Source organism: Lotus japonicus, chromosome 1, assembly GCF_012489685.1.
Source record: "Lotus japonicus ecotype B-129 chromosome 1, LjGifu_v1.2".
NCBI lineage: Eukaryota > Viridiplantae > Streptophyta > Magnoliopsida > Fabales > Fabaceae > Lotus > Lotus japonicus.
The window spans coordinates 21,167,183-21,222,212 of record NC_080041.1 but is presented as its reverse complement, the minus strand read 5'-3'; the positions used below and the strand labels follow the sequence as shown (position 1 = coordinate 21,222,212).

General features: G+C 39.0%; 2 protein-coding genes across 2 annotated transcripts; both read right to left on the bottom strand.

Annotated features, from left to right (window-relative positions):
- Positions 1–21,625: 21,625 nt before the first annotated feature.
- On the bottom strand, positions 21,626–24,455 carry LOC130734104 (protein DETOXIFICATION 48-like). The gene is made up of 2 exons (XM_057586411.1): positions 23,981–24,455; positions 21,626–23,664 (listed from the first exon to the last, which is right to left on the bottom strand). The coding sequence occupies exons 1-2, from the start codon at positions 24,113–24,115 to the stop codon at positions 22,120–22,122; spliced, it is 1,680 nt and encodes a 559-aa protein (XP_057442394.1). The 5' UTR covers positions 24,116–24,455; the 3' UTR covers positions 21,626–22,119.
- Positions 24,456–40,022: 15,567 nt separating this feature from the next.
- LOC130734103 (sucrose transport protein SUC4-like) lies at positions 40,023–51,214 on the bottom strand. The gene is made up of 5 exons (XM_057586410.1): positions 50,491–51,214; positions 41,241–41,980; positions 40,917–40,980; positions 40,786–40,829; positions 40,023–40,673 (listed from the first exon to the last, which is right to left on the bottom strand). The coding sequence occupies exons 1-5, from the start codon at positions 51,017–51,019 to the stop codon at positions 40,515–40,517; spliced, it is 1,536 nt and encodes a 511-aa protein (XP_057442393.1). The 5' UTR covers positions 51,020–51,214; the 3' UTR covers positions 40,023–40,514.
- Between the last annotated feature and the right edge of the window lie 3,816 nt (positions 51,215–55,030).

Genomic DNA, 55,030 nt, shown 5'->3' with positions numbered 1-55,030 from the left:
AGAAGGGGCCCGTGCCACATTGTGTTGGAGAAAATGTACACATTGAGAGAAGGAGAAATTAATTTTTAAAAAAATATACATTACATTTTAGTTTCTGGTTTTATAATAGTAACTTTTTTGCGACAAGTATGCTTTAAAGCATATTATTTTGTTTGAGTCAGAAACATTAAAGAACGATTTTCCAACTGTAGTTGTTTTATTTATAAGACTTGACACTGAGATTTTACTTAAAGGTGAATCGTAGGGGTGAACATGGGCCGGGTAGATCCAATGAACCCGTCCAACCCAATCCGATCCAATAGAAAAAATACGGGTTGGATCGAGTGATCGGGTGGATTTTACTACAGCCCAACCAAGTTCGGATCGGATTTCGGATTCAGTTCAAATCCATCCAACCCAACCCAGAATTCATACATATAATAATAGTTTTTTTTATAATTTTACTCATACTTGGAGTGCTAGTGTCGGAGTGATGACATTTTGAATATTTGAGACTTAAGTATTTGTAGTTATTTGTCATATTTGAACTTAGAGTATTTGTTCGTAGTTATTTATTACATGTCTATATATATTATTTGGCATGTTGGAGACATCTAAGTTCTAGGTGTCATGGCACGACATTTAGTGTTGTTTTTCACTTTTTAGGTACTATTTATGTTAGATTATTTCATGTCATTTGGTAATGAAGTTTTATGTTTTTATGATATTTGACTATATGTCATTTATGTGGTATTATTTCATGCTATTTGGTATAACTTTTTGTGTCATTTTCATGCTATTTAGTATTATAACATATTTAGTATTTTTTATAACTTTTTCTGAATTTATAATAATATTTGCAAGAGTTTTTAATATTTCAGATATATTATTATTTTAATATAGTGACCCAATCAATCCATCCAACTAAATTCGAATTTCGTCGGGTTGATTTGGATCGAGTCCGAAGAAGAAATTCGTGAAATTCAACCCAACCCAACCCAGACAATTTTAATCAGTTCGGATTTTATTTTGACCAAAATCCATTCAACTCAATCCATGTACACCCATAGTGAATCGGATATATATCACCTGAACTAACTATCCACTCGAATGGTTGGCATTTGGTGATAATGTTAGAGAGAAGAAGAAATGGAAGGTATGAGTGGTGGTAATGCAGAGGCACCGCTCCAATTTTGTTGTCATCTGAAAAGTAGACAGAGTCAATAAGAAATGGATTTGTAGCTGCATAAAGAAACAGGGCCCCCCAATACAATACCCTCTCCTTCTTCTATTTCTATATACTGCCAATTATTGTTATCATTCTTTACTGCTTTCTCTGAGAGATGCCTCTCTATCTATTGATGGTGTGTGCATTTAGCTGTGTCTGTCACTTTATATTCAACCTCATTCTTACAGACATTATTATATTCCAGGGAAAAGCAGAGAAACAAACATGTCTTTCTACCCTTTTTTCTTTCATTGCCATTGTTGGAAACTCGTCCTCCACTAGTCATTCAGTTGCACGTGCATTGTGCCATCAGAATCAATAATTAGAAAGAGAATGCCAATGAATTATTTCATGAAAAAAATGATGTTTATTGTATTTCAACTAAATTATTTACTAAATAAGACTCAAACATATTGTAAAGGAAATGGAGGTAAGGACCAAATTGAAGGGAGGGGAAGAGTTTTAGTTTTATGATAAGTGAAAGTCTACATATCACTTAACTTATCACATCATTTTTTGTGTTGGCTTTAACTAGTTAAGAAATAGAGAACTGAAGTGATTGACTTTTACATTTTTAAGGAGTTATGAAACCATTTTCTTATTTCAGATCAAATCGTGAGCAATAAGAATTTTCAGTGATTAATTTGATTATTTACTCTTTAATATTTATCATACTAAAATCTTAAAGGGAAAATTAAAATGAAATCGGTCAAATTCAAATCGATTTAAAACGGGTTATGTATTTTTTTAATTATTGTTGGACTTGTTCTTTTTTTTTATAAGCCGATGTTAGTTGTTAGTAAATTAATACAAATTATCCTTCTCGAAGTTCGAACCCTGACCTTTCACCTACAATTGCCCTTAGCTCAACCATGTGTTTTTGGATAAGCCAATTATTTTTTTTTTTGAATAAGCAATAAGCCAATTAATTGATGCAGGAGCAGATTAATTAGGAATTTATTATTTTTAGTATTTTTAAATACATTTAGGATTTATTCTGTTTTTTTAAATAAGATAAAATCTTTTAGGATCTTATTTATTTTTTGCTAGGAACTTATTTATTTTCAATTAGGATCTTTTAGAATCTTACTTATTTTTATTAGGATTGGACTGGGCGAGACCCTAGGGTCCCTCGCCCAGGCGCGCCAGCCCAGGGCGACGTGCAAGCCAGGAAATTGGCCCTTCTCCCGGGAGGCCCAACTGGCCCATTAAGAGAAGTTAGGGGCGCCAAGCCCAACCCCCAAATCTATAAATAGGGGACGGTTACCAATTGTAAATGACTCTTAGCTCAGTTGAGAAATAACAAGATTGAAATTCAGTTACTTTCTCTCTCTAAGCGGTTACGCTCTTACTCTCTCTAGATTCCCACATCACTATCCTTTCACTCTAGGTACCGTACCTCATCACTATGTTCTTGGATGGAACAAGGATCTTCTTTTTTTTTCCTATTTAAACACTTGTAAGGCATAGCCTATTAAGTTTATTATCAATAATCAAATTTGAAAATTTTATCGCTAACTGGTGGATTCCAGACTTTCTAGTGGATTCCAGAGTTATCTTTTTAGGGTTTAGCGCTTGCTAACCCTTATTTTCTGGTGGATTCTAGAGGTATCCTTTTAGGGTTCAGCGCTGGCTAACCCTTGTGTGCTTCCGACTGCATCAAGTGGTATCAGAGCAGGTTCACATGTCTCTTTTCGTAGCTTGATCAATCATGGGAGATCAAACAACAACCAAAGCAAACCTTGAGGGTTTTACTGTGGGTGTTGCCCCGACGCTAACTACTTTGATGCAACAAATGGCGATGTTCACAGCGACTATAACGGCGCAGATCAACAATACCAACATTGGTAACCGGCGACAAGACAGGAGAGGAAAACCACATAGGTTTTCGCGCGACAACAACAACAATCGTTCCGCTATATACTTACCTTCCTAATCCTTACCTTCACCATCTGTATCTCATCCTTATTACCAAGTTTAGTACCCAACCTCTAAAACCACTGAAACTCCACACTACCAACCTGCTACACCCAACCTTATCAATCCTCACCCCAACATATCACCGACTGCAGATCTAATTTCCTTGCCACAACCCCTACCAAAATCCACATCAAATTCATGTCCATCTGCCGGACCTGTGCACACAGCTTCTTCAGAATCGGATTCTCAAATTTCATTTGCGCCATCCTTTGTTGTTGGCCTGGAAGATGAGGCAAAAACGTTGATGGGTGATTTGTACAGCAAGAGCACACCAACACACTGTTCTCTTCTATCTAGATATAACGACATCTTAGAGGTTTCACCCGTGTTATACACCCTGTGTTATATCTGAGGCAGACACCTCTGTCAATTTGGGCATCGAGGCAGTAGTCATACCTTACAATCCAACACTTATGGTTGTGCCTCAGGTTCGATCTGTCATTGTTCCCAAGTTTGCACCCTATCTGTTTGGTAATATGCCTGAGCAAAAGGAAGTGCAATCCAACTTGTCTAACTCGCAATTCAGACAATTGATTCCATGCCACTGGAAGTTGTTTCAATCACTGCTAGTTCATCCAGAAAACACATTCTTTCAATTTCACAGTATTCAGCGAAAACAATTTGATCCTTCCATCAAGAAGATGGATGCTAGTGTTTCCAAACGGGAGTCTGCGCACTCTTATGCATGTGTTTTTATTAAATATTCAACATTCACTCTCCTTGGTTAAATTTGGAAGCCTTTTGATCCTGGTATTTTGAGGCAGCTGAGGTCCTTTATCGTGATGAGAACTCGGGGTCATGTTCTTCATAAGAAGAGGAGATTGATGCAGGAGCAGATTAATTAGGAATTTATTATTTTTATTATTTTTAAATACATTTAAGATTTATTCTATTTTTTAATTAAGATAAAAAAATTTAGGATCTTATTTATTTTTTGCTACGAACTTATTTATTTTCAATTAGGATCTTACTTATTTTTATTAGGATTTTCTTTCTTCTCCTATTTAAACACTTGCAAGGCATAGCCTATTCAGTTTATTATCAATAATCAAATTTGAGAATTTTATCTCTTTACTGGTGGATTCCAGACTTTCTGGTGGATTCCAGAGTTATCTTTTTAGGGTTCAGCGCTTGCTAACCCTTATTTTCTGGTGGATTCCAGAGGTATCCATCCTTTTAGGGTTCAGCGCTGGCTAACCCTTGTGTGCTTCCGACTGCATTATTAATAGTATAAATAAGAGCACTAGAGGTGCTAAAAAGGTACAAGTACATCTCAAAAAGAGCATGAGACCAGATAAGTAAAGAAAAAGAAACAGAGCAAAAACAGGGGAGCTCAAGACATAACAGCGAAGCCTGAAAGCAGGGAGGAGAAAAGGCCCAAGACTTCCATGAACAACTTATAGGGCTCGTTTGGTACGTCATATTAGGCTTGATAGTATAAGCTTATACAATACATTATGGACTTATCCATTGTTTGGTGGTCACATTGTATTGTATAAGCTTATACATTAATCTCATCTTATACATCAAAATGATGGATTATTTAACACACCCTATAGATGATGAATAAGGCATGATAAGAGTGCAATGTATAAGTTACTTGAATTAAATCAACCGCCACCACAATCACCCTCCACCACCACCACCACTGTCACTACCGCCACCACCATCGCTGCTGTAACACCCCGATTTCCGGGTGTCACTTTAGTAACTCAAAAATAAAACAAAGCGGAAAAGCAGGTATTTTTTTCGTTTTCTTTTTTTTAAATAAAAAGACTTGTCGAAATAAAGACTCAACCCATTCGCGATTAACAGCGACTAATATACAATAAAAGCACAGCCCTCGCTGCAACCAAAATCATCGTCACGAGTGTCCTCAAGTGATGGAAAGTAACATCAAGTAACTAAAAGTATTGCCCAACGAAAAACAAGTGCGACCCATAGCCAGAGTCATAAGTTTTATAAATACAGTCCTCCAAGAAAGTAAGTCAGCCCATAACGGCTTCCAAAAGACCTCCTACGTCCGACAAACTCCCTGTGATCCTCATGGAAGAGAACCACATAAAAAGCTAATAGTCGGGGACCTACCCTGCCCCAAGATAAGAAATGAAAATCAGAGCTACGATAACGAAACCCGATATACTACACCCCTAACATCGGCCCTCATCCGATCCTGCATGAAGTTTGGGTCCACGTCGAAGGCTCAGTAGTAGTCATTTCGCTCCGGGTCCTCCCCGAACGGCGAACCATCACGAATCAGCTGTTGACGTCTGGCAGCAGGCCGACCGCCCAAACACAAACATGAACACAAAGCCAAGGCGCGAGGTTCAACTCACAGAATATGATAGATAATACAAGCAACATGTGAAGAATAAGGGGTATATATATATGTTGTATATATACGTATAAGTTCTGCATTGCCTACCCTAAGGTATATACATGGCATGTTATCGAATCTCTAGTAACAACACAATATTCAATATCTCAACAATTCAACAAATAACATAACAATGTTCACCAATATCAAATCATCAAAATCTCAACATATGAAGTTAGGTGATAAGGTTAGTCAAACAATGTATCGTCCTCCCAACGCACAAGTGTCTAACTAAACAAATGTTCCATGTCGTTTGCCCTAGGGTAAACGACGATGAAATCTCACGCTTCCATGAAGTCTCGCGCTTCAATGGAGTCTTACGCTTTCACGAAGTCTCACGCTTCAGTGAAATCTCACACCTTCACGAAGTCTCACGCTTCAGTGAATTTTCACGCATTCACGAAGTCTCACGCTTTAGTGAAGTTTTGTGCCTTCATGAAGTCTCCCACTTCAATGAAGTTTCACACCTTCACGAAGTCTCACGCTTCAGTGAAGTTTCACGCCTCCGCAAAGTCTCTCGCTTCAGCGAAGGTTCCCGTCTCCACAAGGTCTCCCGCCTCAGTGAAGTTTCTGCTTTCACGAAGTCTCACGCTTCAGTGAATTTGCACACTTTCACGAAGTCTCACGCTTCAGTGAAGTTCCATGCTTTCACGAAGTTTCACGCCTCAGTGAAGCTTCTCGGCTCATCCTTTGGGTGGCTAAATAAACTGCTCAAAGAGCGAAGGAGTACCAATGTACTTGGAAACTTATAGTTCCCCTGCTTATCCTTTAGATAGCCAAACAACAAACTGCTCATCGAGCGAAGAGTACCAACATACTCAGAAACTCATTAGTTTCCCCAAAACTTGGATTCGGCGACACTTCTCATTTTCCAAAACTAACATCCAAGCTCTAAGCTTTCATCTGACATTGTTATCATTATTTAAAGGGTTCAGAGGTTGTTTAGTGTATTATGAATTTTCCTTGTAAAATAGTTTCCATTTAGGTTGATCTCTAATCTTATAAGTTTAAAAGATCTCATCATCCCAAGTAATTCCCAGAGAAGGTCTCGATCCACTAAAACAATAACAAGGCCCGAACCTCCGTTCGTCCCGTCAAACTTTCCCAAAATCTCATGATAAATTTGGCATAACTGCCCGTTATCCTCTCTGACGTACCATAGATATATGTGTAATTTCATAATCAAAGTAACACGATCCAACAGTCATGGCACATATATCAACACATCCTAGATTAACCATTTAGCACATAACATGTGAATCAGTATCAAAAACAATTCTAGCGATAAATGATTATCATTGTCAGCCGAAGCCTCAGAAAACATTTCCCAGTCAATCACAATCAAGTGCATAAACAATAAATCAAGTCGAATTCGTCGACACCTAAAGCATTAGCTAGTAAGGTAAGTTGCCCTCACCTCTAGTTCCTTCAGAATCACGGTGTAAGTCACACTCACAAGCTTGCTCAGTCAAGCCCAAGGTTTCCACAAACGAACCTTAGAGCAAACAAAGCAAAAATCAATCAAAATAAGTCGGTACAATCGAAACAATACTAACTAACGTTAGACAAAGCTCAAGAAGCTTCAGAGAACAACATTTAGGCACAAATGGAAGGGCTTTCCCCGAATGGATGAGTTTTGACTCGATTCAAGTTTTGTACAAAAACACTTTATTCGCTAAAACATCCATAACTCGGGCAACAGAACTCAGAATGACACGAAACCAAAGCCAAAATTTCGACAACGGAGAGAGCTACACTATAACTCAGGTCATACAGACCCAAAAATTATTTTTGGACACGGTACCATGGCATATAAGTTTCGGCCACTATCAAAATAGGGCTTCCCGGACTTTTTCTTCGATCTAATTTAATTCCTAGGTATTCTTAGGCGATATCTAGGCCAGGGAAACTCTCAGAAAAATTATCGGGTCGAAAACTAACACAGGGGTATTTTGGTCAGTGTTTTTAGCCCAAAAACTCAAAGTCGGAATTTTGAGAAATAAATTTGATGAGCGTGTTCCTAACGACATTTATAACAACTAATCCTACTGACACTAAGCTCAGTCGAGAGTTTTTAATCCAAAGAACGAAGCTTTGGCCAAAAATGGGTTTTTCGAGCAGAATTGAAACTCGGCGGCAATTCGGCGAGATTCAGCAGAAAACAACCGGATATTCATGCTCTTGGGCATGTAGGCAATAAGTTTAGACACTGAAATCAAGTTATTTGGACAGTTTTACAAAAAGCTCAAAATTTTGAGCACAGAAAGACATAGAAAAAAGCGACAGAATTGACGATCAGAAGTAAGGAATGACATCTATACCTCGAGGTCTACGCGTAGCAACGAACGGTGCAACGATCAGGCAAGAAACGGCGAAAATCTCTTCCTCCCCTTCCTTCCTCAAGCTCGCGGGTTTGGCTATGGTGGTGTGGGATTTTTTGATTTTTTTTTTTCTTTTCAAGCTATTATAGGTTTTGGAAAATGCGGAAAAATGAAAATTTCGCGATTCCGATTTTTCCTACGTATTCCTCTGTGAATTCTAAGATAGGTTCTGGCGACAGAATTCCAGAACTCAAAACAGGTTTCTTGGAATTAAATCAAACGATCCAAAGTCGGTGTAAATCGATTTTACCTGAAAAACTACTTTTTGCAGTTGATGTCGGATGAGAAAACTTCGTTCTGAAGAAATATTTGAAATATCAAGAGAAATGGGCGTGCGCGCGTGGAATCTTCGTTTGAAGCTCCGAATAGAAAAAGTCTTCATCGTCCGTTGATTTTAGGGTTCTTGAACTATCAGTGATTTAGTTTCGGCAAACTTCCGAGTATTGGAATTTGACCTTCGTACATTCCAGGGTTTCGTATCGAAACGCTTGTCATGGAAAGGAATAAGAGAAATTCTTATATTCCTCTTGAAGATTTTTGGAATTTATTCCTATAGTGTTCCAAGGGTTAAATTAATCTTTTCCTAAGGTTTTTGTCCTAGGCGTAAACGAATAATACTTGCGTCATAAGTTCCGTCGATTCGAATCTTGTCCTTAACCTTCTCGTGAAATATCTTCTCCATACATTTATTCCATTTGGTAAACACTTGTTCAGGTTTCCGTCACGATACATCGAAACCTAATCGTGAATATGAATTTAATTAATTTATTCTAAGCTTAAAAACTTGGGTCTCACAGCTGCCACGACAACCACCCTCCACCACCACCGAAACCACCGTTGCTGCCATCACCACCGCCTGCACCACTACCGCCACAACCATCTCCGTCACCACAACCACCCTCCACCACTTCCACCACCATTGCCGCCATCGCCACCGTTGTCCCCACCGCCACCATCACGCTCTACCTCCACCACCACCGCCTCCATCACTGCCGCCACCACCGTCGCCACCACCAATTTCGCCGCCACCACAACCACCCTTCACCACCACTGTCGCCACCACCACCACCATGTTGTAGTCATCGTTGTCGCCACTATTACCACTAGCACCGCCGCCACCACCCTCCACCATCACCGTCGCCACTACCACCACCACCACCACTGTCGCCGCTGCCGCCACCCCCATGTTCCACCATTGTCACCATCATTGATACCTTCATATCACCACTGCATCCGCCACTAACACCACCCTCCACCACCACTGTCGCTATTGCCACAACCGCCACTACTATCACCGTCGCTGCCGCCACCATCATCCACCACTATCATCACCTTCCAATACCACCACTACCACACCACCGGTGTCGCCACAAAATTATACAGTGCATGACCAAATGTTGTATAGTATTAAAATTTAATCAGGCTTTATCCTATCAGGCTTAATACAATCAGGTCTTATACTATCAGGCCTTATTCTATAAAACGTACCAAACGGGCCATATACTTGACGCTACCCACGGCCTTAGCAGCATGCCCTTGCCATTAGTTCAACCATGTGAGCTACCTATCCCCTCAATTATTGTTAGGCAATTATTGTTGGACTTGTACTGAGATGGGTTAATGTGTGACTTTTACCAAATTGCGTTAAGAGGTTAGGTGCATGTTTGGTTTCAATTCTAATATCCTTAGATGTGGATTCTTCTTTTCAAAAACAGAAATTATTTATTGCTTCTACTAGATGTGAACCCACTTAGATTTTTCGAACAAGCACTAAGAGCAAATTTGGACATCATCTTCTGTACATCTTTTCTAATACTTTCCTTCAAAACTAATTTTTCTTAATTTTTCTTGTCTTGAATGGAAAAAGACATGCCAGGTTTTGATAGAATATTATTGAATTTTTTGAATTATTATTGGGCTCATAAGGAGATGAGCGAAAGTGTAACTGTCTCTATATTGGACTAAGAGGTTAAGAGCATAAGTGACTCCACATACTTTCACCACAAAACTATTGGGTATAGTGGCGAGGCAACTTTAAACCTTAGGGTGGCCATGAAAATAAAAAGAATCGTTGTCACATGAAAATCTTTCAAACATAAATTGGTATAATTAAAACATTTGACACCTAGTATCCTAATGCATATACATATATTAGATTTTCAATATGGTATATTATTTAGAATTACATAATTTTTTTTATTGAGTGGGGAGGTCCATTGATCAATTTGTGGAGGGGAGCAATTTATATTTTCGATGTATCCAAAAAGTTATATATATGTTACAGTTATTTTATATGATTGAATTTACATTCAAAATTTTGTAATTTTATGGTGGTATTGACTAAATCTTTCTTTAAAAGATTAAGGGTTGTCTTTTTGTTTCTTTTGAACGTAGGGCTATCTAAATCACCAAAGATAAGTTGGGCTAACCTAAAATTACTTTATTCTTTGGTAACTTAATAATATTTTTTAGATATGTTATGAACTAAAAAAATTTAAAGTACATGATAAAATATTATTGAGTCACAATTATGGTATCTAAATTACCAAAGATAAGTTGTGGTAAAATTACTTCATTCTTTTTTTTAAACAAAATTACTTTTTTTTTTGTTACAAACAAAATTACTTTATTCTTAAGTGACTTAATAATATTTTTTTTTGACGGCCACTAATAATATTTTTGAAATGTGTTGTGTGCTAAAATTTTCTAAAATACATGATAAATTATTATTGAGTCATGATTATGGTAATTTTAATTTATGCCCAACGTAAATATTGGGTGATCCCTATTATTGTATTATTTTATACACCCATAAATTTACAACATGAAAAATATAACATATTTGTTCGATCTAAGAACATAGAGATGAGATACGGTACCCATAGTGAAAGAATCGCGATATGAGAATCTAGAGAGAGTTTAGAGCGTAACCGCTTAGAGAGAGAAAGTAACTGAATTTCAAGCTTCTATTTCTCAAATGAGCTAAAAAAGTCCCTTACAATTGGTAACCGTCCCCTATTTATAGATTTGGGGGTTGGGCTTGGCGCCCCTAATTTCTCTTAATGGGTCAGTTGGGCCTCCCGAGAGAAGGCCCAATTTCCTGGCTTGCATGTCGCCCCGGGTTGGCGCTCCTGGGTGAGGGACCCTAGGGTCTCACTCAGTCCACAAGTCCACAAGACACTGAGCTCGAAGCATGAGAGTTGAGTGTGTCTTTTAACAAGAAACCTGAGGCGACGATTATGAGAAAACTAACTAGTGCTAAAGCCTAATGACTCAAAACAATCGCCAACATGGCTTGATAACTAAAGCTTAAGACTAATTTTTTATTTTCCTAACAAGTTCCTTGGATCCCACGAGTCCACAAGTGGGCTCGTGGTGACAGCGTTCGGCTCCCTCGCCCCGCTTCAGTAGTGATCACCATGGACCATGATGGATTGACGCGTGTAAGCCACATGCAATGTACTGAAATAATACAAAAGCCAACGGGTCTGTAAAATCTCAACCGCTATCTCTGATATGTCCCTTCAAATCATAATAAAGCCTGTCAATTTGAATTCAAACCAATGAACTTCAGCCGTTGCAACTTTCCATTTAATGTGTCGTTCCTGTTCCCAAAAACCGCATCATGTTCCCCACTGTAATCATTTCATCTTTCCACGATGGGACACGATTTCCCAACCGCTACTCACCTTAACTTTTAAATTTCCCCTTACGCTATCATTCACCACTTATTGCCAACTGCCCTCATACTTGCTCCTGGCTCTCGTACCGGCTTCCTTCAACGACTCTGCAAACCCCGACCCTTCTTGCTCCCCTTCACACAGCCTTATTCCGGTTAGTTCTTCGTCCTCTCTCTCTTCATTTTTTATGATGCCCTCGACAGGGACCCTTTCCTCTATGGAGGAAATCAAAGCTCATCGCTTGGAAACCTTCGCCACTCTTCCTTCCCCTGTCCAGGATGCTCCTAATCAAGGAATCCTTGACCAGCCCTCAGATCTTTCCACCAGCGACTCTATTTTCGTCCTTGCTTGTAGGGCTGGCGGTCTCTGTAGCACCCCGCTGTTAGAGAACCTCCTTCGCACCACCGGATGTCGGGACCAAGACTGCCCCTGCAACACCGCGCGTCCAATAACCCCAAGTACTCCCATTTCTTCTTCGTATACGTGTATTTGTTTCTTGATCTTGGCATTAAACTCCCTTTCTCCCCATTTCCCGCCCAAGTGTTGCGTGATATCAATGTTTCTCCTTGCCAACTTCACCCCCACACCTGGACCTATCTGAAGTGTTTCGAAATTCTCTGCAGTAGTTTCGATGTAGCGCCTTCCCTTGCCCTCTTTTCCCTTTTCTTTGAAGTGGATTCCCGATCCCTGGGGTCCCACGGCTGGGTTGTTTTGGCGCCCCGACCGGGTCGAGAACGGTTTGTTCCATTCCTAGTTGGCTCCGAATGCTTAGCTCGCCGGTACTTCCGGGTCGTTGTTCACCCCTCTTACCCCTCGGCATTCACACAAAAAGAAGGGAAAACCCTCTTCCCTCTTTACTGGACCCAATGTCCTAAGTCTATGGCCGATCCCCCTAAGGCATTTCCCTTTTCCGGAGAAAATTTTTCCTTTGGGGTCCTATCCCGGCTTCCCCGCCTTAGTTGCGCTGAATTGTTCGGCGCTTTCCCAGGCTCCAAACTATTCATTCGATTAGGTTTCCCTTCTAAACGTCACCTTCAAGCCTTCATCTTATTTTTTTTTTTTGTTGCTGACGACTTTTTCCTTTTGCTTTTCAGGAAATATGAAGTTTTCTACCGCCGATCTACTGAAGGCCTTCACCTCTGGGAACGTCAAGGTGCCCTCCTCGGCCCAGGTTGGAGGAAATAGACAAAGATCGCCAGTGAGGGCCTGCTCACCCAAGAGGAGCAAGCTAGGCGAGCCAAACCCTCAAGCTACTCCTTTGACCGGCGCAGGCGGAGGGCCTGTCATGCCTGATCCTGTTGTTGCGTGTAGCGCTCGCGATCCCTTGTTGTTCGACCATCATGGCGAGGCTAGTGCTTCCCAGACTCCAGATGCCCCTCGCCTCGTGACCTTAGTGGAAGGTCAGCGATCACCTTCTTCCATCGGCCCGTCGTTTCCTTCGCCTGTCCAGACGACCCTCGGTCCATCGACCCCTAGTTCTCTCGGGGTTGGTGGCGAGGGAGAGAATCTCTCTGCAGCCCGCCCTAAGGGTCCTTCCAGCAGCTCTCCCCCAGATCCTTTTTCCTTCCTCCTTTTTCACCCTTATCTTGAGAATTTAAGGGGGGGCTTCCAGCCAGAACCCGCAAGACGTCTCCCAGGAAGCTGTGTCAAATCTTCTCCGCGCCGGCTGTCTGTTCGCCTAAGTGGCCTGGCAGGTGCGGCCTCTTACCGGAATTGTTGGGCTTCGCCACGAGGTAGAGAAGCTACGCTCTGATAACCTTCGGGCTAATGACACCTGCTCCAAGCTGTCCAACCAGTTAGCGGCGGAGGAGGGTAAGACAAAGAAGATGCAGCAGAAACTCAAGGATGCGAAACTTGCGATGATAAGGGCGAACAAGAAGGAGGAAAAACTTGAGGCCCAAGTCGAGGAGCTCCAACGGGACCTTGACGCCAAGGAGATCACCGCTGCTTCTCAGGGAGAAATCCTTGCCGCTAAGGAGATTTCTGTATTGCGTGAGGAACTAGCGGGCAAGAGTGAGGCACTTGCCGAGGCCTAGTCGGATTTGGCATCCAAGTGTAAACTTTTGGCTGATAACGAGGCTCAAGCCGCCACCCTGGAAGATAAAATAAGGGGGGAGGCTGCCCATGCGGCTGCCAAGGAGCGTGTTCGCGGCTTCCTCATCGCCAAAGCTCAAGTCAAGCACCTCTATCCTACTATCAACTTTGATTCCTTGGGAGCTTTTAAAAGGGTTACTCCTGCTAGGTTGGACGGTCCGGAAGACCCGCCGGAAGTTGCTCACGTTGATCTCGGGGATGCTGTGGAACAAGAGAAAAAGATATGATGTTAATTTATTTTGAATAATTGTAATGCTACTTCTTTTGCTTTGTTTGATCGTTATCGTTGTATTTTCGACTTTAGTTAATCAATTCAATTTTATTTCCTATGTCTGTTTTAACGCTTCTCGACGTTTTCTCTCGCTTTCTTTCGCACCCCCTTTAGTTTCTTTGTCTCTGAATTACGTTCGACGACATTGGTGGTGTGCTGAGTTTAACTAGGACTTTTGCTCAGTTTTTGAACTGAGGCTTTGTTCACACCATGTTTCCCGTAAGATCAGGTGTGGCCTGGCCAGCTTTGCTTGACGAGGACTTACAGTTGCTCGGGTCCCAATGGCCATATAGGTTGCCTGAGACTAAGCCTAGTTAGGTTTGCTCGCCCATGTTTCGGGGAGACTGTATGGATAAGAAGCTTATCCACACACATCGCCGACGAGTGACGGCAAGTTGCGTCGGCTTTTCTGGAGCGATCCCCAGACATCAAGGTCGTGTTGGGATCGCCACCTTCAGGTAATATTTCCCACCTAGCTCTTGCCGCAATTCAGTGCGATTGAAATGGCTTGATACAATTTTTGTATTTTCAATTAGACGTTATAGTCAACAAACTCCCGAAATGGAGATCAAGAACGTGTCTTTGTTTTTACTATTTATGCGTTTTTGCCAACAAACTCCCAAGATGGAGAACAAGAACGTGTTTCTTTGTTTTTAATCCGACAATCTTCATGAGTCGCACTCAGCTGCTCGCCCTCGTGCCAAGCCGGGCTCTTCCTCAATCTTCAACTATAATAGTACCTCAAGCTCGCCGCATTCCAAGATCGCGACACTCGCCTCCCATCTAAGCTCTCGAGGTGATAGGCCCCCTTTCCCAATACCTTCAAAATCCTGTAAGGGCCCTCCCAGATCGAGTTCAACTTGTTCCCCGTGTTCCCAGTTCGTTTCTTAAGCACCAAATCCCCTTCCTGCATCGCCCTTGGGCGAACCTCTGTGTCATATTTCGCTGCGGCTCGTTGTTTCATCGCGGCCTCTCTGATACGAGCTTCGTCTCGAGTTTCAGATAACAAGTCTAGTTCCACTGCCATGTTGGATGGGTTGTCACCTTCGAACTGCGGTGCTGTCCTCCAAGAGTTGTTGTCTATCTCCACGAGCAGCATGGCGTCCGCCCCATAGGTCATCCTGAAAGGAGTCTCCCCTGTGGTTGAATGTTGCGTTGTGTTATAGGACCAGATCACAACCAGAAGTTCGTCCAACCAAGCTCCCTTTGCCTCGGATAGTCGGCGCTTCAAACCCCGCAAAATTACTTTATTAGCTGATTCTGCTTGCCCATTGGTTTGAGGGTGCTCTACTGAAGAGAATCTTCTCTGGATACCCATTTCTGAACAGAATTCCCTCGCCTGATTGCTTGCAAACTGCATTCCATTATCTGAGACAATTTCCCTTGGGACCCCAAACCGGCACACGATTCATTTCCAGTAGAAGTTTACGATCTTGCCTGCAGGCTAGGGGCTCGGCCTCTACCCACTTGGTGAAGTAGTCCACCGCCACGAGGATGAACTTCATCTGTGACCTGGCGGTTGGGAAAGGTCCGACAAGGTCAACTCCCCACATGGCGAAGGGCTATGGCGAACTGATCGTGGTCAGTTGCTCTGGCGGGGCCTTGGGTAAGTTTGCGAACATTTGACACTTTTCGCATTTCTTTACAAATTCCGCACAATCTTTTCTTATTGTGGGCTAGTAAAATCCTGCCCTAAGGACCTTTCTCGCTAGAGATCTTCCTTCTATGTGGCTGGCACAAACCCCCCCGTGAACTTCCGCCATAACGCTCTCATACTTCCCGGGCGGGAAACACCTTAGGAGGGGCGAGCTAAATCCCCTTCGGAAAAGCGTTCCGTCAAGCAGTGTGTAATGCCCCGCTTCTCGCCTTTGTTCCTATGTACTTCACTGCCCCACTTGACTCTCCCGCCAAGATGTCCACAATGGGGTCCATCCAAGTCTCTTGGCGGTCAGCAGAGGCTACCAACTCTCCCTCTATGCTTGGATTGGCGAGTGTTTCCTGAATCACACTCCGATTATTTCCGGGCTTCCGGGTGTTTGCCAGTTTATCAAGTTCGGCTCCTTCACATGGAATACTTCGTTTACTTGATTTGCCACCAGCAGCGAATCTGTCCTTACCAGCAAACTATCGATCTGAACCTCGATAGCCAACTTCAAACCCGCGATTAAAGCTTCATATTCTGCCTGATTATTACTGGCTTTAAACTGAAACCTTAGAGACTGCTCTAGTACTAACTCCCCAGGTCCCTGTAGCGTGACCCCTGCTCCACTTCCACTCTCATTTGATGACCCATCGACGAACAACGTCCATTGCGTGTTTACCCTCTCGCCGACTTCCGGTGTTAATTCCACCACAAAATCAGCTAAATCCTACGCTCCGACCTTTCCCCTCTTGTCATACTGCAAACCATATTCCGATAGCTCCACACCGACCACGCGACGAGCCTTCCTGATAAGTCCGGCTTCTGTAACACCTGTCTCAAAGGTAGGTCAGTTCTTACTTTTACCTGAAAGCTCTGGAAGTAAGGCCTTAGGCGTCTGGCGGCAACCAGTACCGCGAGCGCCGCATTCTCTATCTTCTGGTATCTGACTTCTGCCCCCTGGAGTGTATGGCTTACAAAGTAAACTTTTTTTTGTTCGCCATCCATTTCCTGGAGAATTACTGAGTTGATTGCGTGGTCACTGACAGAGAAATACAAATGTAAAGGAAAGCCTTGGATGGGTTTCGACAGAACAGGCGGTGCAGACAACATCTCCTTAAGGCGATTGAAGGCTTCCTCGCATTCTGGACTCCACTCAAAAGCTGTGTTTTTCTTAAGGCACTTGAAGAACAGAGCTGACTTGTCGCCCAAGTGAGGGAGAAACCTGCAAAGGGTCGCAATCCGCCCCGTCAGGCGCTGCACCTCTTTCACACTGCTTGGGCTCTTCATTTCATGAATTGCTTTGCACTTATCCGGATTGATTTCAATTCCCCTCGATGTTATCATAAAGCCTAAGAACTTCCCACCTTGTATCCCAAAAGAACATTTTTCCGGGTTGAGTCTCATGTTGTGCTTTCGAAGCCTGCCAAAAGCTTCCGACAAATCCTCATGATGATTGGTTCCCAAAACAAACTTTACGATCATGTCATCGACGTAAACCTCCATGTTCCTTCCCACTTGATCTTCAAAAACCCTATCCATCAGTCGTTGGTATGTCGCCCCGGCATTCTTCAATCCGAAAGGCATTGTTTGATAGCAGTAATTCACTCTGGCGGTCATGAAAGCTGTCTTGTCCTCATCTGACGGGTGCATCTTGATTTGGTGATACCTTGAATAGGCATCCATCAGACTCAGCAGCTCATTTTCGGACGCTCCATCCACTAGTTTATCTATGCTCGGCAGCGGGTAGGAATCCTTCGGACATGCTTTGTTCAGATCCGTGTAGTCCACACACATGCGCCATTTCCCATTTTCCTTTTTCACCATCACCACCTTCGTCAACCATGTCGGATATTTGATTTCTCGAATAAAGTCTGCCGCCAGCAATTTGTTTACCTCTTACTGAATCGCTTTTTCCTTTTCGTCGCCCATTCGTCGGCGTGTCTGGGTTATTGGTTTGATTCCGGGATTTAGTGCCAGCCTGTGGCAAATGAAGTTTGGGTCTATTCCCGGCATGTCTTTGTGACTCCCAACAATATGATCCATATTTTCGCCCAATAGCTTCGATAACCTCTGTTCTTGATTCTCAGTCAACCTGGTCCCGATTTTGAGGACTTTCTCGCCAAATTTCAGTTCCTTAGTTTCTTCGATCGGTGTGGGCCTGTTGACGCGCCTCTCGTCTCTCGGATCTAGGTTTTCTTCTGGCACATCGACCTCGTTGCATCGGTGTCTTGTCGAGGTGTTCTTTTTCCCATATCGTTCCACCGAGTTGTAATAGCATTCTCTTGCACTTTTCTGGTCCACAACAACTCTCCCAATTCGCCCATCTGGTAACGGATACTTGACCGCCAGATGTGCTGTTGAGATCACAGCACACAAACGGTTCAAGGTATTCCGGCCGATTATCATGTTGTAGGACCTCACCGCTCCCAGGATTAGGTATCTTACCTTCAACGTCTTAGCGTCCTCACACTCGCCAAATGTAGTATCAAGGTCGAGGACGCCCCTTACCCATACTTGTTCGCTCGCAAACCCCACAAGAGTCCCTGTGTAGGGAGTGAGGTCTCCTTCATTTAAACCGAGCCGATCAAACGCGTTACTGTAAATGATGTCCGCTGAACTTCCTTGATCAAGAAACACTCGTTGTACATTGAGCCGGTTGACACGGAGTAAGACCACAATCGGGTCGTCTAGGTGCGGCTTTATTCCGCATAAGTCCACGGATGAAAATGTAATGTCTGGGTGTGAAAAACCGAAAGGAATCTCCGTGACCGCATTCACCGCCCTGGCGTATCGCTTTCTTGCTGCACTAGTAACTCCACCGCCGCCAAATCCTCCTACGATTGTGCTCACTTGTTTAGTCGTTGAGGCCTTATCGCCCTGAGCTCTAATAGGTCTCCCTACTGCTATCAGCTGCTCAACCGCACGCTGCAAATCGTGACATTCCTCTGTAACGTGGCTTGTTGCCCGGTGGTAAGCGCACCATTCTTCCCTATCCTTCTGCTCCAGGCGGCTATTAACATCGCGAATCAACCATCTCCAATCTCTGTGAGCGTCCAGCGCCTGGAATGATAGCAGTTCACCTCCCGATTCATCGTGCTGCCTTCCACATGCGCGACGCGATGGCGGACCACACGCGTGTCCCCGCCTTCCTCCACTTCGTCGACGATGTGTCTCCATTAAGCTTCACCAGCGAACTAGGAATTCAACCAAAAATCCCAAAAATCGAAGAGAATTGCACGGAAAATCGAACTTCTCTCAACCAAATCACAATCCACGTAGTCCGGGAATCGAAATCTACCGATCCCCACAGACGGCGCCAAATGTTCTATCCAAGAACATAGAGATGAGATACGGTACCCATAGTGAAAGGATCGCGATATGAGAATCTAGAGAGATTTTAGAGCGTAACCGCTTAGAGAGAGAAAGTAACTGAATTTCAAGCTTCTATTTCTCAAATGAGCTAAAAAAGTCCCTTACAATTGGTAACCGTCCCCTATTTATAGATTTGGGGTTGGGCTTGGCGCCCCTAATTTCTCTTAATGGGCCAGTTAGGCCTCCCAGGATAAGGCTCAATTTCCTGGCTTGCATGTCGCCCCGGGTTGGCGCGCCTGGGCGAGGGACCCTAGGTTCTCGCCCAGTCCAATATTACTATTAAAAAAAGTTTGAAAATAGATCACAGTATTGGGCACTTTCTACATTGTGGAGACATTTTTTAGTATATGGGGGCAATATAATACTTAGTATTTTAATATTGTAGTATATTATTAGTATATATTCTTAAAATCATGTTGGGGCAAATGCAACCACAACGCCAAATGTAGATCCGTGCCTGGTTGAACTCAAATACTTTCAGTCTTATTTGAGTGTAGAGCCAAATCAATGATTCATGTTCTATAGGACATATGAGAGTTGATATGTGAACTATATTCCCAACATTTTTCTGGGGGATGGGGGTTAGATTTCCCACCCCCACTATTAGATTTCACACCCCCATTTTTTGGATTTTCGATTTCCGAATTATTTTGGAATTTTATATTCCAAAATTAATTGGTGATTTGCAGTGTTTTTTAGTTAAAAAATACTTTGGAAACTTAGTTTCCGAAATATTGCGAAAATTAAGTTTCCGAAAAATATTTTAAGTGGGGTGACATTTCTAATGAGTGGGGTGTCAAATCCATTGATCCAGTTTTCTCAATCCATTTTTAATTCGTTTTTACTCTTGCTTGTTTTATCTTTTCACTAAATATAATACCCGTGCGTTGCACGGGTTCATTTACAATATTATTTAACATTATATAAAAATTATTATATTGTAAATGAATACTAATATCATTTTTAATTTAAATTATTATAAAATTTAAAATAACTATCTTGAGACAATTTAGAGTTTTCTTTGGGTAAAACATACATACTCAAATTTAATAATTTATCTAAATAATTAGCATTAAATTAGCTTTAATAATTTAATAAGTCATTTATTTGTTTATATGAAAAATAATTATGCAAGTTTGAAATGCTTTATATTTTATAATAAATTTTTAATATCATCAAATAAGTTATGATAATAACATAATTTGTGTGCTTTTTGTCATCAAAAAGTAATTTTAAATTTTAAAATTATAATAAATTATAATTTAATAGCTCTTTACAAAAACTTAAATACTTAAAAATTTATTTACAAAATTTAAACTTATTTAGTTTTTTTAATTAGTTTCTCTGTTATGCATTCTCAAGTCACTTTCACCCATATATAATAGATCAACAAATTTTTTTTTTCAAATAATAACAAATACCTTATTGTGAAAATTTTAAAACTATTTTGTCAAAATTATTTATAATAATTATTATTTTATTATTATTTAATTTTGATTCTTGATGTTAATTTGTTTATTTAGGCAAATTTGTTTTTTTATCATGAATGATAGTGAGTAAGTACTATAAAAAATGAAAACTCATGAGTTTAATTTTTTTTCAAGGTGGTGAATAAGGGGTCTTCATTTCTACAATTGTATTTAATGTTATGGTTCTAGTCTCCTTTACATATATGTACACAATTCGAACCCGAGTCATTACATTGAATAACTTATTGATTTGAAAATTGTATTGATCAACTTTTAGTTTAACATATATAATACAAAGGAATTTTCTTTATTTTTTGATGTATTTATAACAAAAATGAAATTAAGTTTTACATTTTTTTTTGAAAATGAAAGATATATATTATTAAAAGAAGATCGGTGCAAAATAAGCAAACGACTAAGTACAAAGAACAAGAAACTGAACAAAAAACCCACCACCGTCCCGCAAAATGGCATCAACTTAATCCCAAAAAATTTAGTAGGTAGTTGAATAGCTAATGACTTAGGCAATTTTATTCAATTTTAATATTTTAATTTATTTGAAGGAAAATGTTAATACAAAGGTTTAAAGTGACTTTTACATTTTAATAGGTAGTTGAATAGATTATGACTTAGAAAATTTTATTTAGTTTTTAATTTTATTATTTAAGGTATTAATACAAATGAAATGTTTTATCATTCAATGCATTTAATGGAAAGGAGTGCAACTAAACTCAAGTCTTCTTTACATATGTATATAGATAGATGTGTTATTGGTCGATATCAAAACAAAACCCAAACAATCTTGAAATTCATTGTTTAGTAATTTTGCTAAAGAGTGACATTGTATTTTTAATTTTATATTGATGATAAAAATTCTTTGTTATACTATAACGGAGTCTTGGGGGATTTAAAGTTAGAATAGTAAAAGAACCTCTCATTAAAATGGTTAATAATGTATGAAAGAGTTAAAAATAATAGTGAATGTTGAAATTAATTCTTAATCGTAATTGTGAAAACATATCATTTGGGTAAATACAAAGTATTTTCACACACGTTATAAGGTTTGGAGGTATTAGAATAAGAACTATTTCATGCATAGCCCAACATTATATCATTTTAATCTCCTTTATTATTCTAAAAGACAAGATAGGAGGAAGAATAAGATGCTCACAGAACTTATCAATTTATTGCCAGGTTTGGACGGCATATGAGTTTAATTTTCCTTTTTTGGGGCTTTTTGGCCTATTATAGAGAAAATAATTACCAAAACAAGGTAAAGATTCCTTTTGCTCTCCCCCAACCTCTTCTCTTTCTATGAAGGTCTCTACATGTAAGTAATTTAAAGGAGCATTCTGTCCTCTTCTCTTTCTCAATTGCTATTATTAGTAATACAACCTAAAGTAGCCCAATAAACAAAGTAGGGGAGGGGGGAGGTATCCTGGAGTACAATCCAATCAATGAAAAGTAAAAAAGTGGGGGCAGAATAAATAAATAAAAAAACTTGTTTAAAAATCTTCTATTCTGAAGTCAAAATCAATTCTGGGTAGAAGTTTTGTGAGCAATTGCTAGTTATTGGATGCCAGAATTGATTCTGAGAAAAAAAATAAGTTGATCCAAAGCATACTACACTAGTGGTTAACTATTATTCAGTGTATGGTAGTGTTTATGATCAGAGGATCAGTCTCAAGTGAACATGCCTTGGTAATGGTATTGGTAGCCTTATCATCAGTGATAACAATCTCTTCAAGACAAGCATGAGCATTAATCTTGTTCATGTTAGCCTTAGCTTTTGTGAATGTAGGTAATTTAGAATTAGCAGTATCAGCAGAAATAGTGGGAGCTGTTGTTGATGATTTTGTGAGCTCTTTTGCCCTTTCTACTTGCACATTCCAATCTGTTCTGTAGAGAACAACCAGCATAAGCCCAGCACATGAGCCTTGTGCAGCAAGCAACCCAAGCCAAAGCCCAGCAAACCCCATTTTACCCACAAACCCCATAAGAATTGCAACTGGCATACCCACCAAGTAAAAAGATCCCAAGTTGATGTTTGCTCCAATGGTGGGCCTTGCACTGCCCCTCAGGACCCCACAACCTGTAGTCTGTGGGCAATTCCCAAGCTCACAAAGCCCAACAATTGGCAACACAAGAGCTGTGAGCTCAAGAATCTCACTGTCACTAGTGAAGAATCTTCCCCACTGGTGCCTCATCAAGGTGGTGAACACCATGGCTGCAAGGCCTAAACCCACAGCACAAAAAAGTGAAACAATCATAGAAATCCTCGCTTTCGCGGGGCGATTCGCGCCTAGCTCATTCCCCACTCTTGTGGAAACACCAAGGCTCAGTGATGATGGGAACACATAGACCAAAGATGTTGTTTGGATGAGAATCCCCATTGAAGCAATGGTGGCTTTTGGGTTCACAAGAAGGCCACAAAGCATTATCATGAACTCATACCACCACCACTCAAGGCAAACAGAAACACAAGTAGGAATAGCAAGTGCAAGCAATGAAGACCACCCTTTGATGCAGTCCAAGCTTGGGGAAACCCATGTGTCCCTGTGGACCCCAGAGAAGTAGACAAAAGAGGAAAGAAAGAGAATGAGGTTGAGGTTTGTCAAAACCATTGCTATTGCCACCCCTGCAATTCCCATCTTGAAATGAACCACAAGAAGGAAATTGAGAGGGACATGGAGCAGAACAGAAATAGCTGAGCAATATGTTAATGGCATTGTGATTCCTTGAGCCCTGAGGTAGATTCTTAAAGGGTGAAGAATTGAAAGTAAGAAAAGGTCTGGTACGGAGAAAAGAATGAAACTTTGTGCCATTGATGATATTTCTTGGTCTTGACCTGTCCACAGGAGGATTCTCTCCATGTTAAGCCACATGAATGAGATGGGGATGGAGGTGGAGAGGAGTAGGAGCACTGTTCTTTGCAGTGTTAACCCAAGTAGCTTCCATTGTTTTGCTCCATAAGCTTGTCCACAAATGGGTTCCATCCCCATGGCTAGACCAGAGATGACAGAGTAGCCGGTGATGTTGGCGAAACCAATGGAGAGAGAGCCTCCTGCTAGCTCCATCTCACCAAGGTAGCCAAGGAAAATCATGGAGATCATAGCTCTTGAGTATAGGAGCAATCCTGTGATGGCTGTTGGGCCTGATATCTTCCCTATTGCCTTGATTTCTGCTATGGCCTGAATGCAGAAAAGAGAAAAGAGTTAAACATCAATGGTTGTGTTTACTTTAAACAAACATCTTAGTATTTGTTTGAACGCAAACCAAATAGCACTTATTGGAGCTTATATTTAGTGCATTTTCAGTAGATAAGCTTCTGTAAGCTCTAATAAACTCGTATTCAAACGGGCTCTTAGTAGTACTTGTTTTACATGTCACTCTATAAAGGGATAGTAATCTACTTGTTACTTCATACAACAAAAAAGGAAAAGAAAGAAAAGAACATATATGGTACTTGTTTTTTCTTGTGTTGATGATTAGGTTCTGTTTCATTACCTCATTTGGAGTAGGCCATCTGTGAAGTTCATCTTCTACTTGATCATCTGGTTTAGGGTGTGGAGTTATGAGTTGGGTTTTTGTGGGACACAGAAATGGGGATGTTGAAGATGGCATAGAGTTGGAATCACACATGACTAACAAAAAGAGCTCAACTTGTTTGTTATCTTGAAATAAAGAAGAGTTTAAGAGATTGTGTTTGTGTGTGTACAAATAAAGGTAGGAAAATATGTGATCCTCTGCTTCTCTTACTCTTCTGTTTGCTTTGTTTGAGGGAAAGCAACAAGGAGTTTTGCATATGGGGAGAAGGGGATGAAGGAGAGTGGGTTTTTATGCATGAAAAAGCTAGGGGCCTTTGAAAACGTGTCTCAAATTGAATGAAATGCTCAAATTTATATTAAATTGATAAACAAGAAGTGATCATTTTAATTTTATATTTTGCAAGTAAAAGTCAAAAGAAAGATCAAACTTGAAGGCAAGAAATGCTTAATTGTGGAGGTGCACGGTAACCGACCTTGTTCACTTTCTCTTCCCACGGATGTATATGTGTTGTTCATATCATAATTTGGTTTATTAGGGAGTGACAAACACTAGGGGTGTGGCATCTAAGAAGTAGTATAAGGATAATGGAGGTTTCTTTACTTTTTGCATTGCTTGTGGATAGGAAATAAGTCCAAGTTATCTTTAGACTCTGAAACTCCTGATAAGAAGAATGTTGGAATTTAATGATTTTTTATAGCCGTCAAAGGGATGAAAAGTTTGGTTTGATAATGATGGCACTATTTAGTGGTTTTAACTGACTTGCTTGTTAATGGAAGTGGATAATATTTCCAAACACCATGCTTTGGTTGGGGTGAATGGAAAAATAAAGAATTTTATCTTGAAATTGGGAGTGGCAAGTGGAAGTTATGGAGGAGATGGTTTCCCTTACATGTGAAGCATGTATCCACAGCATGAGCAATTTTGTTCGAGTTAGAAACATTATATATGGTGGAGCTAGCTCTTCCGATAAGGTCTTTTCCTGTTCATAAGACTTGAACATATGACATCTTTAGGAGAATACTACTTGAATTAACTAATTGGTATTGTGAATTTTTTTACCCCACTATCATATCACGGTTATTACTTGATTAAAAAGTCTAGCTTTTCAGTATCCGTTAACATGTCATATAGCAGTTATACATTTGAACTAACATGATAACATAATTAAGTAAAAATAATCAGTTTATTTGATATTCATTTAAACAATACAAAAGTTATTGTTACCCTTTCCCTTCTTTCATCTTCATTGCTTGATGAGTGGCATAGTGATAGAACTGTTTCTAGTTCAAAAACGACAAGTGCATATACAGAAACTTGTGGTTGGTGTACGTCCAACATTTAAAAAATCCCACACACTCAAAATCATAACATGGTTTGCCCTGTTTTGGACAGTGGCAACTGATAGCTGATTTGGTAGCAAGTTAAAATGTTTCTTCATTGCATGTTCTTTGTGGCTTGCATGTTCCATTCTTTCCCAACCAGTGTCATAGAACCCATTCCTAGCACAACTTGTGCTGTCTAGTGGCAATATATAGAAAAACCACACATCTGAAGCACCCAGAAGTTATAACATTCTCTTCAGTCTTCACTACTTTGACTCATTCCAGAGAAGGAAAGTCATACAAAAATCCAATTTTTAGGCCCCACTGTTCTATGCCTCTTGCTCTATAGTGCTCTTTACATTATTGCTCTTTAAATGTTCAATCACGTGCAGGGAAATTGGTAGGGGCCGATTATACTAGATCCTGTAAGTAACTTCTTGAATTAATAGAGGAGAAATGAAATCTTTTAATGCAATTTGCAATAGAAATAGCAATAGTATTACAATTACAGGTAGATATAGAGTCCCTTTAGCAGGCACTGATACCAATGGCAAGTTGCTTGGTTGTATTGTAATTAGAAATCCTCCTACATACTAAATAGAGCAAGTATTAAATGAAAAGTTAATCCATTTGGAATCTTGAAAGTGTAAAAAGTAAAAACCATTGAATTCCAGCCCTACTTAGTATATATGAAGGTTTATAGGATGATGAAGTATTATTATATTGCTACTTTTTACCAGGCCACTTTCTGAGGATATCTTCATTGATATCCATCCATATATGTGTATAACTGTGGAGGTAGGTATTGTTATCATGGATGAGATGGGACCACCAGTGGTGTTACTGGGGAGTGATGGTGGACGGCCGTATGGACAACAAACAGATGGGAAATGGGAGACAATAGAGTGCTCCTCCAATCACAACCATTTAATTTATATCAAAAAGGTGAGGAGTCTGTGTGTGCTTGGGTGTAAAGAAGAGAGTTGGCATTGTCTATTAGGAACAGAAGCACCTTTGCTGAGTTATCATTAACCCAAGCACACACAGCAGATAAGGTTACTCTTTCCTTTCTCTTTTTCTGTTGAATGAAATTTTGGGTGAAAAAGATGGTACCATCCTTTCCAATTCAAGACGGAGAAAGTTATTAAACTCAAAGAGAACGACTTAGATTTACCTCGCCTCAAAGATGATAACAGTGAGGGTGCGAACCTACAACCTATCTACGTGAGACTCTGTCATGCTTCACTCGATAAACACCTGACTTATCATGAACCCAAGGAAACATACCAGATAAGCTGTTTCCTTTCTCTTTTTCTTTTTAAATGAAATTTAGATTGAGGGATAATGCCCCGGTCGAATGCAAGAAAGTCGTTCAAACTTCAAAGAGCAAGACTTACATTTATAACTTGTCATATATAAGACTCTGTCATGCTCCGCTTAATGAACCGCTTTAAAGTTACTTTATCCTTTCTCTTAGTAAACTATTCAACCGATCAAATTTCATTTTCTTTCAAATATACAACAACAATAATCAAAGGTCTTATAACTGGAGGTCGATTACATGGATCAAGTTGTGGAAATGTCCAATCATGAATTAGGTTCAATGATGAACTATACAGATATAGATCTGTTTAAATGATTTAGCTTAATAACTGCCTTGGCCTTGATATCCAAAGTTAGATTCCACATGTTTGTTATTTCTGCCCTCATGGATATTTGATCAAACCAGATGAAATATCATTGTATATTACTAGCCCAAATTCACTACACTAGGCCTCTGGGGCCTGGGCTGTGCTATCATGGATATTCCACAGAATAAGATGTTGTGCTGTATTTGACTAACAGTCAATAAGATTTACGGCGACCCTGCAATTTGTGGTGGTAATACCCACTGTTACAATATAATATAAAATTATTCATTTAATCCTTACCAAACAGCTTAAGTTTTTGGGATAAGTGGTTATTTATGTGCAGTTTGTAGCAGTTTCTAACCACCATGATTGCAAGTGTCGCGGGATCTTAGAAATTGTGTATCCTCGTACACGAGCGTCCATGATCTCCACCATGCTCTTCACCTATGGTTGGCTAATGGATTTTTGGGAAAACAATCATTTTCCAACGTTTTTGTGCACAAAGTACTAATATTGTGATGACCAATTGATCGAGTAAAGGGAGATGCTCATAAAGACAGAACAAGCAGAATATTAGGTACTAGTACTACTACAACTGTTGTACCGTTACAACTTGGACCAATTAAACCCACTTGACAGGAGCTTCCATATTCTTTAATCACCGAAAGATGTCAATTTTAGGCACTGTAAACTAAAGCAATATTCACATTCACACCCAATCTCTTAAGAGCTGAGCTTAGATCTTCACTCTGATCTGACATAACATCTTAGGAATCTTGAATGAAAGACATTTATCATCTGAGGGGAATCAATGCCAGAAATTCATTAATAAAGCAACAATAACAACACTACTGAAAACACAGGAAAATAAAAACCAGTGTCATCCAAAGGATGAGCATGAATTCGAAACCTTTCGAATTTGGCATCCGGATAGATGGCAATGGCTAATTCCTTGCCACCTAAGGGATATAACAGCATGTTTGGTTTTGTGTCTGCAAGAGCAAGAATCGATTCTACATTTCTAAGATCATGGGATTATGGCATAAAATTGTCCTGTCTACTATTAAAAAGACATCTGAATACAAGTTGGCTAAGTGGAGAACAGACATAGAATTTATCAGATATAACAATTTGAACAAAAACGCAAGTGTGGGAAAGAGGAGTGACAAGACAGATCAAAGTTCAGTTTTCATATTAGTAAAAGATTATTCTTCTCTAGTAGACAGAACAGATTCTACAGAATCTATACTTGCTTCCCTCTAACCAAAACTATTCCCTGTCATAGATACATGTGAATATGATTATGTAGGAACTTGTCACGAGGGAAACAGTTCTACTAAATGTTGAAAGATTTTTTTACCACTCTACGTTCGAATCTCTCAAGACTCAATTGTAGTATAGTAAAGGGTTTTGTCGTATCCACTGGGAGGTGTAATACTTATGTCATTCAATAGCTAACAAACTCAAATGATGGTTAACAGAGATATTAGGGGTTTGTTTAAGAACATGAAAATATAAAGAAAGCAGATAAAGTAATTGGATTCACCAAGGTAGATAGTTTTGCTGGGATTAGAGTTTCGTTGTTTGACCTCTATGTATTCTATTGATTCACATACAAATATCGTTCTATGCAATTGATTCCTCCCACAATTTCTTATCTTACTACCCAGTCCCCCGGCGTAGAAGATTATCAACTCAACTATATTAACCTTTAATCCCTTGATCGATTAACAATAGTGAGTAGCATTAAGCATGGATGTTTGAATAGACTAATGATCTAACCCTATCCCTAGACCTTAGAATCATTAGATGATTTTACCTATTTCAGATTTAAATAGTTAGATCCCACCATCCTATTAAATCTAAATTCATGTTCTAGGTGATCAATCCAAAACAAGCATGAAGCACAAGGTAAAAATCATTGAATCATGGAAAAGAAACATATGATTAACTCCAGTTCAGACTCAAGAACGTGTGAATTCCCTAAACAAGTTTGAATCAATCAAAATACCCAAGGGGATCAAACCTAAGATGTAGCATGAAGCAAAAGAGAAAACCATTGATTATTTAGCATAGAAACATGAAATTTGCATGAAAGGAAATCAAATAGATTACATGAGCATCAAAACAACTAGTTCTAATCCCAACAAATGAGAAATTAGCTATCCATTTCCATGGATAGCTTTACAATCATAAAAGAGAAGAAGAACGATGAAAAACCGAATACGTGACGGTTCCCCGACGATGAAATCGGCTCCAAAGCCTTCTCTCAAGTCTCCTATACCTCCCTTGATGCTCTCCTTCGAGTTCTATCTTTCCCTAAGTTGTGGGTTTCAGTTATGGTCCCAGAAGTTCTCCTATGTTCTGCTTTAAAATTTCCTTTTAAATGGCAAATCTGGCACGACCGCTCAGCGCCCTGTTACTTTAGGGATGGGTTTTCTTTAACCGCCTTGAAGACGCTCAGCCCCTTTCTTGGCCGCTCAGCCCTTTTCTGACAGGAAAAAGGAGCTCAGCTGGTTTTTAAAGGGCTCAGCTGATTTTTCCCAAACCTTCCAAAACTCTTTATCTTTTCACCAAATCTTCATCTCTTCACTAGATTCATGTCCCTACAACAACAATTGAGATTGGATCTCCATTTAAACACATTCTAATCAAAAGAGAGTCAATTTGCAAGATAATTTCCATAAATCACATAGATAAGTGCCTTAATAACAATGGAAAACTACGTAAAATTGGCACTTATCAACTCCCCCCAACTTAGCACTTTGTTTGTCCTCAAACAAAAGGTAATGACTTAAATCAAACAAGCATGACTTAAACTTTTTCAAAGCTCAATTTGCAAGATCTCACAAAGATTGAATCAATGATCCAAAACAGAAACATGATGCCCACAAGAGAATGCATGACATTAATACAACTACTTATGCAACCTGAAACTCAATAGGCATGCAATCAATTACTCTTGATCAGGGAACCACTCAATCGAGTCAGGATATAGCATGTAAATCAGGCAAGGCTGTGTTTCGCTCATGTACATCACTGAATCACATAAGTCAAGATTGTTACTTGTCTCCTCAATCATCAAAACTACATGTGAAATCAAGGATCACTAAGGTCTTTACAGGGTTGTAATGAGGCTAGGCTTCAAAGAGTTTTGTTTTTCAGGATATGCAAAGAAACTCAACAAGGCAAGAGAGAAATCACACTTTACATTCATGATATTCACTCCCCTCAACTTGCTTTAAACCAACTCCCATTCACCATGTTCAATTCAACTCAACCCTTTGTTTTCTCATCAATATCTTCTTTATTCTCTTTTTGTTCTTGTTGCATTTTTTTTTCTTTTTTCTTTCTTTCTATTTTTGCCCTTTTTTTTTCTTTTCAAGCATACTCACATTTGAAAATATTTACAAATACATTGAATCTGAAATTGCACAAAAAATTCAGCTCAAGAGCCTTCTCCCCCCAACTTGCATACAACTCACACTAGTGAATGCTCTCTTAGCCTATCGAGCTTAGGAAAGTCGTTGTTTTTCTTTTAGGGATAGGGTTATAGTGAAGAACAATACACAAAACATTCAACATTCAGGCTCAAAGGGGTAACAAATGGACTTCTATTGAAATAGGAAGGCTATTTAGCTAAGTAGCTATATATACATAACAAAATATGCCTTGATCCTTTCCTATCAATTCCATGCAGCCAATGATATCAGATACTCAAACAAAATCAACCATGCAAAGAAGTGATGCTCTCTCAACTCACAGTGTATAGGAACACTCCCTCACAGGCTAAAAAGTTTCAAATAACCCTGATTTTCAAGTAATTTTCTTGTTATGCTTCAAGAATTCCAAGTGAATAATGCAATCATATCTAGTCATGACATCAATGAGTGCAAACACAACTTCTATCATAGAATCACTAAAATCAATTCATTTTAAGTACAGATCAAGGGCTTCTCACAATAGTCATGCTAGTATTGAAAACAGTCAGAGAAACATGAAATCTAGGGCACAAGTGCTATCTATAGAAAAAAACTATACTATTAAAAAGAAACTAAAAACAAGGTAAAGTGGACTCCCTCATGATGTGAATGCTTTGAATCCAAGATCACTACTCAAATCCTTGATGTCTCACTCCCTCCTTGATAAATGGACTGTCCTCAGGCCAAACTGTATGATTTTATTGTTAATCTGTCTTACAGTCACTTGAAACATGTTAGAATAAAAGAGAGAAATGAGAAAATAAAAGTGTTATAATAGTAAAAACTCAAGTTCATATGAAAATAGACTTCAAGATCTTTCCAAAGAGTGGTCATTTGCTTAAACCCGATAAGAAATGAAGAAGTTATGTACATTTGAAGTAAAGCATGTATTGCTGTTTCAAGGGTGGCGCTGAGCGCCCAAACCTAGCGCTGAGCGCTAAAATGACAGTGAATCCATTATGCTTTGCAAAATTCAGGGCGCTAAGCACCCCAAATAACACGCTAAGCGTGTTTTGGACAGAAACAAGACCTGCATAATGGTGTTGCAGTTGAAAAATCTGGTTTTTCACAAGTGTTATATCCAATGCTTGTTCTAGACTAAGTTTTCACTCCTCACCTTCACTCATACACTCTAAACACTCATTTAAACTTGCTCAAATCTTTTTCAAACTAAATTTTCAATCACAAATCCAAAATCAAAAGATCAAATTGACAATTTTCACAAGTGGGTAGGTCAAATTTTGAGTTTTGAATTTTCAAAGCATGCCAATTGATTCTTTCACATCCATTCATCATATGAAACATGTCTAAGCCTTAAAAATCAACACTCAAGCTCAATTCATCAGTGATTTACAATCCAAGCTTCAAAGTCAAGTTTCATGCATTTCCACAACTCAATAGGCCAAATTTTGATTTAAACAATTTTAACACATGTCATTTGGTTCAAACACATTTATATACCCTATGAAACTTGTGCATAACTTAAGATTAGAAATTGAAGCACATTTCGCACAAAAGTCACTCTAAGCTCCATTTAGGGTCAAATTTCACTTATTTCACAACTCAATACCTTATATTTTGAACTTCTTACATTTCCTTCATGCTAGGCCTCAAAACGATATATTAACATTATTTAAAACTTGTTGAGAGCTTTTAGATACACAATTGAAGCGCATGGCATCATAACTCACTCCATGGACATGACAATCACAAATAGACCTTCATTTTTGCAATTCCATCACACATCAAGAAGTTCACTAAAACTTATCCTAAAACTTGAAAAACAACATTCAAAACACATTATGAGATGGTTCACAAGCAATAGGAAGAAACTTTGCACAGTTTATGAAGAAAATACCATAGTGGGACTTGTTTTTCACTTAAGACCACACAACCACATACCTCAGATTTTACAATTCATACAAACCTTGCATACCATCAATCCATATGCATGATAAACACTTAGTTGAACCTGTAGCAACCCCTAAACTCAAATTTTGAACAGAAATTTCACATGATCCAAATTCCATTCAAATTTCATGCATTTTCACAAGTCACCTCCTCAAATTCAAAGTTTATCATTTTCGTTGCTTCCAAAGCTTATGAACACACTCAATATATCTATCAAAACTTGTGAAGCACCTTAAAGCACACAATTAATCAAAGCTTCACAAAATCACACTACCACTTACTAAAACACATAAAAACATAAATATAACAAAAGCAATAAAAACACTGGGTTGCCTCCCAGGAAGCGCTTGTTTAAGGTCATTAGCTTGACGCTAGCACTATCATGGTGACCACAAACAAGGATTATAGTATAACCCCTTCCTTTTTTTAGGCCTTTTGACTTGGATTTCATCTAATTTTATAACAAAGTATTTCCAAGCCATCAAAAACTCATTTTTTTTCTTTCTTTTCTCAATCAAACCCAATTCACCTACATTCAACTCACATGCCAAGGTATTTACATGCATATGAATGAATGAAAATTTAAAGTTCTTTGAAGAATTTGATGGAACTTGTTCATCAAACCTATCACCAAATACAGAGTCAATATGCTCAACATTAATAATTTCATCATTGCATTGGTGATGTGATATGCTATCAAAATCTTCAACGCTTACCTCATCCTCATCATGTTTTACCTGTGGAGGGCTTGAAGGAATCGGTAAGTGGTGAAGGGTTGGATCTCTTTCTTCTTTTTTTGATTTTTCTTCTTCTTCCTCACTTTCTTCCACTTGTGCTTCAACAATTCCTCTTCCATGTTCAGCTACCATGTTAGCTAGCTTTCCCAATTGATCCTCCAAGTTCTTGATGGAAGCCTCAGTATTCCTTTGATTAATCATTGACAATTGCATAAATTGCACCAATGTATCCTCAAGCTTAGAAATCCTATCCTCTTCGGAGGGATAGTATGTTTGAGACGATTGAAACATTTTGAAAGTAGTGATTCAGAAGCTTCTTGTTGCTTCTCCTCTTGAACTAGCTAACTAACACAAGAGATTAGTAACAACAAGGAAAGTTAAACTGAAAACAAAAACTATACACTATATTCACAATCATTCAAGAATGAAAACTATTGCAATGCAATTAGTATTGGCACACCTCCTCGGCAACGGCGCCAATTTGTTGAAAGATTTTTTTACCACTCTACGTTCGAATCTCTCAAGACTCAATTGTAGTATAGTAAAGGGTTTTGTCGTATCCACTGGGAGGTGTAATACTTATGTCATTCAATAGCTAACAAACTCAAATGATGGTTAACAGAGATATTAGGGGTTTGTTTAAGAACATGAAAATATAAAGAAAGCAGATAAAGTAATTGGATTCACCAAGGTAGATAGTTTTGTTGGGATTAGAGTTTCGTTGTTTGACCTCTATGTATTCTATTGATTCACATACAAATATCGTTCTATGCAATTGATTCCTCCCACAATTTCTTATCTTACTACCCAGTCTCCCGGCGTAGAAGATTATCAACTCAACTATATTAACCTTTAATCCCTTGATCGATTAACAATAGTGAGTAGCATTAAGCATGGATGTTTGAATAGACTAATGATCTAACCCTATCCCTAGACCTTAGAATCATTAGATGATTTTACCTATTTCAGATTTAAATAGTTAGATCCCACCATCCTATTAAATCTAAATTCATGTTCTAGGTGATCAATCCAAAACAAGCATGAAGCACAAGGTAAAAATCATTGAATCATGGAAAAGAAACATATGATTAACTCCAGTTCAGACTCAAGAACGTGTGAATTCCCTAAACAAGTTTGAATCAATCAAAATACCCAAGGGGATCAAACCTAAGATGTAGCATGAAGCAAAAGAGAAAACCATTGATTATTTAGCATAGAAACATGAAATTTGCATGAAAGGAAATCAAATAGATTACATGAGCATCAAAACAACTAGTTCTAATCCCAACAAATGAGAAATTAGCTATCCATTTCCATGGATAGCTTTACAATCATAAAAGAGAAGAAGAACGATGAAAAACCGAATACGTGACGGTTCCCCGACGATGAAATCGGCTCCAAAGCCTTCTCCCAAGTCTCCTATACCTCCCTTGATGCTCTCCTTCGAGTTCTATCTTTCCCTAAGTTGTGGGTTTCAGTTATGGTCCCAGAAGTTCTCCTCTGTTCTGCTTTAAAATTTCCTTTTAAATGGAAAATCTGGCACGACCGCTCAGCCCCTTTTCTGGCCGCTCAGCGCCCTGTTACTTTAGGGATGGGTTTTCTTTAACCGCCTTGAAGACGCTCAGCCCCTTTCTTGGCCGCTCAGCCCTTTTCTGACAGGAAAAAGGAGCTCAGCTGGTTTTTAAAGGGCTCAGCTGATTTTTCCCAAACCTTCCAAAACTCTTTATCTTTTCACCAAATCTTCATCTCTTCACTAGATTCATGTCCCTACAACAACAATTGAGATTGGATCTCCATTTAAACACATTCTAATCAAAAGAGAGTCAATTTGCAAGATAATTTCCATAAATCACATAGATAAGTGCCTTAATAACAATGGAAAACTACGTAAAATTGGCACTTATCACTAAAACAATACCAGCCCTCTCTTCCTTTATAGTGGACATGGCATTGTTGAGTTCCACCACATTGCGCCTTTAGTAATAATTTACGGAGACATGTATTATCAAATTCATGTACCAAATCCAGAAAGCATCTTTTTCAGCCTAATCAAATATCAAGGGGGGAAAAATTAATCAACATAAATTTTAGTAGTCTAGCCTATAAGTAACTAGTTGACTGTCTAAAATGAATAATACTTCCTGTTACAAATCTCTCAGTTAATTAAAAGTAGATTATTAGTGAAGTAAATTTGATAATCAAAATGATACGTTGTATGTCAAAGAGTGTGATAACAAGTGTCCAAACTCCAAACTGTACAAAAGAATTGAGCGCAAATCAGGACCAAGATACAAAGGTCCTGTCTAGCATGAACCATGGTGGTTCACTTAAATAACAACCATTAGAGGTAATAATTAAAATTCCAATACTGTAACTCTTTCTCTCCCATTCTCTCGTTTCTCTCCGGGCCTAGCTATTGTACATAGCCATCCACTCCTCCACCCGAACCAACCACCGTTTGCGAATACAGTGAGACTTGCAAGTCAAGGATTGATTCCTTATGGAGGTTGCAGATGCAACCAAGGTTGCTCTGTATTTGGGAATTCAAATTAGAGGTTATCATGTGGTAGGGGCAAACGAGAGCAACCGCAAATCGCATTCCTCAACCGAAGTTGCTTTCTTCAACGACAGCACAACAGTGTGCAGACACAGTATTCTTTTTTGGCTTAATCAAGTTTTTGGTCCCTAACCTTTGTCATAAATATGGCTTTAGTCCCTCGCCGAGTAAAGGTGGGGATTGGTCCCCAGTTTTTGGCAAAATGATTGGCTTTGGTCCTTCCGGCCGGTTGGGTCAACGCCGGAGCTCCGGGATGCCCATGTGGCATGGCCACGTCAATTAATGAGTCCATTTGGAATTTTTTTCTTTTTCATTAAAAAAAAACCTTAAATCCCTCCTGATTAAATTCTTCCCTTCCCTGTGCAGATCCTCCTCCACCTTCAATCTCTGCACCGTAAAGAACAAATTCATCTCTTCTTATTCACTTCAATCATACCACCATTCCCAAATTAACTCACCAACTAATACCAAAATTAAATCACCAACGAACAATTAATCCCAATCTGATTGTAAATTACAAATTATATACTGAAGATGTGCTGAAGCTGCTGAAACGGTGGATGATTCATCCTCTGCGGTAGTCACCACTCACAACCACGGGCACAACCTTCTCCTCCTTGTGGTAACTGTCTGTTTTTCTCTTATCAAGTTATCATCTTATGAAAAAAACTGGAGAAATTCATCTTCCTCCAGCAAACATTCATCTACACTCAAGAACCCAGATTTCAAGAAGATAATCCCAAAAATTCTTAAAACCTCTCCTTTTCCTCCTTCCTTTTCGTCCTCCTTTCTCTCTTTCTCGTGTGCCCAAAACCTCCATCTCCAAACCCAAAACCTTCATCTCCCAACTTCTCCGGAGAGAAAACCCATAGAGAAAAATTCCAACTCCAATGCTTTCTTCTTCCTGAAATAAAACTCAAAGATCAATAAAACCCATTTGTGTTTTACTCCGATTTAGGTTTTTCTCATCTTCTACGTCCACGCTTCGAGCTTTCTGCTTCTTTTGGTTTTTTTCTTTCTTTCTCAGAGATGCCTCGATCTGGGAGGGGCTTAGGTTGGGGTGGCTCGATCTGGGTGGGTTGGGGTTGGGGGTGACTCGATGTGGGAGGGGTGGGGTTGGGGGTGGTGGCTTGGTGTCGGGGCAGCTCGATCTGGGTGAGACTGGGGTTGGGATCATCTTCATCTCCATGTTCATCTATTTGTTATTTTATGGGTTTGGGATTTTGTTTTCTAGGATTTCTGCTGCACTTAGGTGAGTGTTTTAATTAATTTAAAGGAGGTTAATTAGGGAGGGTTTAGTATTTTAATTATGGGTTTTTCTTAATGAAAAAGAAAAAAAAAATCCAAATGGACTCATTAAATGACGTGGCCATGCCACATGGGCATCCCAAAGCTCTGGCGTTGACCCAACCGGCCGGAAGGACCAAAACCAATCATTTTGCCAAAAAATGGGGATCAATCCCCACCTTTACTCCGGCGAGGGACTAAAGCCATATTTATGACAAAGGTTAGGGACCAAAAACTTGATTAAGCCTTCTTTTTTCTCCTTCATCTTCTACTTTTCACTTGTCGCTTTAATTTTTGTTTACCTTCAAGTTCTGATGTGAAAACGGGTGGAGAATAGACCATTAATGGATTAGCAATACTTTGATGCAACATTTTTCCCCATTTGCCTCACGAAACAACCAATTGCTTTACTTTTCCATGAACTCGCTTCATCCACTGAATCAAAGGGAAGGAACAAAACCCCTCCAAGACTGACTTCAACCGACCTCAGTCGCTGGAAACAGCCCCAATTCGTCCTCGGTTGTTTCTGCCAATGTGGTCGTCAACAAGGTGTTGGTGGTTTCTGCCAATGCGTTCGTCAACAAGATCTCGTGCGGGGGTGACATTGCCGGAGCTGAGAGGTGGATAGGCAATGAAGGCCTGTAGGATGGAGGTTTCTGAGAGTGTTGCCGGAGTTGATAGACAAGGGAGTTGAGAAGGAAGGATGGAGATATTACTGTCAAAACAACTTAAAATTAGTCCCTCTGCATTTTAGCAATTAAAATTGAAAAAAGTAATCTTGTACTACTCCATTAAAAACTTAAAACATCATATAATACTTCATTCTTTAAGCAATTATATTATTTTAATAAAAACAATTAGGCTTAATACATCAGAAGGCCCCTGAAATTGTAAAGGGAATCAGTTTCAGGGCCTGTAAAATTTTCGCATCAAATTGGGTCCCTAAGAAATTTTTTTTAATTCAATTAAGACCAAAGTGTGTCTGATGCTGAAGTGGCTTCAATTTTAGCCTAGTCAGCTTTTCCACGTGGCATTTGAAATTATTTTTTAATTGAAAATTTTTAAAACTTAATTTTTTAATTCCAACTCATATATTAAAGCCTAAATTAAAAATAAATTCCTAATACAAAACCTAAACTTTTAGGGATTAAAAAATAGGGGAATAAGAACAAGAGAGAGGACCAATAACTAATTCACTGCATTCAGATTAATCACGAACCCAGTATTGAAATGGATATATATACCAGTAATCATAAAAGATGGGGAAAAAATAGAACTTGCGAGGTTATTGCACATGGGAAAGTACATGGTTGGTGAGTAACTATCAGAGCAGTGAAATCGCTACTTGTTAGTTCATTTTCTTTGAAAAATGGGGAAAAATCTTCACTGGGCTCTATGCTTGTTTGTTCACTTTGTACTCAGGGGAAGAAAACCCCTCCGTCTTCCTCCGCCGGAACACCTCCACCACCTCTTCCTCCTCCTCTTCACCAACCACAGCCGGCGAAACCCGATGCCCCACCGTCAGAACCCAAACCCTTCGCCACTCCAGACGCTAACGTAATCCTGGTCCCCAGCCACTCCAGATGGTTCTCATGGATTCAATTCACCAATGTGAGGTTCGTCACCTCCCTGAGTTCTTCGATTCTGCTCTGTCATGAAACAGAAGCTTCTTCTTCAATTTGAAGAAATCGTGGCTGCTGGGGAGATGAAGAAGCAATACAGGGCTTGAATGAGGTTTCTTCTTCCCTCCCACCACCGCCATCTTCTCCTTGATCTCTTTCCCTCTCACTGATCACAACCTCCATCCCTCTCTCTGTATTTTGATCGCGTTGTAGATCTAGTTAATGAGAGCGAAAATTAATGCCACGAAGGGGAAGGGTTGCAGATCTGGGTTGTTGAGTGGACAGGGGAATCAGACAGTGCGAGGTTGGCCACATGGGGATGAAGGTGGGGAGAAGATGGTTCTATCTTCATCCACTCTAGGGTTGAAATTGGGGATGAAAAATGAAGATGAATAGTCAGGGCTTAATTGGGGATTCTCAGATTAGATTAGGGATTAGTATTTGATTAGATCAGGTTATTTTAAGTTATTAGGTTAGATTAAGTTTTTTATTTTTTTTAAGTTATGAGAAGATGATTTGGGGTTAATTTGAGAGGGTTTGGAATTAAAAAATTAAGTTTTAAAAATTTTCAATTAAAAAATAATTCCAAATGCCACGTGGGAAAGCTGACTAGGCTAAAATTGAAGCTACTTCAGCATCAGACACACTTTGGCCTTAATTGAATTAAAAAAAATTTCTTAGGGATCCAATTTGATGCAAAAATTTTACAGGCCCTGAAACTGATTCCCTTTACAATTTCAGGGGCCTTCTGACGTATTAAGCCAAACAATTAAATAGTTAAATAAGGAACAGCATAGCAAGATCAACAAATTAAGTCTTAACATTGAATGACTACAATAAATAAATATTGTCATTAAGTAACCTCATAGCTAGACAGATGAAGATCTTCTCATGTGGAGTCCACATGACACTGTCATGTTGTCATGTTACAATCCTATTACGAGTATTAAGAGAGATGGACAAAGTCATTTGGCACGAGACATGAGAGGACCCTAATCGATAGCACGCACAAATTAAGTGTTAACATTGAATACTACATTCAAGTTTTATTTTTCCAATGAAAAAAATTTCTACACAAAAATAGTAGGAAGAAGTATTAAAGACAGGTCTCTGTCAAGGTTTACATCAGAAAATTCACTTACTCACTGTTGGCCACTAAAAACATTCTCCATACAAATAAATCACACAAATGTATGAGATTCCAAAAAATCATTATCGGAGCACTAATGTATGTAATGTCAAATCAGCACTGCTTCAAAAAAAATGATTTTTTTAGGGGGGGTGATTCTCACTCAGCAGCAACCAACTCATTTTAGTGGGGAAAGTATGTTTCTCAATGTTAGCTTTGGAACAAATGGAAGATGCCTCAACTACTTTCCCGTGGTATTTAGCATTAAAAGAAACACCGTACACATGCATGACTGATTTACAATGACAATAGTCTCCATTGATTGCACTAATGTCAATCAGTATTTGATGACAGCTTTTCATAATACATGAAGGATTACAAAATGTTTGGAAAAGAAATTATAAATGATTTCTTGTTTTACATTGTCCTTAGACACCACCCTCTCCTACAACCTGTAGATGTCCCTCATGGTTTACATGACCAACCAACCTCCAGGTTTCAAACAGGGAACCCACAAATCAGGATCACACAAAAAGAAATTATTCCAAAAGCTTTTTTGCTTCAGAAAATAATAACACCCAAAAATCAGATCATTGGCTTAATAATGACCATTAGGAATAGAACACAGGCAAGGACTAATTTATTCATTAGAAAATGATTGGGAGGTAGTAATCTTGAGAAGAAAAGACCCAAGACAAAAGGATACAAAAATAATAACTATTTACAAAAACAATACTGCCCCCAACCATAACATCGCATCCTCATCACCCATCTTCGAAAGAAACAAGTGCCAAAAGCAATCAAACATGATACCTCATACACGGATTTGAGGCTTTTGGGTACCAGTTCGGGGAATTGCCAAGACAGCTAAGAGTCCGCTCATAATGGCTGCAACAGCTCCCACAGCAAAGGCTGCGGAGTTTCCTCCACCAAATAGCTGATCCCATGGTCCACTTCCCAGGGAGACCACTATCTGTATAAAACATGATAAATATGTAACTATAACTCCTGAAACACAAAGTCTATTGACTACTACATGTCTTTTACAAATTTCTCATTCATAGAATACAAGTCATCACTAATACCTGTGGGATCACTATTGCCAGATTCAGGACACCCATCGATAACCCTGCAATAAGTAGCAATAATCTGTATAAATAGTTCTACAGTCACATCTTCAAGAAAAAATAAACAAGGTAGTGAATAGAAAACCCACCTTGGCCAAGTCCCAATGGTTCAGTATGCTTGGAAATTAAGGCATAAGGAACACTGTAAGTGATCTGGAATAAAGAATATAAATCAGAGAACATTAATAAAATAGTATATAAAGTCAATGGGACCATTTCTCAAACTTCACTTCACGCATATCATGCAATTTTTTTGGCTTATTTAGAAAAAATGTAATGGCCACTAGGATTTTAAACAGAACTCAGGAACAACAGAATTTCAGTCATTGTTCTAATCTAGAGACATAAAGGCTGCCTTCAATTTTCACAGGAAGGAACAATACCATTTTAAGCAGTAGAGAAGAGGAACTTACTGCCAATGGAAACCCAAGAATGGTAAAGATTATCAGTGCAGCAATCACAATGCCAGTTGGTGGTAGATCTTTGCCCACATAGCCAATGGTATTTGCCACATAGGTTACAACTAACATTGCAAGAAAGCAAACAGCCATTAAGATATTTGAGATTCCCCACACAAAACCAGCCCCCCGCTTCCTACATAGCTTCTCCATGAGCAATGATGTAACTCCAAGAACAACTGAATTAAGCATTAACCCAAGTGCTCCCATTCTAACTCCAGCATCATAATTAGGGCCTCCATTTGGATCAGCACCATAAATTTCTCGTCCCATCCAATCAGTATCAAAGAGAATAAACGGGAACCACCCAGTCCAATTCAGAGCAGTTACGGACAGTATTATCCATACAGTGCTTGAAAAATATTTAAATGTCCCAAATAATTCCCACATGAAAGCTTCTTCCGTGCTACCTGACTCCCCTGCCCCTTCTCCTGCATGGGCTGCCCCACTTGAGTTTAGAGGCACTTCATGAGCTGCCGTAATGCTGACATATGTCGTGACCGCAATGAAAGCAACGTCGAGAAAGAAAGCAGACTTGAGATTTGCACAACTAATAGTGCATGCAGGGGAAAGTGTGAAAGTAAAAATCCTGTACCAACCACTGTATGCTCCAGTCGCATAGCCAAGAATGTTACCAATGGCCATAAACAAGGAGAAGTAAGCATTTGCGACACGAGTCCTTCGATTATCCTTGCCTAACATTTCAAAGAAGAAAATGATAAAGAAAAGAATGAAGAGGAGCATCATTATTATATGCTTTCCAAAATTAATCACTTTCAATTCACAGAGTTATGACTTGCATAAAAGCATTCCAAATCGATCACTTTCAATTTCATAGAGTTATGACTTCCATTAGAGCATTACGCTTGATGGTTTATTTATTTATTTTTGTGTTACGAGGAGAGGGGGGGTCACCCTGAACACACAGTTCTCCCTCCCTTCCAAGTGAGCATTGCATATATCTAAGCAAGGGATGGAATTATTGAAGAATATAAAGGAAGGTAATGCCTCATATTTGTTCAGACATTTAGGTCACCTTTGCAAAGAATTTTATGAAAGATAGGTGAAAATAAAAGATAACTACCACATCCTTTAAAGTTTTATATATAATTGAGAACTGTATTCAACAATTAATATCAAGCCGAAGGATCATCTGCACCCAGGACCTCTGGTATCAATGAATGCAGAACTAATCTACTTCCAATTAAGCTTCTTAAATCCTGACCTTTTAAATGGGATCCTTTTATCCAGTTTGTTTGAAATCAAAATTCTTCAGTGGCTCAGGGTTTAATCCCATCCTAACTTCTAGCGTACGTGGGATATAAAAAGTTTTTCTGCAAAAATCTGGCATTATCAAAGTATTTCCTCACATCCACCAATATTTCATGATTACTAAATATGATAAATAATGTCATAATCACTTCAGTGCTTTCTAACTTTTTGAATTTAATTATATGAGAATTATTGTAAATGTATTTTCTAAGTATAATAGAAATATTTAATTAATTTTGTTGTAAATAAGGAATTAATATAAGAATTATTATTAGAAGATTATATTCAGTATTAGGAGATTTATTCTCTTATTAGGAGATTGTGTACATAATTAGTTATTTCCTTATTTAGGATTAGTCTTCTTCTATATAATGTAATTACCCTTTGTATTCTGATTAAGAAGTAATAATACAATTTCTCCTACTTTCAAGTTGGTATCAGAGCTCCCGATCTTGGGAGTTCTGCTTCTGCGAAAAAAACCCTAGCCGTCTTATTACGGCCCTTTTATCTGGTAACGTTTCCTGTTTTGCCACTGTTGGCTTATACCGTTTGGAGGCCTGTGCTCTTCATCACCGGCCTGCCATCCTCTGTTCGTTACTCCGATTGCACAGAGAGGGTTCCCCGTGCCTTTTGGTCTTGTTCTGAGGGTCGTTTCCTCACTTTGTTGGTGTTTTTTCTTGAGAAGCCTTTGGTTCTTCCATTCAAGGAGAGTGCAATCTTCTCTGTTTCTGTTATTTTTCCTCTTGTTTCCCTTCTACAGTAACATCTCTCAGTATGTCTGGAGACGAGATTCCCATACCTAAGGAGAAACTCACTTCTGGAGTGAAAGTCTCTCTTCCACCTTTGACCCACAAAGATCTCCCGGTATTACAAGGTTCCTTTCGCTTGGATGGGCGCAACTACCTCCAATGGTCTGAGCTCATCCGTCACACTCTCATAAGTCGCAAGAAAATCAGTTATATTGAAGAAAAAGCCCCTGCTGAAACTGATCCACAATATGACACATGGCGTGAAGAGAATTCTCTTATTATGACCTGGTTTTGGTACTCCATGATTCCGGAAATTAGCCGGAATTATATGTTTTTCCCTACTGCTAAGGAGATTTGGAATAATCTGGCACAGGCATATTCTAAGAAACAAGATCTCTCAGCTTGTTATGAATTGGAAAATAAAGTTTTCAATTCTAAGCAAGGAACTCTCTCCGTGACAGATTACTATGGGACCTTGAATGGTCTATGGATTGAATTAGATCAGTATCAAAATCTGAAGATGAAGTGTGATGCTGACTCCACAACATTGAATAAATTTATTGAAAAAGCGCGAATCTTTAAGTTTCTCTCTGGGCTTAACTCTGAATTTGATCCGATTCGGGTCCAAGTTTTGGGTAAAGAGCAACTCCCTTCTCTCTCAGAGGTGTTCTTTATAGTTCGTGGTGAAGAAACTAGGAGGACAGTGATGGTGGAAGACAAATCAGTTGATGGTTCAGCCTTAGCCTCTGGAAAGGGTCCCATAAAAGGATCCACCTCTTCCGGACACCCTAACCGTGATGATCGCCCCAACCGTGATGATCGCTTCAACCGTGATGATCTCTTCAACCGTGATGATCGTTGCACTTACTGTAAGAGGTCTGGTCACACCAAAGAGTACTGTTTCAAACTTTATGGAAGGGAAAACGTCCTTAGACGTATGAGGGGGTCCAAAGGTGCTCCGCAGAGGCGCGCAAATCACACAACTTCTGACATGGAAAATGATGATGAAGTCCCACCTGTACCACCAGCAGAAGATGTCCCTAGCCTTAGCAAAGCAGAATTGGAGCGTCTGAGAGCTTTTATGGACTCATTGAGTAAGCCCTCTGGTTCTTGTTCTCTCACAATGACTGGTAAGAGTTCTACCTTCTTATCTCTTAATGCTTTGAGTACTGAAAATGACTGGATTATTGACTCTGGTGCTACAGATCATATGACACCTCACCCCTCACATTTATCTTCTTATTCCACTTACCCTGAAAAACACTATATCACTGTTGCTAATGGATCCCAAAACCAGATTACGGGATGTGGTAATATTCACCTTAGTCCATCTCTTCCCTTAAAGCATGTGCTTCATGTCCCAAAGCTTTCTAACAATCTTTTGTCCATCCATAAACTCACTCGAGACTTGAACTGTGTTGTAACCTTTTTCCACTCACATGGTGTTTTTCAGGATCTTGCCACGGGACAGATAATTGGGATTGCTAAGGAACAGGACGGGTTATACTGTCTACGGCACGAGGAAAGCAAGTGTCATCAGACGAGTTCAGAGTCCTGGAATACTTCTCAAATATGGTTGCGGCACAAGCGTCTTGGGCATCCTCCTTTTAGTATTCTTAGGACCATGTTTCCCCATTTATTTTCAAAAGTGTCAGTCGAATCTTTTCATTGTGATGTTTGTCAGTTTTCTAAGCATCATCGTTCAACTTTTCTTCCTAGTAATAATAAATGTGCTCAACCTTTTGATCTTGTTCACTCTGATGTGTGGGGACCTTCGTCCATTTCTAATGTTTCTGGTGCAAAATGGTTTGTTACTTTTATTGATGATTGTACTCGGATTACATGGGTTTTTCTTATGAAAGATAAGTCTGAGGTGTTTCAATTATTTGTTAACTTTTTCCACATGATTAGAACACAGTTTGGGAAACCTATTAAGAGGTTAAGGTCAGACAATGGGAAAGAGTATGTTAACAAGAATTTTTCTGAATTTCTTACAAAAAATGGTGTGGTTCATGAGTTGACTTGTGTTGACACCCCACAACAAAATGGGGTTGCTGAAAGGAAAAATCGTCATCTTCTTGAAATCACTCGAGCTTTACTCTTTCAAATGAATGTTCCTAAGTTTTATTGGGGGGAAGCTGTCTTGACTGCTGCTTATTTAATTAATAGGTTACCTTCTAGGGTTTTATCTAGTGTTAGTCCTGTGCAGGTTATGACTAGCTTCTTTCCGTCTGTGCCCATTAAGTCAGGTCTTCAAAGTCGTGTATTTGGTTGTTCCGCCTTTGTCCATGTTCACGGTCATCATCGGGGTAAGTTAGATCCTCGGGCTATTAAGTGCATCTTTATAGGATATGCCTCAGATAAAAAGGGCTACAAGTGTTATCATCCTCCTAGTCGTCGTGTCTATATATCCATGGATGTTACTTTTCAAGAATCAGAGTCTTTTTATCCCAATCCTCAGCTTCAGGGGGGGAATACTCAGGAAGTTGAGTCTCCAGAATTGTCTGTTATTCCTCTTCTACAGGATCCCTTTATGCCTTCCTCTATTCCTATCACTGAGGACAGTGATGATGATGACAATGGTCCTGAACTAGTACCAAATCAGAATGATGACAATGGTCCTGAACTAGTACCAGATGAGAATGATGACAATGGTTCTGAAGTAGTACCAGATCAGAATAATGTTGACAGGTTCAGGATAAAGTACCAGCGGAAAGTAAAACCCGTCCTGATCCAACAACAAGTCCAATCGTCTGATCCTGAGGTAAGTGTTGCGAACCCTGAGCCTAGTAATTCCTATGAGCATAACCTTGATGACTTACCTATTGCCTTACGAAAAGGAAAACGTTCTTGTGCCAAGTACCCTATATCCCAGTTTGTGTCTACTCAAAATCTTTCTGTGCAGCATCAGAGTTTTATTTCAGCTATTGACTCTATTAGAGTCCCTACATCAGTACAAGAAGCATTAAAAGATAAGAACTGGATTCAAGCCATGAATGAAGAGATGCATGCACTGGACAAAAATGGAACTTGGGAGATTGTTGAGAAGCCAAATGACAAGAGGACAGTAGGTTGCAGGTGGATTTATACCGTGAAGTACCGATCTGATGGCACACTTGACAGGTATAAGGCGAGGCTAGTTGCAAAGGGATACACCCAGACCTATGGAATTGATTATGAAGAGACATTTGCTCCGGTAGCAAAAATGAACACTGTAAGGATCATTCTTTCCTTAGCAGCTCATTTTGATTGGGAGTTGCAACAGTTTGATGTTAAAAATGCTTTCTTGCATGGAGATTTGGAGGAAGAGGTGTATATGGAGATTCCACCGGGGTATGACCCTACTTCAGGAAGAAATAAGGTGTGCAAACTGAAGAAGGCCCTATATGGGCTCAAACAGTCACCCCGAGCTTGGTTTGGGAGATTCACTAATGCTATGGTGTCTCTGGGTTATAAACAAAGCCAAGGTGATCATACCCTCTTTATCAAACATACTCAAAATGGTAAACTCACTCTTCTGTTAGTCTATGTAGACGATATGATCATTGCAGGTAATGATGAACTTGAGAAGCAGAATCTGAGGAAACAGTTGGCAGCCCAATTTGAAATGAAGGATCTTGGAAAACTGAAATATTTCCTAGGTATGGAGGTGGCATACTCGAAGCAAGGGATTTTCATATCTCAAAGAAAGTATGTCCTTGATCTTCTCAAAGAGACTGGTAAATTGGGTTGTAAGCCCATTGGAGTGCCTATAGAGCAAAACCACAAGATTGGAAGTAGTGAGGAGGACCTTAGGGTTGATAAGGCTCAATATCAGAGACTTGTGGGGAAGCTCATTTATCTATCTCACACTAGGCCTGACATAGCTTATCCTGTTAGTGTTGTCAGTCAATTCATGCATGACCCACATGAGAGACACTTACAGGCTGTGGATAGAATCTTGCAGTATCTGAAGGCAAGTCCAGGGAGAGGTCTGCTGTTCAAGAAGAGTGAGCAGTTGTCTATGGAGGTTTATACTGATGCAGATTATGCAGGGTCAATTGTTGACAGGAGATCCACTACAGGATATTGTATGTTCTTGGGTGGAAATTTAGTTACATGGAGGAGCAAGAAGCAGAATGTAGTTGCCAGATCAAGCGCAGAGGCAGAGTTTAGAGCCATGGCTCAAGGAGTTTGTGAACTGTTGTGGATGAAGATCATACTGGATGATTTGAAAATAAAGTATGAAGCTCCCATGAGACTCTTCTGTGATAATAAATCTGTCAGTAGTATTGCTCATAATCCAGTCCAACACGACAGAACAAAGCACATAGAGATAGACCGGCACTTCATCAAAGAGAAATTGGATAGTGGTCTAATATCTACACAGTATGTCCCCTCAGGACTTCAGTTGGCTGATGTGCTCACCAAAGGACTTCCCTTGGAGCGGTTTCGAGAGCTTACTTGCAAGCTGGGAATGATAGATATTCATTCACCAGCTTGAGGGGGGTGTTGTAAATAAGGAATTAATATAAGAATTATTATAAGAAGATTATATTCAGTATTAGGAGATTTATTCTCTTATTAAGAGATTGTGTACATAATTAGTTATTTCCTTATTTAGGATTAGTCTTCTTCTATATAATGTAATTACCCTTTGTATTCTGATTAAGAAGTAATAATACAATTTCTCCTACTTTCAAGTAATTTATTATTTTGTATCTTTTATTATTATTACAAGTTTTAAGTTTTCAATTATAAAATTGAATATACATCGGTTTAACCAGAAACCCACTTATTCAACCAATAACTCATTAACTCAACATCACGAGATCAAGTTTATTATTGGTCCGGGTTTTAAAACATTGACAGAGAGAAACTAACTCTAAATAACTTACAGCAGGTAGGAGTAACTAAATGCCTAATAGATACAATCATGTGTGCCTGAGTGCAGCTGTAGCACTACACTCTAGTACTCTCCCTTCACTTGATCTAAGTAGCAAGAGCAAAGTAAATTGTGCTCATGGCCTTCCTTTGGATCTTAGTCCAATCAGTCTCAGTCATGGATGCTGGTTTCTCATCCTCTAAAGCTTGATCAAGACCTTGTGGCACGAAGAGGTCTTGGATGGTACTCACCTCTACCAAATCGAAACTTTTATCTTCCCATCAAATAACGGGATGTTAAAGTTAGGTGTGCTCCCTACCATAGCTCATACCACTATCAGGAAAAACCAATACACATAGAGAGGATCGAAGATGGGGACACAACAAAAATCACACACACAAAATTTGCGTGGTTCAGAACCTCTAGCCTACGTCCATAGAAATGCTTTAAAGAAAATGTCAAATATCTCAAAGAAAGATTACCCAGTCACCATAAGTAATGCATCAACCTACATACCCAAGTCCCCCACTCATAATAATGACAACACTTCTGGAGGCTCTCAATTGCTCTCTTCTCTTTAATAACTTGGGAAGCCCTTGCTCTTCAAAAGAGCTTCTTTGTGCAGTGGCGGTTAGTGGCTTCTTGGATAAGCACCTATTAATTTCTTCTCGCATCTCTAAGAGTCACCTCCTTTGAATATTGTCACCGTGTGCATACCAACAGTCACAACCTTCACACTATCAATTTAGACACCTCGCCGTCTCACCCTTGAATTAATGTTTGCATATTTGAACTGTTCTCTGACTTCTCTCCAACAACAACAACCACTCCTAAACAAAGATAACTCTTCATGAGGGATAAGCTGAAAAAGAGTCTAAATAAATTTTTCATCCCCCTATTTCTTAGTATATCTTCCATATCTATTCCAATAGATTCATCTTAAAAAAATTATCTAAGAAAATCTTAAATAGGGTTGCATGATCCCCCAAAGTTCAAAAGGAAACCTCGAAACTTATCTAATTCAACTAAATCACTGGGCCTATAAAGGAAACAGCCAGCAGAGGAGTAAAACCTGACTCTCTGCTTTGGTAGTTTGGTACTAACCTAGCTGCTTTACACCAAATTAATTTTCAAATCTGACACTGCCCTGAATTTGAAACTTAAAATATTAACCAGAGAAACCGGCGGACCGTAACCGAGCATAATAGTAATAATAGTAATAATAATAACCTACTTAGGCAAACAAATGACTATTGACTATACAATAGATAGAAGGCTTAATCTAAACATGAACCACAACTGTATTCATAAAAAATCATTAAGTTCATATGTGCTATGCCCCCATCAAATATGTAATAAAAGTATAAAACAACACTATTGGGGAAAGCTTAAAAACAGAAACCAGTTTTACCCAAATTATTAAATATGATAAAATAACCATTGTTTAAATTTTCAGATACTTAGCAGTAAGCACTAATCTCTACACAATCTTATGCAGGATTTTCTTTTTCACATTTTAATTTTACACATAGGATTATGCAGGGATGAAGTTTTTTTTTCCTGGTGCTGGTTCAGTGATTAAGTGCAGCTTTCCATAAATTTACTCTCTTTAAGTGCAATTAAGTGCAAGGTCAACTCTGAAGTAAAAAGCCAAACCATCTACAACCATGAGTTTCAACTTTCAAAGCAAGCACACAACAAATTTCACTACAATAGCATTTATAAATGACCAAAGGCATAGATGATAGAACCAACAAGGTAGGACCCACCCCCCCCTCCCCCCCCCCCCCCAACTAGAATGCAGAAAGGATCTATTAATAACCAAAGTACAGTTGTCCCCTAACCACATTAATTCTGTCTCAAAACAGTACCTCCATTGCAAAATCTGACCCAAACAACCTATTCAGAGCACAGCCTTATTGTGGCAAAAGCACAAATTAACCAAGGACCCGTTTGGGGAGCTTATTTGAGCTTATCTGATAGCATAAGCGCTTGTGCAAGTATTTATGTCATAAGCGCTCATGGCCGTTTATGACCATGGTAGCTTATGACCATAAGTGCTTAATTAAGTTGTTTTCCCAAACGGCCCAAATCAAACACCAAATTTACCATTCAGTAAATATTTCACAGCAGAAAAAATTTGCTAAATTCTAGTCAATAGTAGTCATAGTTCAGTAAACAAGCCAACTGCAAAATAAATAGGTAACAAAAATCATGCCATCAAAGGTAAAATGCATCAAGAGCCAGAAAAAAAAAAAAGTCAACCGGAGAAGATGAACAGTAAAACCTTCAATTAGGGATCAAGAAGAAGAGAGCTTACTAGTAAGATCAGCAAGCAAGGCTCTGCAAGGACCTTGAGTGACGTTATTAGCGACGTCGAGAATCCAAAACCCGATGACAAACACGGTGATGGCGGCCGGCCGGAAGCTCTCGGTGTCACCAAGCATCCACCCGATGTCGGCGGCGTAGCCAATAATGAGAACGGCAACAACGATCGAGGCGGCGCCGGCGAGAATGAACGGCCGGCGGCGGCCGAAGCGGCTGGTGCATTTGTCGCTGAGGTGGCCGACGAGCGGCTGGACGAAGAGGCCGGAGACAGGGCCGCAGAGCCAGATGATGCTCGCCCATTGGTGAGGGATCCCGAGCTGCTGAACGTAAGGGGTTAAGAGAGAGAGCTGTAGAGCCCAGCCGAACTGAATACCGCTCGCCACCGAGGCCACACGGAGTAACTGCCGTAACGGAACCCTCGCCGGTGGTGGTCGTGATGGTGGTGGTCGAGCCGATGACGTGGATGGTCGGTTTTTGGACCGGGGATGGTGGTGATGACGGTTATCCGGATCACCCGGCATCGCGGCGCGGCGCGTGTCGGGTTTCACGGTGGTGCGCGCGCGCTTTCTCTCTCTTGTTTCTCTCTCTTGGTTGTTGCGAGTTGTCGGAAACCGTTTCGTTCGGGATAACTGATGATGAGAGTTTCTGTTTCTGTTGCAAAGTGTGAAGAAGAAGCAAAGGTGGCGTGGTATGGTGCAATGCAGTGTGATTCCACTGCAACTTGGGAAAGTTGATTACTGAATTGACCTTGTACTAGGATGTATTTACGAAAGTAGATTGTGAATTAGATTCATGAAAACTAAACGTGTGCTCATGTATGGAAATGTTTCAATTGATTGTAGAGATGAAGTCAAGTCTAGACAAAACTAGATTGACTAGAATCTATGTATGGTGATTGGTTTTAACAAAGGAAGAATTTATTGAAACATTCGAATTGTGTTATGTGACCTTTACTAATATGGTCATGTTTAATTTATGTGTGAGCATCTAAAATTGTCCAAACGATTCTCGGCCAAGTTTGTGTTAAATCATCTTAATTTTAGATGAATCAGTAATATTTAAGATAAGTGGGTTAGAAATTTCATATATTATCGTTTATCTTGAATATTATTAGCCCACTTATAACGATGTAACTCAAACTTTACATATGATCATTTAGACAACTATTATCACATATTAGTTAAAAATGAGTGAGATAAAAACAATATAAGATCCTATGACCCATAAAACAAACTTTATGATTTTGGATAATCATGAACGATTCAAATCTCTTTGTGGTCTTCGGTGTTGGCTCATTGATGAAGATTTGTTTTGTCTCCCTGACAGTGATATCAGATCCGAAGGTTCGACCATGGAGACAGCTTCGAGGATAGTTTCTGCTCAGAGCCACGATGATATTGTGAAAGTGTTGTTTGTAAAGATTTTGTACCGAAGCGTGTCCATTGTGACCCATCTCTCTTTCATGGGAACCTACATGGCGAACAATTTACTATTGATATGTGGCAGTGTTGTGATAGAGAAATTAGATGGAAAAATCAATTTTGACTTGCTAATCAAGGAAGAAAGAGGTCAAGGGAAAAACATCTTGGAGAAGTCTCGCATTGCCAAGAATGATGAAGGGTGAGGTTCCAAGGTTATATATATATGTATATATAAATCTCAAGTTCCTTGTTACAATAATAAACCAAGCACCAACACCAAGAAACATTTTAAGCTTATATTTGTGTTTTCTTTTTTCTTATGCAATTGTGAGATATAATTCGAACACTTTAAGCTTCTAGAGTATGGGTGTAATAGGGTCATGCCGAGGTTGAGAGTGAAGTCAATGTGTTGTAATACTATTCACATATCATTCTTTTGTTTTCGGTTTTGACAATGATCGTGATTTTTCTTCGCTTTTCTCACATTATATATAGTCTTGTGTTATTGATTGAGCTTAATTTTTCCATAGTTTCCTAACTATTTCATGTCATTATCTGTAATTGTCTATTTTATGTTGTACTTACAAACCTAATTAATATTTCTTTGAATGTTGAGTATGTAAGAAGATATGACAATTTTACGGTGGACCATGTTAAAAATAAAAATTTAATATGTTTAATTATATTACTAAAATTTAGTAAATATTATCTGTTATATTTTTCTCATGTCCTAAAATTAATTTTACCGAGAAACTGTTTTAACTTGTGAATAATTTTTTCTTGGACCACACTAGGCAAATTAAGAATTAGTAAAGTGAAATGAAAATAAGTTGTGTGTTAATTTGGTTTGATTAAAATAAAAATGAAAGCACAATTTACTTAGTGTTTTTTTTTCTATTTTTAGTATTCTCACATTCGGTAGTTATAAAACCAATTCTTTCGAAATTAAAAGTAACATTAATTAAGTAGGTAAATATCTCAGAACAAATCTTTCTCTACCTATTCATGCTTATTTGATTAGATGGAAAAGTAAGAGAGAAAATAAAGAATAAATATGACCTCTATGTACCTTTAATGCATGATTAATTAAAGAATAAAAAATCATTTTTATCATTTGAGGAGCGAAAATTGATTCTCATCAATTTGTTTTCTTTCGCTTTAACTTATTCTCCCCAATCAAAAAAATAATAATATATTCCTATTTTTCTCCATTTAATTTCATTCTTTCATTTTCAATCAATGTAAATATAATGTGCATATATAAGAGGAATTTTAATGTTTATAGAAAGCTGTGGTTTCTGTGGGGACTGCATGCAACTCAAACTCAATATGACCATTGCTGATGGATTAAACGACAAGAGAATTTAGATGAGAACGGGTTTGATTTTAATTTATTTATTTACAGGTTAAAAGGGACAGGTAAACAGGTTAGCTAGCGTGTCACATAATGCTTGGATAAAGAAAAGGTAATGGGTTGGCCATGGTCGGCTAAACTTTTCTGCTCTTGTAGGGTTAGTTAAGTAATTATTGTTAGATTGAAAATGGTTCAATGATTTTAAAGAGTTTTATTAGCTGTACCTATTTTGCTTTCCAGGCCATTACGTAAAGTGATTGTGTATTTTGCATGATATATACATATGGGGCAAGGGTGTTAATTAATGGAAAACAAAATTCACCTCCTAGCTCCAAAAAGTTGATGAAAATTGAATGCAAAAGGAAAGTTTTTCCCCATAATTTGTACAACTCACCTCCTAATTCCAAAAAGAAAGTTTATTTTTCCCCATATTAGTAAAAGAAGCAGGTAGATGATATCAGTCATAGAAAATAGGCATAATATCAGGATTGTATATATGTTGTTGACCTCATTGCACCAACCACTACAAGAGAATCTGATTATATATATTCTAGCACCACCACATTATCCATCCCCAAATCTTTGATCACTGCTAGATTCCATCTAAGCGCCAAAACTTCGGCCACCGTTGGATCCATTCTGGAGCTTTCAAGATGAGTTGCGGCCACCATCATGGAAGCATCATGAGATATTGCGAAAAACTACATCTAAGGGAGGGGATACATAGGTGCCATGAAACACCCCACAAATCTTCTAAATTTTTAATTTTTTACATGTGACTCATGTACATATGTGAGTTGTAAAAATAGGGCCTATCATCTTTGTATGCATATCATGTTATTTAATTTTGTCCCCTATTATCTTCACCAGTCACCACTTAAACTCTTTCTAAAATAGATGCAATACATAAATTACGTACTGTTGCAAGAGAAAATGGCGAAGTTAGAACTTTGGCTTAGCCACCAAGACTAAAGATCATATAATTGACATTATAACTTCACAAAAATTTAGTTTAACATGCATGACATACTACTCATTTTGTTACTATATATAAGTTATGAGTTTTTTTTATCTTCCTTGAATATAAGTTAATTTATAGAGTAAAATACACTCACCCCCTCAAGATTTGTAAGAATGACACTCCACCCCATTCTTTTTAAAAATCTACACTCCATCCCATTTTTTATAAAGGCAAATTTTAGTGACGAAAACAAATTCCTCACTACTAAAAACTAATTACTAATTAGTAAAAATTTAAATAAATTTAATGCATATACACTATCATACATTAATTTATGAAAATAATTTTACTGAATTAAATTTAAAAAAACCATCCACTTTGTCTGTTAAGTCCACGTCTCATCTATCTCCAAATCATATTTCTCACCACAAACGGCCACCACCAAGCCTTTACTCCCTTTAACACGGCTCCACTGTCCCACAATGTGAAACCCCATGGCACCTCCATGCCTCAAAGTTTTGTTGCGACCTGAACCCCAGAACGTGAATCGCACATCCCTAAAGCCACTTGTTCAACTACTTCTTGTGAATTTCACCCCTTTAAGTTGTGAGCGAACGCTCTGTTGGTCTTAGATATTGTTGGATTTTGTTAAAAACGATGCTCCACCGCCTCGTTGGGCTCTAATAACCTCAGATCCACTTCATATTTTCATAATTTTGTTTCTCTATTTTCTTCACCCATTTGTGTTGCTTTTTTGGCCTACAACCCAATTTTGAAAATTGGAGGTATAAAGAGA

Coding starts and splice junctions, on each gene's coding strand:
- LOC130734104 (XM_057586411.1), bottom strand. CDS start 24,115: ATGTGTGATTCCAACTCTATGCCATCTTCAACATCCCCATTTCTGTGT. Junction 23,665..23,980: donor GATGGCCTACTCCAAATGAG/GTAATGAAACAG, acceptor TTCTGCATTCAG/GCCATAGCAGAAATCAAGGC.
- LOC130734103 (XM_057586410.1), bottom strand. CDS start 51,019: ATGCCGGGTGATCCGGATAACCGTCATCACCACCATCCCCGGTCCAAA. Junction 40,981..41,240: donor TTCTTGGGTTTCCATTGGCA/GTAAGTTCCTCT, acceptor TCTTTATTCCAG/ATCACTTACAGTGTTCCTTA. Junction 40,674..40,785: donor TGGCAATAGTGATCCCACAG/GTATTAGTGATG, acceptor TGTTTTATACAG/ATAGTGGTCTCCCTGGGAAG.